This window comes from Lolium rigidum, chromosome 2 (genome assembly GCF_022539505.1).
Source record: "Lolium rigidum isolate FL_2022 chromosome 2, APGP_CSIRO_Lrig_0.1, whole genome shotgun sequence".
NCBI lineage: Eukaryota > Viridiplantae > Streptophyta > Magnoliopsida > Poales > Poaceae > Lolium > Lolium rigidum.
In genome coordinates, this window is record NC_061509.1 from 255,285,308 (window position 1) to 255,353,503 (window position 68,196).

The window sequence follows — 68,196 nt, forward strand, 5'->3', positions numbered from 1 at the left end:
GCCAGGTTACCATCTTCAAACATATGTACATTCCAAGGGTACGAGATAAATGGGAATACATTTTACACGATCGACCAAGATAAAAAGAGCACCAACCAAAACAGCGGTGTCCGCTTCGATGCAAAAGACGAGAATGGGCAGACCACCACATATTATGGATACATAGAGGAGATATGGGAACTTGACTATGATCCCACTTTTAAGGTCCCTTTGTTTCGGTGCAAATGGGTGAAGCTCAGCGCTATACATATTGACGATAAGTACGGTATGATAACAGTGGATCCCAACAATCTTGCGTACCTGGACGAGCCTTTTGTCCTAGCCAGCGAGGTGGCTCAAGTTTTCTACGTGAAGGACATGTCTAGCAAATCAAGAAAAAGAAATCAACAAAAGAATACATCAACCGAGGAGCCAAAGCGCCACATAGTTCTTTCGGGGAAAAGAAACATCGTGGGAGTGGATGACAAGACGGACATGTCGGAAGATTATAATAAGTTTAAAGAAATTCCGCCCTTCACGGTGAAAATTGACCCAAGCATCTTGCTAAATGATGAAGATTCTCCATGGCTACGGCGTAGAAGATCACAACACTAGATGGCGATGTAATAATGTATTCTTCATATATAGTTCCCAAGACAATCTCTACATTTATGTAATAATGAGAACCCTTTCCCCAACACTCGTTAGAGGAGACGGAGTCTTTCACGGGCTTGCATGGAAATTTTTCCGAGGAGCAGCTTCCGAAGATGCCGTAGGGCGTGTGCACCAACGACATCTTCGAGAAGCTGCGCCACGGGAGATTTCCCAACCCTTTCCTTCATCCATGGGAATGAAACTCGTGATTGGCTTGTTGATCCGCTTGGCAAGGCGTATCGATGCTCCTTTTATAGGCACGGCACCGCTTCTACTTTGTCTTATTCCTTCGACAGGCCGTCGTGCGCTACATGCTTTATCTCATCGAGCAGTGCGTCCACCCACGCGTCCTTATCCTGCCGACAGCTTTAGTCGCGGTTGCAGCCACCAACCGTGACAAAAGGTTACCGACACATCCTTATCCTGCCGACAGCTTTAGTCGCGGTTGCAGCCACCAACCGTGACAAAAGGTTACCGACACATCCTTATCCCGCCGACAGCTTTAGTCGCGGTTGCAGCCACCAACCGTGACAAAAGGCCCTCCTAGATAAGCCTCCCCGGTCTTTTGTCGCGGTTTGAGCCTCCACCCGGGATGAAAGTTTCGCGCGCCACTTCGTTCCCGCCTATTTTCTTCCCGCATTTCCGCCATTTTTCCACTATATATATGTAGGCTTGGACTCATATCTCGCAAACCTCATCACTCTCTCCCATGGCTTCCATCGTATGTCTAACACCCCGGGAGGCGGAGGCGCTTTGCGCCTCGAACTACCCCTGCCCGCCCGGCTACCGCGTCCCGACCGGCTGGTTGCCGAGCGTCGGAGGCGTACCGGTCCCTCCTATCCCTCTTGGTGTGCCACGCGAGATGGCCATCACGAACCACTACTATTTCGAGCTCACGCCCGAGCAGCGGAGGAATCCCCGGTGGCATCCCGACTACGGCCTGACTTGGGACAGCTTCTTCATCAATCGGCGTGAGAGGGCGGTTGCCGAGTACGAGGAGGACGGCCCGCCTCCTTCGAACTTCAACGAGGCCGGCCGTCGGATGTGGTGGCGCGGCCGGACTCTCCAGAGCGTCCTGGCCTATCGTGGCCCCCGCCTGCGCTACCCTCAATCCCAGCCCACGCGTGCTCACCCGCCGAGGTTGGACAACCGCGACCCCGATGCTAGCGACGATGATGTCAGCGACTATGATGACTACAGTGGCGAGTATTATAGGGCTAGGCACGACTATGATTGAATGGCTCCAACATTCGAATCTGGCCATGTATCTTAATTTTCAGTTGAGCTCTGTACTTTAATTTCAGTTCAGTCGTTTAATTTCAGTTCAGTCGTAATAAATTTCGTATCAACCACTTTATTGAACAAACAACCGTCAACGACTTTATAAACTAAATTTAAACTAATAGAACCGACAACGACTTTATTGAAATTACAATAAAATAGATAAATTACTAGTCTAGTCTCAGTCGTCGTCGGACGTTGTCTCCGTCCAAATGTCATCCCACCGAGGGTCATCTTCGGTCCAAGTTGTATTCGGGTTCTCGAGCTCGAAGTTGGCGATGGCCCGACGGTGGCGCCTGTTGGACCTGCGTTGTGCCCTAAGGATAGCGAAGAACGCGTCGGTGTTGTCGACGTCGTTGGGGAACTGCGCCCTCCACTGGCGCATCAACTGCTCGTCGTGCTCGGCGATGGCGATCCTGCGCTGCACCGGCGGTGCCGTCGACGGTCCTCGTCGTCGACGAGGCACGGCGGTGGCGCGAGGAACTCTGCCTCCTCTAGCGATTCAACATCCGGGAAGTTCATGTCGCGCCGTGGCCGCCGAAAACGCCACGCCGCCGCGTCGTAAGCGCGCGCCGCCAGCTCCGGCGTGTTGTACGTGCCGAGGGTGAGGCGGAAGCCACCGGCGCGTATCTCGGCGTAGAACCTACCGCTCGGACGCACTCGAACGCCACGGAAACCGGACGCCCCTCGACGACGTGGAGGCATCCCGGAGATGAATGAGCGGAGGAGGCGGTGGCGACGTGTGGTTGCACCCGCACTCGTCGCTATATATAGCGCACGCGGGGCATGGCACGTGTAAGCCACGGCTACACACGTCGCACGCCGGCGTCGACGGGTGAGGCACGTGGAAGCGGTGGCCACACGTCGCACGACGGCGTCGGCGGGTGAGGCACGTGGAAGCGGTGGCCACACGTCGCACGACGGCGTCGACGGGACGCGACACGTGGCACGGGGACGCGACATGTGTGGCACGGCGGCGGTGCACAGGGGTGAAACATACCCGACTATCAATGTTTCATATGACACGAGATGCAAATAGGTATATGGATGTCATATTCATGTTCCTTACCTTTTTCTGATCAATATTCATATATAAAACATTTGTATTTGAGTTACCATTCAAAAGTTATTGAAATAATAGTTTTATTAATTTAAAATACAAAAAATAAAAGGGTGAAGAGGTATAGATGGGCTGATCCGTGGCACAGCCCATCCAATGGCTCTAGGCCGTTGGATTCAAACGGCCAGAGCCGTTGGATGGGCTGTGCCGCGGATCAGCCCCAAAGCCTTTGTCGCGGGTGGGGGCTTGACCCGCGACAAAGACCCCCCTTTGTCGCGGGTGGTGGCACGACCCCCGCGACAAAAGGGGGGTCTTTTGTCGCGGGTCGAGCCCCCACCCGCGACAAAAGGGGGTGGGTATAAGAGGGGCCGTCGCGGGCGGAGCCGCCACCCGCGACTCCTGGAGGCCAACCCTAGACGAAGAGACGCCGTCAGGCTGCCAAAAATCGCCGCGCCGCCGCCGTCTTCCTCGCCTCCGGCCGCCGCCCTCTGCGCCGCCCCCGCCTCTTCCTTTCGGGCCGCCGCCGCGCCTCTGCCGCCTCTCGCGCCGCGCCGCGCCTCGGCCGCCGCCTGCGCCCTCCTCTCTGCGCCGCGGGCCGGCCGCCACCTGCGCGTCCTCGGGCCGCCGCCGGCGCCTCAGCTTCCAGCGCGCGCCGCCGTCTGCAAGCTAGAGGTAGCGCCGCCGCGCCTGCTCGGGCGCCCTGCCTTTTTTTTTCATTTTTTATACTTAATTGAGTTAATTAGTTAGTATGTAATGTAATTAGTTAGTTAGTATGTAATGTAATTGAGTTAATTAGTTAGTATGTAATGTAATTAGTTAGTTAGTTTTAGGCCGGTTTAGTTATTATGTAATGTAATTGAGTTAATTAGTTAGTAGGCCGGTTTAGTTAGTATGTAATGTAATTGAGTTAATTTAGTTAGTATGTAATGTATGTTAGTTTTAGTTATGTATGTAATTAGTTAGTTAGTTTAATTAGGTTTAGTTAGTTAGTTTAGGTTTAGTTAGTTAATTGATTAGTTTTAGGTTGAAAAATGTTTAGTTTAGAAAAATGTTTAGTATATGTATTTACGGTTTTTTAGTATATGTATTTGCTTTATGGATTTAGTTTGTGCCGACACCCTCTCTCCACCGACACCGACATCCTCTCTCGCAAACCGACACCCTCTCTCGCAAACTAGCGTCGCCGACACCCTCTCTCTCGCAAACACGCGTCCACCGACACCCTCTCTCTCTCTTGCAAACACGCGTCGCCGACACCCTCTCTCTCTCTCGCAAACACGCGTCGCCGACACCCTCTCTCTCTCTCGCAAACACGCGTCGCCGACACCCTCTCCCTCTCGCAAACACGCGTCGTCGACACCATCTCCCTCTCGCAAACACGCGTCGCCGACACAATCTCCCTCTCGCAAACACGTGTCGCCGACACCCTCTCCCTCTCGCAAACACGCTTTGTCAGGATTAGGGTTTGGTTTGTGTTTGATTAGGGTTAGGGTTAGAACATGTACTTATCGATTTAATTCTTTTGCAGAAACAATGGATCCATTCGAACGAGACTTGGAACAGGAAGACATGTTCGCGGACATAATCCGCGATGGTACAGAAGCCGACCGAGAAGACCGCGACTCCGGTGATGGAGAAGCCCGCGGCTCCGGTCATGGAGAAGCCGATGGCTCCGGTCATGGAGAAGCCGACGGCTCTGGTGATGGAGAAGCCGACGGCTCCGGTGACGGAGAAGCCGACGGCTCCGGTCATGACGAGGTATTAATGGAATTCTATATGTACATATGTATTGAGGCATTAGAATAGAGGCATTAATGCAATTCTATATGTATTCTCTTAGGCCTCCGAAGATAAGATAGAGAAACGAGGCCCGGCAAAGAAGTTGACCAAAAAAGACCACTTCACAATTGAAGCTATATCACCGGAAGGCCAACCGGTGGTACCCGCGAATGTCGGAGTGACATTTAAAAATCAGTGCGGAGTTGTGGTTAGAGATCGTATCCCGATCACTATCAGAGAATGGAACAAGACCAAGAATGTGTCTGAAAATCAGGTTGCCGATAGGTACAAAGACACACTTTTCAGCGACCTCATGGCACATTTCACTTTGCCAGATTTGGGATCGGAGTCTGAGAATGCTAAGCAGAGGGCGCTAGTGAAGAAATGGGCTCTTAAGAAGATGGGGGAACTTTTCCGGGCGTATAAGAACCGGTTATGGAAAAATTATAAGAAAGACAAGAAGCCTCCATTATTCGAGAACTACCTAGCGAAGCAGGAGCATAACTGGGAAGAATTTGTGAGGTACAAAGAATCGAGAGGAGGCTGTGAACTCGTCAACGAAAAACAAGAAGAATGCAAGCGAAAAGAAATATCACCATCATACGGGGCGAGGGGGCTACGGAGTAGCCATGCCTAAGTGGGATGCACAAGAGGCTGAGATGGAGCTGAAAGGGATCACTCCAGAACCCACGCAAGAAGGATGGGACACTAGGGCTCGAAATTGGTTCCTCGCGCATGGCTGTGAGTATGATATGAAGACATGGAACATTGTTGAAAGTGACACCAGGGTTAGGGTACCCAGGCAAAAATGGATTGAAGTGACGACAGATATAAAGGCGGGAAAACTAAAGTTTGCTCCCGATAGAGAGAAAGACTTGCTGACGCTTGTCCTCGGTAATCCCGAGAAGGGAGGACGAACAAGAGGCTTCGGCCCTAGTGTTCCGTGGTCGCTTGGGTTTCCGGCCGACGCGGAGACTTATAGAAGCCGAGCGAGAGCTAAACAACGCCAGCTGGAGGTGCGAGAATGACCGGATGGCCGAGTTCCAACGCCGACTTGACCAGCAGCAGCGGAAGCTTCAGCAGCAGCAGCGGGAGATAAATGAACTAAAAGGACAGCGCCCGCCAGATAATACCGCTGACATATCTCAGCGACGAGACAGCAGCGTGGCTGACTCGGAGGCCCCTCCTACACGGATGATGATAGATGCCGGTCCTGGCGACCCCTTGGATGGAATCAAGGAGCAAACACCTTGTGATCTCCATGAGGTGTTCAGGAAGGTTTCTATTAAGGTGGCGGTCGGCTATGTCTTACCGGCATTTGGACCTGAAGGTGAGCCGGCAACATGGCATGGCAATCCGATTCCAGCTGGCTATGCTCGTGTCGGGGTGGATTCAGTTGTCCCGTCGTGGGAGACACTCGGAGCTCGATATCCCCGGAGGTGATGGGGGGCTTACACTCGGAGAGGTGCTGGGAGAAATCATTCTCTCGGGAAAAGAAGAACATTAGGCTGCCGAGCTGGGTAGCACCTAGTACCAGTCGTCCCAGCAGGTCACCATCACCTCCTCCAGGTGATCGCAGGCCACCATCACCTCCTCCTACTGATCACATGTCGCCACCATCACCCAGTGGGTACGACGTCGACCACGACATCGGTAGTCCATCTCCATCTCCAGCGCCGCCGCCTCCGCCCACTAAGACTCGGAATCCACCCAGCCGGAAGCGTTTCAAGAGTCCTGTCCGCAAGATGTCGCCCCTCCCAAAAGTACCAAAGGTTCCTCCCCCGTCCTTACGATCGTACTGAGGAGGAAAATGATGCCATTGTTAAGAAATACAATTATGATTTTTTTCATAAGCCAAAACCTCCAGCGCCAGAGCCATACACAGAGAAGCAAATAGAATATGCTACTAGTTTTCCGAACACACCATCGCAGTATGAGTTACACGAGAAGAAGGATGACTATACACGCACTCTTGCGAAGGTAATTGACCAAAAGAAGGATGAAAAGGCTAAGGAGAAGGACATTGCCGGCACGAGCAAATCATCAGCTAGAAGTGCAGCTGAGAAAAAGTCAAGTTCAACAAGTGCACCCCTCAAGGCCAAGCAAACGACAAAAGGCAAAAAGAGAAAGGAAGTTCCCCTCCTCGGTGCTCAGCCCAAACAATCGATCCCAGCACTCAAAGTGCTTAATGTTCCCAAGGTGTACCAGGAACATGGTGGTATCGATATGGAAGAAGCTGCAAGCCTAGCGGCTGCCTGTAAAGTTTCCGTGGAGGAATTGCTACTTGCAGCAGATGCTGCACTACCCATTGCTGATATAGCTCCTAAATTTGTCTACGGGGCCGACTTGGTCAGCAGAGAGCAGCTGCATAAACTGCCAACACATATGCGGAATTTGCATCAGTGGTACCTTGATGCATGCAAGGAGAACATAATGTACATCGTGGCGAGTATACCATGGGAATATTACTACCGAAAGGAGGAGATCCATATTGAGATGAATGAACTCTGGCAGTTATTCAATCTAGATGCCCTCGACAAATCTCTCATGAGTTGCTATTGCTTGTAAGTTGTTAACTACATATAAGTTCATTTTCATTCAGTTCATGTTCATTTTCATTGCATATATATACTCATTATATCTTATGTGTTCTCTTATGCAGACTGAAGATCAGTGAATGCAAAAGTAATAATATTATCAATGTTGGGTTTATTGACCCGGATAAAATACATGTTGAAACGGTGAAGCATAAACGCGAAGAAACGGGGGAAACCTACTAAGGTTTTTGGGGGAGCAATATTTCTGTGATTCAATATTGTTTCCTTACAACTACGAGTGAGAGTCTTAATGATCTTTTATGCACATTCAATTTTTCTTACTCGATGTTAAGTGTAATTCCTGACGTATATGCATAACATGTGCAGCTTCCACCGGATTCTACTAGACATTCAACCTGGTAAGGGAATAGTTGAAGTAAGAGACCCACCGAGTAGAGGCGTGGACGGGTTCCGGGACTTGCGAAGTTGCTCCAAGTGTAATTTCCTTCATCGCCGCGCTTTATCTTTCGTGAGATATCAATTAATTATCCACTCATTCAATCATTCTTTTGCCTGGCAGGGCTTGGCAAGCTTTGAAGAATCACCATAAGGAGATTACCTTTGCAAAGAAGCTAACATTTACTCCTGTACCGTGCCCCAGCAGCCACAAGGGACGAATCTATGTGGATACTACGTTTGCGAGTCCATTCGCATGTTAACCACTGAGAAGCAGAACAAAAATAAATTCGACCTAAGCAATAACATTCACAACTTTATTTATTATCATCAATATTTCGTTATCAAGACTGATATAGTCATACTCATCTCATTTTCGTATATAGGTCGACTTCATGCGGGACAGACTCCAACCAAAGGAACACGCACTAGGAATCGCGGAGGAACTGGCGGGACTTTTGGTTAGAGAAGTAATAAACAACAAAGGCTTGTTTAGTCCAAATAGATGCTCTACCTCCAAATAGACGGTCGTTAGTACCGCTTGTCGATCGTGAGCTCCATGTATATATGTAGGGAATCTACGAATATGTGTAAGGGGAATCGACTTTTGCTTCCAATATTTGTTTGATCGATCTATATATATATATATAATGAATGAACGTGTACAACTTCTAGTAGCGTACAAATATATGCAACTTTTATTTTGGAACGAAAAAAATGAAATAACAGACGGTCGGTGGCGGGGGGGAGGGGTGCTGCACCCCTCAAACCCTAAAGCAGCAGCGTTGTGCGCGCGCCACGTAGAAGGCCTTTTGTCGCGGGTGTTAATACCGCCCGCGACAAAAGGGCATGTCCCCTGCGCGCCCCAAGTCTGCCATGTGGTGGACCTTATGTCGCGGGTCGTAACCGACCCGGGACAAAAGGTGGACCCTTTTGTCGTGCCTCTCTTGTCGCGGCTGGCCGCCCGCGACAAAAGGCGCTTACCACCCGGATCAAATGCCCTGTTTTTCGCTAGTGACAGCTATTGATACCAGCAGGTGTGGACGCGGTGCACGGCCTGCCGACCCCGCTGCTCACCACATGTTCTCGGCTCGTAAGCGACTGAAAGTCGTGGAATCAGTTCTTGTCTATTCCTAACAATGTAAATCCTTGGCTCTGATCGACGATGCCGTCCTCCAAAGAGCATAGAAACGCTTGCCAAATCTACATCCAAACGCATACTGAACCATGGAGTATATCCGGTTTGGTTTGCTCCAACATCTCAAATGGTAGTGTTTTTCCTTGGAAATTAATCAGCTTTCCATGGGTAGGTGGGAAATTACCGAGAGAGAGAGAGAGTGAACTTAATTTGTGAGTGTTAGAGTACGTCATGGGCCTGGGCCCGTTAGTCTTATAGTTTGCTTAGGTGTCAAATAACCCTTGCTTGGAAGTCAAGTAAACCTCTCTATATATGGAGAGCAGATGTATCAATCTAATCAAGCAAGAATTAAGAAGGAAATCCCTTCCCTCTTGCCCGGCCGTGGGCAAAAGGCCCCCGGCCGGCCTTCTCGCGCCCTCGCAGCCCTCTCTCTCCCTCCAAAACCCTAGCATCCACATAACATTTGGTATCAGCTTTCCTGGGTTCGATCATGTCCAGCCCTCCACCGAGTTCTTCCCACCCGCCGCCGCCGCACTCCGACGTCCCCGCCATTCTCTCCCCGGCGGAGATCACCGCAACCCTCCGCGATCTCACCACTGCTGTCCAGGAGATCCGCCTCTTCCTGGCCGGTCCCTACGGGCCGTCGCTGCCGGCGGCGCTGCTGCCGTGGCAGCCGACGCACCAGGCAGCCTCCGCCACGATTGCTGGGCCGCTGCAGCCGACGCTGCTGCTGTCGTCGCCGCCACCCGACGCCAGGCTGCTGCAGTCCCTGCTGCCGCTATCCACCATCTCCGGGCCGAGCCCTACCTCGGCGCCGGGGTCCCTCTTCTCCAGCTGCCGGCCGCCTTCTTCCCCACCGGGACGCTACAGCAGCAACAGCACCTGCCGCCGCCACCAACGCCACCACTGCAGCTGCTGTCCTCATCGACGCTGTCCCTGCCGTTCGGTGGGCAGCTGCCACAACAGCAACAGTTGCCGTCGCAACCAACATCGCAGCAGCGGCTGCTGCCGCCACCGACGCCGTCCCTGCCTTTCGGCGGTGTGGGAGCGACCTTGGCCCCAGGCTCTACATCGACACCGCCCGGGATGCCCTTCCACCAGGTCTGTTTCCCTCCGTCGCTGTCACCGCTTCCGGCTTGGATCGCTATCCGCCACGTGTCGGCGGCGGTGAGGCTGCAGGCTGCTGCGCGCGGCCTCCTAGTGCGTCGGCGTGTGCGGGAGATGCGTGATCTGCAGCTGCAGCTCCTCCAAGTTGCGCTTCGTTGCGCAACAGACCTCGATCTCGTCCGCTGCGTCGGGGATCTTGGGCGTGCGGTTTCCCCCACGGGAGGCGTACATGTTGTTTTTCCCGCGGGCAGCGACCTCAAAGTCTGCGCCATCGACAGTCATTCGGCGGGGAGAAGGCATGGTGTCACCGACAGGAGCGCACCGCGTAACACCACTGTATTCCGCCGCCGCCCGCCGCGCGGGCTCCTTTTGTCCAGCTGGTTTCCATGGGATCCAGGTGGCTGTACAGGTGCACGTCCGACGGGCGAATGGTGTCCACTTTATTTTCAGGGGTCAACAATAAAGTGTCCCAGTCTATTTCAGGTTGAGAGTAATAAAACAAGCCGCGATGTAAAAGGCTCATTTTTAGGTGTTAGGGTTGTGTTGCGTCGAGTCATGGTTTGTTTCGGTTGCAGCTCGAGGACGAGCTGCACGTCCAGGTGGGGTGTAGTGTTAGAGTACGTCATGGGCCTGGGCCCGTTAGTCTTATGGTTTACTTAGGGGTCAAGTAAGCCTTGCTTGGGAGTCAAGTAAACCTCTCTATATATGGAGAGGAGATGTATCAATCTAATCAAACAAGAATTAAGAAGGAAATCCCTTCCCTCTTGCCCGGCCGTGGGCAAAAGGCCCCCGGCCGGCCTTCTCGCGCCCTCGCAGCCCTCTCTCTCCCTCCCAAACCCTAGCAGCCACATAACAGTGAGATGATGTACAGAGGGAGCAAGCATACGAGTTGAAGCTCCCATCGCTTATATATATTGTGCTAAGGTCCTTCACTCCCATCAACTGATCTTTTTCAACATAATGTCATGATTAACTGGCATGTGTAGTCTTGATCATGCTAAAGTGTGCTTTGTTGACTCAGCTACGTGAAGCATGAGAGGCACAATCCGTGTGAATCATGCTTACAGGGATATCTGCAAATTCCATACTCATGATATGAAATAGCTGGAACTATTGTCACAAAGATATTCCTCCCAAAAATAAGTACGTCAAATTATGCTGATCTAGTGATATGGAGAAGATAACTGCATCAGATCTTTGGTGGAGATTTTTTTTCTTAGAACCAAAGTGAACTCAACAAGATTCATATGTTTCCCATGACTGGAGCCAAACTAGGCTATCCTGTGAGCCTTGAGATTAGTCACATGAGGGTGGATTTTCTACGCATGGTGGTAACTACACATGCAACTATTGTCTTAGGATCTTGCATCAAAAGATCAGCATAGTGATGTCGACCATTTTTTTCCGCCGGTCGTCCATGCCACCGACGAGGCATGTCGCATGTTGAACGCCGCAATGTGGATGTCTAACCTGACATTGCGCACCGACAAAGGCGTTCCACCAATCAGTGCCTTCCACAAGATTGTCGAGGCACTCACACGGCGTGTGCGTATTTCCGTGGATGGAGAAACCACGGCGCAATCGAACCTGTGATTCCAATTATGTATTTGGATGTTCACAAGTGGGAGTTGCCGAGGTATTTTACGATGGTATAGTTTGTTCCGAGGGGTCACGCTTGGAGATCAGGAGGATAGCACATGAAAGTCCCGGATGTACAATGTTCGGCAAAACCCTTACTCCGATGCTGGTTTTCGATGGGTGGTGTTTTCAATGGTACAATGCATATGAGCCTCTAGAACTAACGTTCGTGTTTTCAATTGTACAATGCATATATGAGCCTCTAGAGTCTAGAATTAATGTTCTTGATTGTAGTCCATCTCGATCTACGGTCTACCATCAAATTAGAAATTCGGAACTTATGTACTTCCTCCATTAGAAAAAAGATTTCAAATTATAGGTTTGTCATAGCTCAAACTACTTTAAATATGATTTCGTTTCAATAATTTCATGGTGAAAAATATATTTTCTTATTACATAAATTTGACGCTTTAGATATTGGTTTGTTTTATAAACTCTATTAAACATAGATGGAATTAACTTAAAGAAAATCTAAAACTCCAATCATTTTAGAACACTCCACACCAATACCATTCATGGATTCGCCCAGCTGAGGATGTGCATTCTCCTTGAAGCTTGAAGTACGCCCAACTCGGCAATTCCTATTCTCCGCTTAGTGCGGTATCGATTCACTCTTGCCTACAGCCGTCGGATGCATGGGATTTTCCATTAATGTGTGCCGAAGCGCAATTTTCGCTGGTTTTTGTTGGCTTGTTTGGGTTTTGTTGTTTTCCTAATGTTTTTTATTTCCTTTTATTTAATAGTTATTTCATGAGATTTCTGTTTTTTCAAATTTGAAATTCCAATTTAAATTTTTTAAAATTTGAAAGTTCTTCAAATCAGAATTTTTTTCAAGTTTAAACTTTTTCAAAATTTAAATCTAATCAAATCTGAACCACTTTCAAGTTTACGCATTTTTGAATTAAAATTTTCTAAAATCTAAATATTTTTAAATTTTAAGCAAACTGCAAATTTTGACATTCATTTGAAATCTGAAGCCTATACACCACCATGATTGGCGCGGGACCAGGTGCCCCACACCACATGATGGGTGTTGGGCAGGCCCCAATGATGCATTTTATTTGTTTTTTCTGTTTTTCTTTCCTTTTTAAAAAACTTTTAACTTTTTCATCTAATTTTTTAAAAAAGACTAACCATTTTTCAAATTTGATTTTTTAAAAATTTGAACATATTTTAAGATACGATTTTCAAATATGGGCAATTTTTTGGATTTGAAAATTTTCAGGTGTACACATTTTTGAATTTGAATAATTGTAAATCTGAATATTTTTAAATTTTGAATTTTTTTCAAAATCGAATCATTTTCTATATTTGAATATTTTTAAAATTTAAATATTTGGGAAATTAATTTTTAACCAGATTAAGTAACACGAGAAAAAAAAAAGGAAAATCAAACCAAAAAAAGAAACAAAAAGAAAAGAAATAAAGGAAGAAATAAGAAAAAAAATGCAGCATCTAACTGGGCCAACCCATATCGTTTGTGGAGATGTATGTCGTGTGGTAGATGCCATATATAGGTTTTGAGATGATGTCGATCAGCCCCAGAGATAAATTGTGCCCCACAATGCTCGTGGGCTCCTGGCCGGCTGCCAGGCTATACCGGGAGCAGCGAGGAGTTTGATCATTTGATCATTGTTTTCTTTTTTGCGAAATACAGTACAATCAAAGACGCTCACACATACGGGCACATACTTACCCCTATAAACGCACGCACATACACCATATCCCTATGAACACCTCCAAGAGACTGCGTCAAAGAACTGATTCGGCGAGTCTTGAAATTGACGAAGTTACTACAAGAGTCTCGCTGTCGACGGGACCGTTGTCTCCCACTGAAAAATATTTCGTCTTTATGAGACACCAAAGTGTCAAATTTGGGATTTAAAATTTAGTAGGCTGGAGGTGTCACTAGCCTCCTAACAATCCAACCACGGGTTAGTTCTCAATCATTGGTCTCTCAAACATCAAGATTCAAGAACATGGGTCGTGATAGAGTTTTTCCAGGCTATATACCCAAGCCTTTGTTAAACGTGACATGTTTATAGTCCAGCTTATGTCGATTCCACAGCCTGCTCCAGCGCGCTTGCATCGATAAGACAACCGAATTCCCCTGAGCGAAAAGGCATGGATGAGTTTTTTTTTTTTTTGAACAGAGCTAGGGTCTAGAAGACCCTAGGGGAGTTTATAGACAAACACGTGGCAGGTACAGAATTACAAATAGGCCCTTTACAACACTTGCCCTAATGAACCTATTATTTGAAGATAAGGGCACTTTTTTTTCCCTAGAAAACACATGTAAGAAGATTGGAAAACGCAATCAAGGACATCGGGCTCTCCACCACCAGAACGCCGGCGACCTCGAGGCTTTTCAGTCGAGATCAGAGAGCAGTCTGCTCGCGAGCTCTTCTCTGGCAATTGGATCCAACCGCCAGCTACACCAAGGACACCGGGGACACACCACTTGATTTCCTAGGCGTGGCGAGCTGCGGCGACGGATCCAAAGGCCTCCTCTATGGAGGTTGAAATCAGGCCGCTAGTACGGCCGAAGATCGCGGCGACGACGGCGGTCACCACATGTTGTGCGCAAGGACTCCTGAGGCACCTCATCTGCTTGGTCGCCAGACCAACCGCCGCATGCTCTCCTCCCTCGCCACCGGGGCCGGCCGAGAGGAGCATCGAAGCTGGTTGACCTCCATAGAAGAAGAGGCAGAGACGCTTATTTACGGGGGCCTCACAGCAACGGAGAGCTTCACCATCTCCCACCTTTGGAGCATAGTGAAGGATCTCGTCTACGATTGCCTGGTGCCGCGTCGAGAACCCACAAATATAGGGGATCGCAATAGTCTTCGAGGGAAGTAAAACCCAGATTTATTGATTCGACACAAGGGGAGGTAAAGAATACTTATAAGCCTTAACAACTGAGTTGTCAATTCAGCTGCACCTGGAAAAGCACTAGTAACAGGGGTGATGTGAAAGCAGCATTAATATGAGAGCAGTAGTAACGAGAATACGGCAGCAGATGAGCAGTAATATGAGAGCAATGGCACCAGAAAATAGTTGATACTACTTCCATTGTCATGTAGGAACGAGTATATATGATGATGAGAGATGGACCGGGGTTCCCAGCTATCTACACTAGTGGTAACTCTCTAATAACAAGTGTTGGGTGAACAAATTACAGTTGGGCAATTGATAAGATTGAAATAGCATTAAGATAGAACATCAAGATTATTAATCATGTAGGCATGTTTTCCATATATAGTCATACGTGCTCGCAATGAGAAACTTGCATAACATCTTTTGTCCTACCGCACGGTGGCAGCCGGGCCTCTAGGAAATCTCATCGGAAATTAAGGTACTCCTTTTAATAGAGCACCGGAGCAAAGCATTAACACTCCGTGAAAACATGTGATCCTCATATCTAAGCCTTCCCCTCCAGCTTATCCTAGTTGCTCGTCACTCGGGGCCTCGGGTTCCGGACATAGACATGTGCAAACAACTTGTAGATACAATCTAAGCAATAAGTATAGAGCTTAAATCTAAGATCATGCCACTCGGGCCCTAGTGACAAGCATTAAACACAACAAGATTGCAGCAACAATAACTTCATTAACTTTATAGATAGACTAATCATAATGTAACAATCCATCGGATTCCAACAAACACAACACCGATTACATAAGATGAATCTCAATCATGTAAGGCATCTCATGAGATCATTGTATTGAAGTACATGGGGGAGAGAATACCAACTAGCTACAGCTAGAACCCGTAGTCCATGGGGGAACTACTCACGGAGCATGATGGAGGCGGTGGCGTCGATGGAGATGGCTTCCGGGGGCACTTCCCCGTCCCGGCAGGGTGCCGGAACAGAGACTTCTGTCCCCCGAAATGGAGTTTCGCGATGTGGCGGCGCCCCTGGAGTCTTTCTGGAGTTTCGTCCATTGGTATCGCGTTTTTAGGTCGAAAGGGCTTATATAGGCGAAGAGGCGGCGCAGGAGGGGCACCAGGGCGCCCTCCCCATAGGCCGGCGCGGCCAGGCCTAAGCCCGCGCGGCCCTATGGTGTGGGGCCCCCAGGCCTCCCCTCTGACTCCCCTTCGGTATCCTGGTCCGTCTCGGTGAATTATGATGTTTGGTCTTCGTTTCGTCGAATTCCGAGAACATTGCCCGAACAGCCTTTCTGGAACCAAAAACAGCAGAAAACAGGAACTGGCACTGTGGCATCTTGTTAATAGGTTAGTTCCGGAAAACGCATAAAAACATCATAAAAGTGTGAGTAAAACATGTAGGTATTGTCATAAAACAAGCATGGAACATCAGAAATTACAGATACGTTGGAGACGTATCAAGCATCCCCAAGCTTAGTTCCTGCTCGCCCTCGAGTAGGTAAACGATAAAAAGAATAATTTCTGTAGTGACATGCTACTTACGTAATCTTGATCATACTATTATAAAGCATATGAGATGAATGCAGTGACTCAAGGCAATGACCTATAGTTGCTAACAAATAGATAACATATAGCAAAACTTTTCATGAACAGTACTTTCAAGACAAGCATCAAAAGTCTTGCATAAAAGTTAACTCATAAAGCAATAAATTCAAAGTAAAGGCATTGAAGCAACACAGAGGAAGATTTAAGTTTCAGCAGTTGCTTTCAACTTTCAACATGCATATCTCATGGATAATTGTCAACACAAAGTAATATGATGCATGCAAATAAGCAAGTATGTAAGAATCAATGCACAGTTGACACAAGTGTTTGCTTCTAAGATGGAAGGAAGTGCGTAAACTGACTCAACATAAAGTAAAAGAAAGGTGTTTGTTGTTGTCATATAGAGCTAGAGCTTTTTATGTTTTGAAATCATATAGAGATTATAAAAGTAAAGTTTTGAGAGGTGTTTGTTGTTGTCAACGACTGATAGTGGGCACTCTAACTACCTCATCAACCAGACTTTCAAGAGCGGCTCCCATGAAGGACGTTATCTCTACCAGCAAGGTAGATCATCCCTCTTCTCTTTTATTTACACATGTACTTTAGTTTTATTTATGGTTGACACTCCTCCCAACCTTTTGCTTTCACAAGCCATGGCTAGCCGAATCCTCGGGTGCCTTCCAACATTCACATACCATGAAGGAGTGTCTATTTGCAAAATTAAGTTGCTTACTGATGAATCAGGGCAAAACACGTGAAGAGAATTATTATTAGTGAAGGTTAATTAATTGGGGCTGGGAACCCCATTGCCAGCTCTTTTTGCAAAATTATTGGATAAGCGGATATGTCACTAGTCCATTGGTGAAAGTCTGTCAAGAGTAAATGACAAGGTTGAAAGATAAAACACCACATACTTCCTCATGAGCTATAAAACATTGACACAAATAAGGAGTAATAAAGTTTTGAATTGTTTAAAGGTAGCACATGAAGTATTTACTTGGAATGGCAGAAAAATACCACATAGTAGGTAGGTATGGTGGACACACATGGCATAGGTTTTGGCTCAAGGTTTTGGATGCACGAGAAGCATTCCCTCTCAGTACAAGGCTTTGGCTAGCAAGGTTGGTTGAAGCAAACACAAGTATGAACCGGTACAGCAAAACTTACATAAGAACATATTGCAAGCATTATAAAACTCTACACTGTCTTCCTTGTTGCTCAAACACTTCTACCAGAAAATATCTAGACCTTAGAGAGACCAATCATGCAAACCAGTTTCAACAAGTTCTATGGTATTTCTCCACTAATAGGTTTAAACTACATGATGCAAGAGAAACTTGATCTTCTTGAGAGCTGAAAACTATTGCCAATTATCAAATTATCCAACACAATATGAGGCATTTTCTGTTTCCAACCAAATAGCAATAAATGCAATAGCTTCCAACTTTTATCATTGAACATTAAAAGTAAAACGAAGAACACCGGTGTTCATATGAAAAAGCGGAGCGTGTATCTCTCCCACACAAGGATTGCTAGGATCCGAATTTATTCAAACATAAACAAAAATAAAAACACACAGATGCTCCAAGTAAAGCACATAAGATGTGACCGAATAAAAATATAGTTTCAATAGAAGAAACTTGATAAGTTGATGAAGAAGGGGATGCCTTGGGCATCCCCAAGCTTAGACGCTTGAGTCTTCTTGAAATATGCAGGGATGAACCATGGGGGCATCCCCAAGCTTAGGCTTTTCACTCTTCTTGATCATATATCATCCTCCTCTCTTGACCCTTGAAAACTTCCTTCACACCAAACTTCTCATAAACTTCATTAGAGGGGTTAGTACTCAAAAAAACTTTAATCCACTTTAGTCCTGTAGTGACACATTGCAAGAACTCAATAAAATATTAGCTACAGCTCTCCACGTCTAGAAAGCCTTGCTTAAAGTCCACAAGAGACAATGCAAAAAACAGAGACAGAATCTGTCAAAACAGAACAGCCAGTAAACACGAATTTTTAAGAGGTACTTCCGTTGCTCAAATTAGAAAACTCAAAACTAATGAAAGTTGCGTACATATCTGAGGATCACTCACGTAAATTGGCAGATTTTTCTGAGTTACCTACAGAGAATCATACCCAGATTCGTGACAGCAAGAAATCTGTTTCTGCGCAGAAATCCAAATCTAGCATCAACCTTCTATTAGAGACTTCACTTGGCACAACATTGCAATAAAATAAAGATAAGGAGAGGTTGCTACAATAGTAACAACTTCCAAACACAACAAAACAGTAGCAAAATAAACACATGGGTTATCTCCCAAGAAGTGCTTTCTTTATAGCCATTAAGATGGGCTCAACAATTTTAATGATGCACTCGCAAGAAATAAGAGTTGAAGCAAAAGAGAGCATCAAGAAGCAAATTCAAAACACATTTAAGTCTAACCCACTTCCTATGCATAGTAATCTTGTACACAAATAAATTCATGAAGAACAAAGTGACAAGCATAAGAAGATAAAACAAGAGTGACTTCAAAAGTTTCAGCATATAGAGAGGTGTTTTAGTACCATGCAAATTTCTACAACCATATTTTCCTCTCTAATAATAATTTTCAGTAGCTTCATGAACAAACTCAACAACATAACTATCACATAAAGCATGCTTTTCATGATTCACAAACACATAATTTTTATCAAGCTCAAAAATAGTGGGACTAAAACTTTCAAACCCACTTTTATCAATAATATAACAAGATGATTGATCAATCTCAAAAGATATGGGACTCATAGATAAAGTCAAGACTTCTCCAATCCCATTTTCATTAGTAGTACAATTAATAGTATCAAGTAACATAGGACCATCATCTAGAGATTTATCATAAACATTTGCCAAGCAAAACTCTTTAGTACCATGCATTTCGACATCAGGCACAAACAAAGCATTATCATAAGATTTATCAAAATAGCATGGATTATCATAGATAACAGTAGCATAATTATTCTCACAAGTTTTACTCATAGGGAATATTTCAAGAGAATCCACAGGAACATAACATTCATCCGCCTTTGGTAAGCATGGAGGACAATCAAATAGTGTAAGAGATAAAGAGTTACTCTCATTAGAAGGTTGGCATGGGTAGCTAATCCATTCTTCCTCCTTTTGTTCATCACTCTCCTCTTCTTTTTCATCCAATGAGCTTTCGGGTTCATCAATTTCCTCCTCTTTTTCATCCAATGAGCTTTCGGGTTCATCAATTTCTTCTTCCACCGGTTCCTCGCAAATTGTGAGTGCATACTTGTGCATTAATGAGTCTCTCTTTATAATCAATGATATAAGGATTATCACTGTAGCTTTCTATGCAAAAATTAAGGATAGAAGAGACATAATCTTTAAGGTCCTTACAAACAACACAAGTTTCATAATTTTTAGACATGAATGATTCTATCTCACAGGCTCCCATAAATATGACAAACTGTTTGTTATCACCAGATTTTGGACAAATCCAGAGGTGGGCCGTAAGAGAGATGGGCTTGGAAGACTACACGTGGAAGATCTCTGAAGCGGCCTTGCACGGAGAATTTGGGCTAGTTTGCCCGTGTATCTTTAATTATAGTAGATTATATCTTAGATCAAGATTTAGAGTTTGTATCGCACACGGTGGGATATTCCCACGTTAGAAAGTCCCCTGGACTATAAATATGTATCTAGGGTTTATGGAATAAACAACAACTCACGTTCAACCCAAAACAAACCAATCTCGGCGCATCGCCAACTCCTTCGTCTCGAGGGTTTCTATCAGGTAAGCGAAATGCTGCCTAGATCGCATCTTGCGATCTAGGCAGCACAAGCTCCACGTTGTTCATGCGTTGCTCGTACTAAGCGTCTTTGATGGCGAGCAACGTAGTTATCATAGATGTGTTAGGGTTAGCATAGTTCTTCGTATAACATGCTTACGTAGTGCAACCCTTGCATGTCTAGCCGCCCTCACGCCTATCTCAGGTGTGGGGGCGGCACCCCGCTTGATCTTTATTTAGTAGATCTGATCCGTTACGGTTGCTCCTTGCTCGCAAGGATTAGTTTAATATCCGCAATAGTTAGGCCTTACAAAGGGGGAGGATCCAGCGGCACGTAGGGTGGCGTTCGCAAGTCCTAAACAGGATGTTCCGAGGATCAACTTCATGTTGGTTTTTAGGCCTTGTTTAGGATCGGCTTACGATCACCGTGCGTGGCCGCGAGGCCCAACCTGGAGTAGGATGATCCGATTATGCGGTGAGAACCCTATATTGTCGTAGATCTCATTAGCTTTATCTTGATCAAGCAGGATCACCATATATTCGTGCACCCCGTACGAATCATGGGTGGATCGGCTCTTTGAGCCGATTCACAGGATAACCTGAGAGCCGATCGAGGCTCGTATTTAATGTTTACGTGTATGCCATGCTCGGAAACTAAGCGAGGCATCCCCATCACCTTCCCGACCGGTATAGGTCAGGTGGCACGCCCTTGCACTTCGCATCGGACGTGTGACCAGAAGAGCATTGCGGGCCGTCGCTCGGAGGGGTCTCAGCCAGCCGCAGCTCTAGGCTCTTCCCGGCTCTACCGTGTTGACAGTCGCTGCCCGCCGGTGGGTTTTGGCAGTCAACACATTTCTACCTCTTCGAACCCAAGATGAATATAGCTATTCCAATTATAGTTCTTAATTAAAACTTCCTCACTAAAGCCACATTGAAATTTAAGATGTTTAGTATCCTGTTTAGAGCAACAGTTTATATCATGGCGTTTAAGCAAGATTTTAGCAATTGTATTCAATTTTTCTATCACAGCACTCATAACTTTTCCCGTTCTTGATTCTCTATAATTATTATATAATTCAATAAGCTCCAAATAGGTTGTAGGTTCTTCCATAACAACAGTTTTTATTTTTTCGGTTTTTCAAATTTTTATGGATTTTTGGGTATATGAGAAAAGTAAAACAAAACAAAAACAAAAGTAAACTAAGTAAAACAAAATAAAATAAAACAAAGAGAGAGGTAGAGTGTACTCCCCAGGTGAACTTATGAGTAGAGCTATGCCTCCCCGGCAACGGCGCCAGAAAATAGTCTTGATAACCCACAAGTATAGGGGATCGCAACAGTCTTCGAGGGAAGTAAAACCCAAATTTATTGATTCGACACAAGGGGAGGTAAAGAATACTTATAAGCCTTAACAACTGATTTGTCAATTCAGCTGCACCCGGAAAAGCACTAATAACAGGGGTGATGTGAAAGCAGCAATAATATGAGAGCAGTAGTAACAGTAACACAGCAGCAGTAGCAGTAATATGAGAGCAATGGCACCAGAAAATAGTTGATACTACTTCCAATGTCATGTAGGAATGAGTATATATGATGATGAGAGATGGACCGGGGTTCCCAGCTATCTACACTAGTGGTAACTCTCCAATAACAAGTGTTGGGTGAACAAATTACAGTTGGACAATTGATAAGATTGAAATAGCATTAAGACAGAACATCAAGATTATTAATCATGTAGGCATGTTTTCCATATATAGTCATACGTGCTCGCAATGAGAAACTTGCATAACATCTTTTGTCCTACCAGCCGGTGGCAGCCGGGCCTCTAGGGAATCTATCGGAAATTAAGGTACTCCTTTTAATAGAGCACCGGAGCAAAGCATTAACACTCCGTGAAAACATATGATCCTCATATCTAAGCCTTCCCCTCCAGTTATCCCGATTCTTCGTCACTCTGGGGCCTCGGGTTCCGGACATAGACATGTGCAAACAACTTGTAGATACAATCTAAGCATTAAGTATAGAGCTTAAATCTAAGATCATGCCACTCGGGCCCTAGTGACAAGCATTAAACACAACAAGATTGCAGCAACAATAACTTCATAAACTTTATAGATAGACTAATCATAATGTAACAATCCATCGGATTCCAACAAACACAACACCGATTACATCAGATGAATCTCAATCATGTAAGGCATCTCATGAGATCATTGTATTGAAGTACATGGGGGAGAGAATACCAACTAGCTACAGCTAGAACCCGTAGTCCATGGGGGAACTACTCACGGAGCATGATGGAGGCGGTGGCGTCGATGGAGATGGCTTCCGGGGGCACTTCCCCGTCCCGGCAGGGTGCCGGAACAGAGACTTCTGTCCCTCGAAACGGATTTTCGCGATGTGGCGGCGCCCCTGGAGTCTTTCTAGAGTTTCGTCCATTGGTATCGCGTTTTTAGGTCGAAAGGGCTTATATAGGCGAAGAGGCGGCGCAGGAGGGGCACCAGGGCGCCCTCCCCATATGCCAACGCGGCCAGGCCTGAGCCCGCACGGCCCTATGGTGTGGGGGCCCCAGGCCTCCCCTCTGACTCCCCTTCGGTGTCCTGGTCCGTCTCGGTGAATTATGATGTTTGGTCTTTGTTTCGTCGAATTCCGAGAATATTGCCCGAACAGCCTTTCTGGAACCAAAAACAGCAGAAAACAGGAACTGGCACTGTGGCATCTTGTTAATAGGTTAGTTCCGGAAAACGCATAAAAACATCATAAAGTGTGAGCAAAACATGTAGGTATTGTCATAAAACAAGCATGGAACATCAGAAATTATGGATACGTTGGAGACGTATCAGACGCCAGGGAAGAAGATGACCCCCGGCTGTCTCCAGATTCCGTCAAGCTAGCAGCCAGTTTCCTCTTCCCCTCGCCTCCATGGCTGGCCAGAGGAGGAAAGCACTGCAACAAAGCACGAAGAATCGTGAAGCAGCAGGAGAGGATCTTATTCACGGAGATCCCTGAGGTGGGGGAGCTCGCCGTCTCCGGCCGCCGGAGCTCGACGAGGAAGGACCGCCAACCCAGGATGCACCAGATCTGATCCCAAAGATCTCGTGCCCTACTCCATACTACCAGAAGATCGCCGAAAAACCTAAAGCTAAACCTACCTACTACTCCGGCGCCTCCCCTTTGCCATCTTCGGCCGGCGATGCCGTCGGAGAGGGCTCGGGGTCGGCCCGGTATCACAAGGCAGACTCTCAACTAGGAGGGGGAGGGGAGAGAGGTGGGAGAGGAGTGTGTTGGAATGTTCACACCAAGGCATGGACGAGTTGTTGCCTTGTTGGGGTAGGTCTCAATCGGCTGGTGGTTGGGCCGAGTTAACCGGGCTTTCCCGCTTTCTCGTTGAACCGGAAGCACAACGCTGAGGTCGGCAAAGCAATTATCTAGCGGAAGTCTTTTCGAAAAGTTATTTTCATATAGTAGCAAAAGTACTAAACCCGAATTCCCTTTGGAATGCGCCCTTGCTTTTTCGAAAATTTATTTTTACATAGATGGAAAAAAGATAGGATTGAGGCGCATCTCTCCAATTGATCGGCTAAGACAAAGCAGTTCAAAGCAAAGGTTTTGTTATTGAAAGCACTACTTTTACATATATATGAAGATGAGTTTTATCAAATCCTGTGGTGACTTCCCAAGGTAAAAATGTGAAGTAAGGATTCCCATATATATGAAACTAAAATGAACCCTCCTCGGCTAAGGTTGAATCAGATATAGAAGAAGCGGAAGAAGGAAGCTGAAGGATATCCGTAGCATCTTTTGTATCTTATTTAATCGATTTGGTCGTATGCGTGGACACGCGGACAACGAGTGGTTGGTATGTGCACCCATTGCGGGGCGACTCAATACACTGCGATTATTATTTTATTCTTTGCCAAAACTAGTCCATAGAGCCCCCTACCCCCCCCCCGCAGTGCCAAGCACGCCGTGGTGGCAGACGGAACACAACAACAACACTAGCGAGACAACACCACCCGCCACGGAGCAGCAGCTCCATCAGTGTGCGTCCTCGAGCACATGCCAACGCGCATCGCCGGAGGTGTAGGCTATAGTCAGAGGTCCACCTGTGATTTCCGCAGCCTCGCCCGACGCGCGCACGCCCGAGTGGAGGCTGCCATAGGAACTGCCTCTCCCGAGACCTCCTGATCACCTGCCACCATCATGGAGACGATGGGGAGTCGGGGTGGAGCGCGTCCGCGTGAAGAGAGGTGGAGGGTCGCCGCCGGCAGCACGACGGCCTCCCGAGCCGTGCTCGCGGTGGGGGCCATGTCGCTGGAGGAGAGGAGAGGGTGGGGCGTTGCCGCCGGGCAAGAATGCCCCCTCCCAACTGTCGCCTTCTTCTCCCGTCGAGGCGCGAGTCGCGGACGAGGAAGGGGCATCGCTCCGATCCGGAAATTAAGGCTGCCGGACCGGAGACCTCCGCAACCTCCTGATGGCTCCCAAGTGATGGAAATCAATTGTAGTACATTTCAATAAGAAAGGTTGTCGAACCCACGAGGAGCTGAAGGTATTGATTAGTAAGTTTGAAAAGTAAAACAATAAAAAGGTGTAGTGGTTTGGTGTTTTGCGTGTGTAGGTTAAAATAAAGTAAAGTGCAAAAGGTAAATAGCAATAACCAAATGCTCTCAATGAGAGAAAACACAATCATCTATGCAACAAGAGGATAAGCTTAAGTGTGTGTGTAAACTTATATATGACAAGTGTTCCTAAGGATAGCATAGATTTACTTAGCATTTAGATTTGTACACAACATGGAGAATATTTTATCAAGTTTCATTTCCTTAGGGCGGAGCCTAAATTATGTGCCGCCATAGATATGAGCAAATACACCTCTTATGATGGGTCACAAAGCCATTTTTATGAGCAAGTATAGGAATCGTTAAGACATAACTATCCCACCATAGCAGTTAGTTCATTGGTTCCCGACAAAAACCTCTATAATGCAACTCAAAGTATTAGAAAACGGTTTTTGTCATTCCATCCTTTTCAACCCTCATCATTACATCAAAGTGGAGACCTACGAGCCCATATAGCTGAAGTAATATGCATTCGATGTTTTCATAAAACCATCATATAACAACATAAAAGATAGGAAACTTCATCAAATACACATTGCACATCATATGGAAATCATAGCCAATTAATCCTATGCCCGTAGAAACAGTGGGATCTACTCACAAGTGAAAAATATGGTATAGATCAGAGGCATATAGATTACAACATAATCTTGAAATACAATCTCTCCACCAATAAAGAAAAATTACCAATCGCAATCATGCAAATAGCACTTAGACAATATCCAGGTTCAGTCAATCATAAACTATGAGCGGGATGAAGTGAATCTTGTAGATGGAGATGGTGATGATGATGGTGCTGGTGGAGATGTTGATGGAGAGACCTCCCCCTATGCCAAGGTAGGAGTGGTGCTGACGATGACGTTGATTTCCCCCTCACTGGAGGCTTCGGTGCTGTAGGATCTGCCCTCTCTCGGTGTATGTTATCACCAGAATTTGACCGAGTCAGAGGTGGGCCGCGATCAAGATGGGCTTGAAGAATATACATGGAAGAATATACGTGAATCGGCCTTATATGCAAAGTTTGGGCTAGTTTGCCCTTGTATCTGTAATATAGTAGGATACGTATTGATTAGATAGAGTTTGGCTCGTGCACGGTTGGGATTATTCCCACGTTAGAAAGTCTACGGACTATAAATATGTATCTAGGGTTTATGAAATAAACAACAATCACGTTCACCACAAACCAATCTAGGCGCATCGCCAACTCCCTTGTCTCGAGGGTTTCTTCCGGGTAAGCATCATGCTGCCTAGATCGCATCTTGCGATCTAGGCAGTACAAGTTTATCCGATGTTCATGCGTTGCTCGTACTGAAGCCTTTTTGATGGCGAGCAACGTAGTTATCTTAGACGTGTTAGGGTTAGCATTGTTCTTCGTATCATATGCTGTCGTAGTGCAACCCTGAGACGTCTAGCCGCCCTTACACCTATCTTAGGTGTAGGGGCGGCACCCCGCTTGATCGTTATTTAGTAGATCCGATCCGTTATGGTTGCTCCTTGTTCTTCAAGGATTAGTTTAATATCTGCATAGTTAGGCCTTACAAACGGATTGAAGGATCCAGTGGCGCGTAGGGTGTAGTTTGCTAGCCCTAGACAGGGATGTTCCGGGGATCAACCTCGTGTTGGTTTTTAGGCCTTGTCTAGGGACGGTTTACGGACACCGTGCGTGGCCGCGAGGCTCAATCACGAGTAGGATGTTCCGATTATGTGGTGAAAACCCTAAATCGTTGTAGATCGTTTTAGCTTTATTATGATCAAGCAGGACCACCATATATTCGTACACCTCGTGCGAATCATGGGTGGATCGGCTCTTTGAGCCGATTCACAGGACAACCTCGAGAGCCGATCGAGGCTCGTATTTAATGTTTACGTGTATGCCATGCGGGGAACTAAGCGAGGCATCTCCATCACCTTCCCGACCAGGTATAGGTCGGGTGGCACGCCCTTGCACCAGCATCGGACGTGCGTGCCGAGTCTTTGCGGGCCGTCGCTCGGAGGGACCGGGGCCGGCCGCAGATCCCGGGAGCCTCCCGGCTCTCTTGTGTTGCCCGTCGCTGCTCGCCGGTGGGTTTCGACCGCAACACATTCGGCACGCCCGGTGGGACCGTCTTCGACATCAACCGCATCGCCATCTACATCTGAGATGGCGGACGGCACCCCAGTCACGTACGAGGATCTGACCGAGGAGCTCAAGAAGAAGTATGACAAGGTCAAAGCGATCCTCGAAGCCGACCTCATCGGCTCTTTTCACAGAACACGCTCACATGGCGTCAGGTGGAAAGGGTTCTCACCTGAAGGCGCGCTCGATGGAGTGGACCTGTCCGCCCCGTCAGAAGAACGCACCAGGTCCCTGCGTCAGGAGATTAACTACATGGTGGCTCACTCGCTGCACCGCCATTCTGAGAGCCTGGTGAATACTTTGGAGCGTGTCGCTCTTCGGGTGATCCAGGAAATCATGAGGCATCAGTACTCTCCATCAGGACCAGCTCTCGGGACTTACCGAGGAGAGATGCCACTCCAGTCCCGTCCACCGCTGCCATTCGCGTTGGCAGCACCAGAAGTGCCGAATTCACCGGCATACGTCGTCTACAAGATCGGTGGTGACCCTAGCGACTACCAGTTCTTGCATGAGGCGCCTAAGGAGATCCCTCACGGTTACACGTGCACATACGTGCCAGACTGCGATGGATCGGGCACTCACAAACCAGACCGCAACAGCAGGGACTTCTGGAAAAGCAGGAGGAACTTCAGCGACAGATCTTGAGAAGCAGACGTGGCTAGCTAAGTATGCCACTCCGACAAACCTCCAGAGCTCAGCTCCTGCAGTTGGCTCAGAGATGGAAAAGCAAGCATGGCTGGCTAAGTATGCCACTCTGGCGAATCTTCAGAGTTCGACTCCTGCAGCCAGCACCGCGGATCAAATCAGTACAATCTCGAGAGACCGGTTCGGCATGGTGCCGAAAAGGAGGACAATCGGCTATTCCAAGCCGTACCCCAACGAGTACGAGTTGATCCCGCTACCACCCAAATATCGGCTCCCTGATTTCTCCAAGTTTAATGGATCGGATGGTTCCAGCTCCATCGAGCATGTGAGCCGATATTTGGCACAGCTGGGCACGATCTCAGCAGCAGATGAGCTGCGTGTGAGGTTCTTCGCACAGTCCCTCACGGGATCGGCTTTCGGGTGGTACACATCGCTGCCACCAGACCCAATCCGGACGTGGAAGCAGTTGGAAGAGCAGTTCCACATGCAGTATCACTCAGAGGCTTCCGAGGCCGGCATTGCCGATCTAGCACAAGTACGTCAGAAGCGTGGAGAAACTGTGGCAGAATACGTCCAGCGCTTCAGACTTGTTAGGAACCGATGTTATTCGGCTCGTGTGACTGAAAAAGAAGCAATCGAGTTGGCAGTGGTGGGCCTTGCATCACCAATCAAGGATATGGCCTCCCAAGCAGACTACCCTTCACTGGCGCACATGGTTCAGAAATTGTCGTTATATGAACAGCGCCACCCAGACTTGTACCAGGACAAATTCAAGCGGGCGGTAGTCCTGGTTGAGGCAGATGAAGACGAAGGCTCTGCGGGAGATCAAGAGGTAGCAGTGGCTGAATGGACTCGGGGGGCAACTCCCGTGTCCTGCAAATGGGTTAAGCCACCGGGTCCGCCCGGAGGGTTTGATTTCGACGTAACTAAAACTGAGCAAATTTTTGACCTCTTACTTAAGGAGAAGCAGTTGAAGTTATCCGAAGGCCTCAAAATCCCCACGGTACAGGAGCTGAACGGAAAGCCATACTGCAAATGGCATAACTCGTTCTCCCATACCACCAACGACTGCAGGGTGTGGCGTGATACGTCCAATTTGCATCACTATTTTATATCATAATTTGCTGTTATTCATTGATATATTTCATATTGGGACACAATACTTATGTTATTTCATCTATTTTGCATGTTTCATCATTATTGGAGGATCAAGCACCGGAGCCGAGATTCTCGCTGGAAAAAGCACCGTAGAACGCAATATTTCGGAAGATCAACTGTGGGAGGAAATTATACCAAAAATCCTATTTTTCAAGATGACGAAGGAAGCCAGAAGGAGGGGCCAGGAGGACCCAGGGTGGGCCCACACCCTAGGGCGGCGCGGCCCATGCCCTGGCCGCGCCGCCATGTGGTTTGGGGGGCCCACGACCCCTTTCGCCTCCTTTTCTTCGTGAAATCCTTCGTCCCGAAAACCTAAGCCACAGAGGGTACCTCGCGAAGAGTTACAGCCGCCTCTGCGGGGCGGAGAACACCAGAGAGAAAAGAGCTCTCCGGCGGGCAGGAATCCGCCGGGAAATTCCCTCCGGGAGGGGGAAATCGACGCCATCGTCACCGTCATCGAGCTGGACATCATCTCCATCACCATCATCATCATCTCCACCATCATCACCGCCGTCTCCACCGCTGGACACCGTCACCGCCGTAGCAATTTGGGTTTGATCTTGATTGTTTGATAGGGGAAACTCTCCCGGTATCGATCTCTACTTGTTGTTGATGCTATTGAGTGAAACCATTGAACCAAGTTTATGTTCAGATTGTTATTCATCATCATATCACCTCTGATCATGTTCCATATGATGTCTCGTGAGTAGTTCATTTAGTTCTTGAGGACATGGGTGAAGTCTAAATGTTAGTAGTGAACTATGGTTGAGTAATATTCAATGGTGTGATATTTAAGTTGTGGTGTTATTCTTCTAGTGGTGTCATGTGAACGTCGACTACATGACACTTCACCATTTATGGGCCTAGGGGAATGCATCTTGTATTCGTTTGCTAATTGTGGGGTTGCCGGAGTGACGAAACCTAAACCCCCGTTGGTATATCGATGCGGGAGGGATAGCGAGGATCTCGAGTTTAAGGCTGTGGTTAGATTTATTCTTAATTACTTTCTTGTAGTTGCGGATGCTTGCAAGGGGTATAATCACAAGTATGTATTAGTCCTAGGAAGGGCGGTACATTAGCATAGGTTCACCCACACAACACTTATCATAGCAATGAAGATTATTTAGCCGTATGTAGCGAAAGCACTAGACTAAAATCCCGTGTGTCCTCAAGAACGTTTGGTCATTATAAGTAAACAAACCGGCTTGTCCTTTGTGCTAAAAAGGATTGGGCCATTCGCTGCAATTATTACTCTCGCACTTTACTTACTCGTACTTTATTCAACTGTTACATCAAAACCCCCTGAATACTTGTCTGTGAGCATTTACAGTGAATCCTTCATCGAAACTGCTTGTCAACACCTTCGCTCCTCGTTGGGATCGACATTCTTACTTATCGAAGATACTACGATACACCCCTATACTTGTGGGTCATCAAGACTATTTTCCGGCGCCGTTGCCGGGGAGTGAAGCGCTATTGGTAAGTGGAATTGGTAAGGAAAACCTTTATTGTTGTGCTGATTTTATTTACTGCTCGCTGCTATAAGTCATTATGGAGAGATCTTCTCTTCAATTTTTATTTGGGAAATCTACTACTACTGCAACGGTAGTGGATGAGGCGCCAGGTGAGGAAGTAATACCATATAAAATACCTATGAAAATTATTGAACGTGTTATGGATAACCGCTATGAAGGGGATGGAACTGTCCATCCCGGTGATCATTTATTGTTTTTGCATGAATTATGCGGGTTATTCAAATGTGCAGGTATTGCTATGGATGAAGTGAGGAAGAAACTATTCTCTTTATCGCTGTCTGATAAAGCGGCGCATTGGTATAAATTACTGGATAATGGGGATTCTCTTGAATGGAATGATATTGTGCCCCGGTTTTATTCTAAGTTCTATCCTCCAAGTGAAATTCACAAGGATCGGAATCGCATATATAATTTTTGGCCTCATGATGGAGAGAGTATTGCCCAAGCTTGGGGGAGATTGAAGTCTTTAATGCTCAAATGCCCCATTCATGAGCTTCCTGGTAATGTTATTATTGATAATTTCTATGCAAGACTTTCTTTTCAAGACAAGACCTTGCTTGGATACTTCTTGTTCCGGATCATTTACATGCAACAAAGAAGAGTTTAAAAGGGACCTTCTTGATCGGATCCAAGAAAATACCGAAGGTTGGGAGAACGACAAGGATAGAGAATCGGGTATAATTTATGATTATAAATGCATTGAAGCTTTTATGGATACTTGATAAATTTCGTAATATGAGTGCTACATATGGTCTTGATTCTCAAGTTGCTGCAAATCTTTATAAAGCTTTTGCCTCTCATTATGAATTGCCAAAGAAGAATTTTGATAAGTATCATGAACCGTACAAAGATAAAATTGATTCGTCTATTAATAAATGTGTTGTAGTTGAAACTGTAGATCATGTTATTCCTGAAGCTTATATTGAAAAAACTCCTTTCCCTGCTAAAATGAAGGAGTACTCTGTTATAAATAGTGCGGTTCATAAAAGTGAAAAGAAACCTGTAGAACCTGAAGAACAAATAAAAGTTGAACCTCTTCGTTGCAATAATTAAAGATCTTGTGACTCGAAAATGTGGAGGATGGTCATATTATTTTTCGTGAAGATGCTCTAATATTGTTTCACATCCTAATAAACCCAAACAAGCTAGTGTTCCTATGCTATCTGTTAGAATTGGTGATCATTGCTATTATGGATTATGTGATATTGGTGCAAGTGTTAGTGCTATTCCGTATGAGCTTTACACAGAGATTATGCACGAAATTGATTCTTGCGAACTTGAAGATATTGATGTGGTTATTCAGCTGGCTAATAGAGAAACTATTTCTCCAATTGGTATTGTTCGAGATGTGGAAGTTTTATGCGGTAAGATTAAATATCCTGCTGACTTTTTGGTACTTGGTTCTGCTTGCTAGTGATTATTGTCCTATTATTTTTGGTAGACCTTTTCTAAATACTTGTGGAGCTATTATAGATTGCAAGAAAGAGAAAATTTTGACTAAATTTGCTGGTGAATCTTATGAGTTTAACTTCTCTAAATTTACTAAAACTCCTTATAAAGCTGACTTGCCTAGTAATGATTTTAAAATGGAGCAATGTGCATCTATTGTTCTTGTTCCTAATAATCCTTTGCAGCAACATTTGGAGGATAGCGAGAGTGAAGTTTTTAGGAAAGAAAGAGATGAGCTTGAGGAAATTTTTCTTCGCCAACCTATTCTCAAGCATGATTTACCGGTGGAAGATTTGGGTACAACACCTCCACCAAAGGAAGATCCTGTTTTTGAATTAAAGCCTTTGCCTGATAATCTTAAATATGCTCATATTGATGATAAGAAAATATATCCTGTTATTATTAGTTCTAAGCTTTCAGAGATTGAGGAAGAAAGATTATTGGAAATATTGAAGAAACACCGAGGAGCTATTGGCTATACTCTTGATGATTTGAAAGGGATTTCTCCTTCTATTTGCCAACATGCTATTAATATGGAAGATGATGCAAAGCCTGTTGTTGAACATCAGCGTCGTCTAATTCCCAAGATGAAGGAAGTGGTAAGGAATGAGGTATTACGACTTCTTGAAGCTGGTATTATATATCCTATTGCTGATACTAGATGGGTTAGTCCTGTGCATTGCGTTCCCAAGAAAGGAGGAATGACTGTTGTGCCTAATGATAATGATGAGCTCATCCCTCAAAGAGTAGTTGTAGGGTATAGAATGTGCATTGATTTTCGAAAAGTTAATAAAGTTACTAAGAAAGATCATTACCCTTTACCATTTATTGATCAAATGCTAGAAAGATTGTCTAAAAATACTCATTTTTGCTTTCTTGATGGTTATTCTGGGTTTTCACAAACTGCTGTTAAAGCTAAAGATCAAGAGAAGACCACTTTTACTTGTCCCTATGGAACTTATGCTTATAGACGTATGCCTTTTGGTTTATGTAACGCTCCTGCTACTTTTCAAAGATGCATGTCTGCTATTTTTCATGGTTTTTGTGAAAGTATTGTAGAGGTATTCATGGATGATTTTTCCGTCTATGGGAATTCTTTTGATAGTTGCTTGCGAAACCTTGATAAAGTTTTGCGAGAGATGTGAAGAAACTAACCTTATTCTTAATTGGGAGAAATGCCACTTTATGGTTAATGAAGGAATTGTATTGGGACATAAAATTTCTGAGAGAGGTATTGAAGTTGATAGAGCTAAAGTTGAAGCAATTGAGAAGATGCCCTATCCAAGGGACGTTAAAGGTATTCGTAGTGTTCTTGGTCATGCTTGGGTTTTATAGGAGATTTATTAAAGATTTCTCCAAGATTTCAAAGCCTCTTACTAATCTTCTTCAAAAAGATGTACCATTTGTTTTTGATGATGATTGTAAGGAAGCTTTTGAAACTCTTAAGAAAGCCTTAACAACTGCTCCTATAGTTGAACCTCCCGATTGGAACTTACCCTTTGAAATTATGTGTGATACTAGTGATTTCTGTTGTAGGCGCTGTTCTTGGACAGCGAGTAGATAAAAAACTGAATGTTATTCATTATGCTAGTAAAACTCTTGATGCTGCTCAAAGAAATTATGCTACAACTGAAAAAGAATTATTAGCTGTAGTCTTTGCTTGTGATAAATTTAGATCTTATATTGTGGATTCAAAAGTTACTATTCATACTGATCATGCTGCAATTAGATATCTTATGACAAAGAAAGATGCTAAGCCGAGACTTATTAGATGGGTACTTCTGTTGCAAGAATTTGATTTACATATTGTAGATAGGAAAGGTGCTGATAATCCTGTTGCTGATAATTTATCTAGATTGGAAAATATTGCTTATGATCCTGTTCCTGTTAATGATAGTTTTCCAAATGAACAATTGGCTGTAATAAAGGTGAGCTCGCGAGACAGTCCTTGGTATGCTGATTATGCTAACTTTATTGTTTCCAAGTACTTGCCTCCAACCTTTTCAGCTCAGCAAAGGAGGAAATTCTTTTATGACTTGAGGCATTATTTCTGGGATGACCCACACTTATATAAAGAAGGAATGGATGGTATTATGCGAAGATGTGTTCCCAAATATGAACAACAAGAGATATTGAGTAAATGTCATGGTAGTGCTTATGGAGGACATCACGCCGGAGAAAGAACCGCGCAAAAGGTTCTACAATCAGGTTTTTATTGGCCAACTCTCTTCAAGGATGCGAGAAAGTTTATTTTATCTTGTGATGAATGCCAAAGGGTTGGTAATATCTCCAGACGCAATGAAATGCCTATGAATTATACTCTTGTTATTGAACCGTTTGATTGTTGGGGATTTGACTTCATGGGACCTTTTCCGTCTTCGGAAGGTAACACTCACATACTTGTTGCTGTTGATTATGTTACTAAATGGGTGGAAGCTATACCTACAAAAAGTGCTGATGGTGAGACCTCTTTAAGAATGCTTTTAGATATTATTTTTCCTAGATTTGGAGTACCTAGATATATTATGACTGATGGAGGTTCTCATTTTATTCATGGAGGTTTTAGAAAAACCCTTGCTAAGTATGGTATTAATCATAGAATTGCTTCCGCTTATCATCCTCAAACTAGTGGTCAAGTAGAATTATCAAATAGAGAGATTAAATCTATTTTGGGAAAGACCGTTAATAAAACTAGAAAGAATTGGGCTAGTAAATTGAAGGATGCACTATGGGCTTATAGAACTGCTTATAAAAATCCCATGGGAATGTCACCTTATAAAATGGTTTATGGGAAAGCTTGTCATTTACCTTTAGAACTAGAGCACAAAGCTTATTGGGTCTGTTAGAGAATTAAATAAAGATCCTAAACTTGCCGGTGATAAGAGGTTGTTGCAATTAAGTTCTCTAGATGAATGGAGAAGTGAAGCTTATGAAAATGCTAAACTCTTTAAAGAGAAAGTTAAAAAATGGCATGATAGGAGGATTATCAAAAGAGAATTTAATATTGGGGATAAAGTCCTATTGTATCGGTCTCGTCTCAGATTCTTTGCAGGGAAATTACTCTCGAAATGGGAAGGACCATATGTTGTCGAGGAGGTGTATCGTTCAGGAGCAATTAAAATTAGCTCTCTCCAAGGCAATGCCACACAAGTGGTGAATGGACAAAGACTCAAGCATTATATCTCAGGTGATTCCTATAATGTTGATATTGATATTATTCAAGTGGAAACACCGGAAGCTTTCATCAAAGGGCAAATTGACAGTCCGCCAGAACTCGACTTTGAATAGGTAACGATGATCGGTAATGAAAAGTACGCAATTTACTTTCCGAACAATATTTTTGCTGTTTTTGGAAAATATGAAAAATTACGAGTTCGAAACGGAGTGGAAAGGACGCACGAGGGCGTGCCACCATAGGCCGGCGCGGCCAAGCCTGGGCCCGCGCCGCCCTATGGTTTGGCCGCCCCGTCGCCCCTTTCCGACTCTGGTTCGATCTGGTACTTTCCGTTTGTCGTGAAATTTTTTGCTATATAATCCCCGGACCCCTGGAGGTCCGTATATCGTGTTCTCGATGTGTTTTGTTTCGAGCTGTTTCTGCCAGGATCCGTTGTCGGTCTAGAAGCACCATGGCCTCCAACAACAAGGGCAAGGGGCTTTCGGAGGAAGAAGTGAAGGAGGTGCCATCAAGATAAGAGCGAGCAAGCCGGAGGGAGCAAGCAAATCTTGGTGGGATCCGTTGACACTCGACGTTCTTTTTCTCATAACCTGCAGGGACCTATACCACCCGCTCTTAGCCTCGACTCCTTCCCCATGATGGAAGAAGTGCTACGGATTACCGATGAGTTTTGTGATCAATATCGGGCTCTAAGAAGAGAAGTGGAGATACTCCAGGAGGAGAATTGCCGTCTCCGAAGAATGATTGAATACCACTCGATTCGCATCACAAGGTCGTCATCGCCAACTTCAGATAACAATGAATCTCTCCGAATCTTAGTGCAGAATTGTCAAGCTGAGAAACTGAAGATGAAGGAGCTTATTAAGAAGCGCGGGAGGAGTTCATCACCACCATCGCCGCAGGAGTAATTCATCATCGGTATTGGCATCCCCTTGGTTTGTTCCAAGCTTGGGGGAGTGCCGCGGTATCACATTATCACTACCTTTTACTTTTATTGTCAAGTAGTGTCATATCATGAGTAGGGAAGTTATCATATAAGATGGGTTGCAGTTGGAAGTGTCTCTCCTTTAGTTGGTTATCTATGTATCCCTTGGTGTGAGTTATCGTTATGGAATATTAATGAGAAGTCTTATCATTTACATATTGCACATCTTATTTTAGTTTGCAATCTCTACTATATTATTCACCTTGTTGTTAGTATTGGTATCACTTTGGGAGCATTGAATAAATCTATTTGGTTTTGGCAAACTTAGCATTGGTCAATAGCAACAACACTTTGAGGTTTAAGTAGAAAAGAGAAATACATGTAGATGTTTCATTGTCTTTCTTGTTAGCTCATAGCTTACTATTCTGAAGTTAAGATTGTTTGTGCTTACAAGGAAGATGCATGATTGTTTCTATCATATGTATATTTGTTTGTTTCCCTCGACTCTTATGCTTGCTAATTAACCTTGCTAGCCAAAGACCTGTACCGAGAGGGAATACTTCTCGTGCATCCAAACCTTAACCCAAACCTATGTCATTTGTGTCCACCATACCTACCTACTACATGGTATTTTCTCGCCATTCCAAGTAAATACTTCATGTGCTACCTTTAAACAATTCAAAACTTAGTATCTCTTATTTGTGTCAATGTTTCATAGCTCATGAGGAAGTATGTGGTGTTTTATCTTTCAATCTTGTTGGGCAACTTCCACCAATGGACTAGTGGCTTCATCCGCTTATCCAATAATTTTGCAAAAAGAGCTGGCAATGGGATTCCCAATCCCAAATTAATTAAACTAAATAGACACTCCTCCATGGTATGTGATTGATGGACGGCACCCGAAGGATTCGGTTAGCCATGGCTTGTGTAAGCAAAGGTTGGGGGAGTGTCATCATCATAATAAAACAAAAATAAAAAGGCACTCCTTCATGGTATGAGATTGTTGGCGGGCACCCGAGGATTCGGTTAGCCATGGTTTGTGAAAGAAAGGTTGGAAGGAGTGCCACACAAAATGAAAACAATATGGGAGCCGCTCTTAGGAGGTTGTCTGGCAAGGGGGTTAGAGTACCCGCTACCAGTCGTTGACAACAACAGACACCTCTCAAAATGTTACTTTTATTCTCTTTATATGATTGCAAAACTGAAAAAGCTCTAGCACATGATTTAATCTCTGCTTCCCTCTGCGAAGGGCCTGTCTTTTACTTTATGTTGAGTCAGTAAACCTATTTCCCTCCATCTCAAGCAAGCATTTGAGTAGTTGTGATCAAACCATTATATTGTGATTTGCTTCATCATGTCTTTTATTCTTCCTTGTTTAGTACAAGTTTTATCTGAATGAATATAGCTTTGCAAGTTATCAATGATCATGAAGAGACCATTATGATTGAGTATGCAAGTTGTGCCTTATAAACTTTAACATGAGAGCGCTGCTCAATGAGATAAATATAATCTGTTAATTGTTCTCTGACCAAGAACGAAGTTTGCCATCACCAATTATGATTTCTTATGCACCTTTACTTGTGATTCCCTTATACTTGTTTCAAGTTGAGTTATAAGAGGTTGTTTACTATAATGTCTTGTGTGAAAGAATATGATGCTTCTTGACCGTATTTTATTTATCGACTCTTCACTCCATAAATATGTGGTCCTGTCTATCGAGTTCAGTTTCGCTTGGGGACAAGCGAAGTCTAAGCTTGGGGGAGTTGATACGTCCAATTTGCATCACTATTTTATATCATAATTTGCTGTTATTCATTGATATATTTCATATTGGGACACAATACTTATGTTATTTCATCTATTTTGCATGTTTCATCAATATTGGAGGATCAAGCACCGGAGCCAGGATTCTACTGGAAAAAGCACCGTCAGAACGCAATATTTCGGAAGATCAACTGTGGGAGGAAATTATACCAAAAATCCTATTTTTCAAGATGACGAAGGAAGCCAGAAGGAGGGGCCAGGAGGACCCAGGGTGGGCCCACACCCTAGGGCGGCGCGGCCCATGCCCTGGCCGCGCCGCCATGTGGTTTGGGGGGCCCACGACCCCTTTCGCCTCCTTTTCTTCGCGAAATCCTTCGTCCCGAAAACCTAAGCCACATAGGGTACCTCGCGAAGAGTTACAGCCGCCTCTGCAGGGCGGAGAACACCAGAGAGAAAAGAGCTCTCCGGCGGGCAGGAATCCGCCGGGGAAATTCCCTCCGGGAGGGGAAATCGACGCCATCGTCACCGTCATCGAGCTGGACATCATCTCCATCACCATCATCATCATCTCCACCATCATCACCGCCGTCTCCACCGCTGGACACCGTCACCGCCGTAGAAATTTGGGTTTGATCTTGATTGTTTGATAGGGGAAACTCTCCCGGTATCGATCTCTACTTGTTGTTGATGCTATTGAGTGAAACCATTGAACCAAGTTTATGTTCAGATTGTTATTCATCATCATATCACCTCCGATCATGTTCCATATGATGTCTCGTGAGTAGTTCGTTTAGTTCTTGAGGACATGGGTGAAGTCTAAATGTTAGTAGTGAACTATGGTTGAGTAATATTCAATGGTGTGATATTTAAGTTGTGGTGTTATTCTTCTAGTGGTGTCATGTGAACGTCGAATACATGACACTTCACCATTTATGGGCCTAGGGGAATGCATCTTGTATTCGTTTGCTAATTGTGGGGTTACCGGAGTGACAGAAACCTAAACCCCCGTTGGTATATCGATGCAGGAGGGATAGCAGGATCTCAGAGTTTAAGGCTGTGGTTAGATTTATTCTTAATTACTTTCTTGTAGTTGCGGATGCTTGCAAGGGGTATAATCACAAGTATGTATTAGTCCTAGGAAGGGCGGTACATTAGCATAGGTTCACCCACACAACACTTATCATAGCAATGAAGATTATTTAGCCGTATGTAGCGAAAGCACTAGACTAAAATCCCGTGTGTCCTCAAGAACGTTTGGTCATTATAAGTAAACAAACCGGCTTGTCCTTTGTGCTAAAAAGGATTGGGCCACTCGCTGCAATTATTACTCTCGCACTTTACTTACTCGTACTTTATTCAACTCGTTACATCAAAACCCCCGAATACTTGTCTGTGAGCATTTACAGTGAATCCTTCATCGAAACTGCTTGTCAACACCTTCTGCTCCTCGTTGGGATCGACATTCTTACTTATCGAAGATACTACGATACACCCCCTATACTTGTGGGTCATCATGGCGTCAGCAGATCCAAATGGCGATAGAACAAGGACGTCTAATTTTCAACCAGTACGCCATGAAAGTCGACACTCACCCCTTCCCCGCCGTTAACATGGTGGAGTGCACTTACCCTGGAGGGTGCCAGCCAGGATTCTCGTTCGACATCAACATGGTAGGACCTGGACACCACTCTGGTAAGGACGGAGACGAGGGCAGCTGCTCTCGTAGCAAAGACACAAAGGAGGCCGCTCCACGCGATCGGCTCCGTCACGATGGCAAGCGCTACATCACAGAGGGAGAAGTAAGGAATCTGAGATATCAGCGACCTCTCTCTGATCACCTCCTCAACAAGTATGTGAGTCAGTATGACCAACGCCGACGACCCAATGACGATGGTGAAAGAGATCGTCTGGCTAGGGACGCCAGGAGACATCGTCGGCATGATCGCGATGAGGAGGAGTACGAGCGCCGTGCCAAGGAAAAATCGAGGGAGCAAGACGACGAGGATAGGCACTGGGACTGTCCCTTCTTCAGGCACTACTGGGATTCAGGAATGAGCCGATTGCCTACAATCGGCAACTGCCCAGAATGTAAACAGAAGAGGAAGGATGCAGCTAATGTGTCCGTGTTCAAACGTCTAGGGCCTCTCCCACCTCGAAACAAGCACGCTGAGTCCCCTCGGGTGGAAGATCTCGAGGATTTGGAAGACGATGAAGAAGAAGAAGACAGGTACCACCGGCCAAGGTGGTGCCCTGATGGACTCAGCCGTTCCCAAAAGCGTAGGGTTCAGCGACTGCGTAGCTTGGAGGAAGCCGAAAGGCTATACCTGCACACATTGAGGAAGGCGCGGCCTGATCTGGCCGCGAAAATTCAACGAACCCTGGATGAAGAGGGTCGACCACAAAAAATGGAGTGGCGCCCCAAGCAAAGGAAAGCCGATGATGAAACATCGGCTGGCACAAACATGGTGTTCATCCTTCCGACGGAGTTTAGTGCTCCAGGATTAGACGAGGCACCCGTGGCACAACTTGATCTGCGGCCCACGACCGGTTATCTTTGAGAAGCCACGAGAAAGAAGCTACGGACATCCGAAGGCCCCGTACTTGCGAGGTTATATCAATGGGCAGCCTGTCAACAAGATGCTTGGTGGACACCGGAGCGGCGATCAACATTATGCCATACTCCATGCTACGTCGGTTGGGACACTCTAGCTCGGATCTGATCAAGACCAATGTGACATTGAGCGATTTCAACGGCCAAGCGTCTGACGCACAAGGTGTTCTGAACGTGGATCTGACCGTAGGAAGGAAAACCATCCCTACGACGTTCTTTATTGTCGATAGCAAGAGCACCTATGTTGTCCTGCTCGGAAGAGATTGGATCCACGCCAACTGTTGCATTCCATCCACGATGCACCAATGTGTAATACAGTGGGATGGAGATGAGGTAGAGGTCGTCCAGGCAGATGACTCAGCCGAGATTTCAACGGCTGGCATGAACGCTTGGGAAACAGCAGGCCAAGAGCCACTCTCAGGCATCAATTTGGACGACTGCGAGCGCATCGACGTGACAAAGGATGGGGTTAGGCTGGTCTTATCCACCGGCCTGACCGTATAGCAAGAACAAACCTATGGACAAACGTGGCGAGGCCGATCCTTGGGACCGGCCCCAAAGATCTATGGAAGAACATTGCAAAACCTTCATTGAGCGATTCAATCAACATGGAGGCCGATTCCAGCAATCGGCCAAAATTATCTTCACCACACATTCCGCCTGTGTTCGACGTCGATCTAATGGGCAGCGGTTTTACGTCGGCTGATGAGTTGGAAACAATCAACATTGGTCCTACCGGAGACGACGTGCAAATACAGTGCCTTGGCTAAACTACAGAGCCGATATCTGCAGTCACCTGACAGATTCGGCTCGGGGGGCACCTAATCAGATGAACATGTGCGACACATGTACAGTGAAATAACATGTGCGATACATGTGCAGTGAAATATATTGGGGGCCGATAGAAAATCGGCCAGTAAAAAAAAATATTCTCATGGTATACAGCCGATGCACGGGCATCGATTTTAGAGCTAAGAAACAAAGCCGATGTACAGCCATCGACTCTAGCACAATTACACAAGATCTACCTGCTGCGCGTTCAAGACACGGATTTTTCACCAAAGTCCAGTTCAGCTGTGAGGCCTTCTGCTTCCTCGAAGGGGTGAACGATGAGAGCTGCCTCGGTTGCAAGGAGCCGATTTTGGTGCCCGAACCTTTTCTTCGAGGACTTCCAACCCTTTGCGCCAGTTCAGCAGTACTGTTAGAAGCATCAGTTTTGGCATGCAAGGCAGCCTCTTTCTCATTAAGCTGTTGGTGTTTCGTCTACAACATCGGCTTTCAGCGGAAGAAAGGTGATCAATGGGGGCAAGTTTGGCTGACTCTGCATGATGGCTGTCTCAGATTGCCTGAGTTCAAAGCCCTTTGTCTGATCTGTGCATCCTCACCAATATTCTCGCCTTGGCTGAGGCTCGGGGGGCAGCTGGCCTGGTAGATGCTCTGTTTTAGAAGCCGATTGGGGTGTCATCGGCTGATCCTTCATCGCAACCTTCTTCAAAAATGGTGAATTCTTGCAGAAGAGGATCACTGGACCTGGTGGGAGGAATTTAAGGGCTCTCTTGAAGACTCCACATTATCCACCAGATCTCAAAGTCATCAGTTGAAGAATTGAAGGATGGATTGTGAAGGACCGATGCGTTGCTATCGGCTCATTAAGCATTGGCTAGGTGGACAAATCGGCAAAATCAGTATGAGGGGAAATCGGCTAAATTAGCTCAAGGGAAATCGGCAAAATCAAATTGGGGGAAGTTCTTCATTGATAAGCAGGATTTCTTACATAAAAAGCTGATTGCTCTCAAAAGGAAGTACTAGGGGATACATTGCCCCATCTACCACTACTGATCCTATGCTAAGGGTCCTATCTATGGGCCGTCGCTACCCTCGTCGCCGTCATCGCCGCTGTCGGCGCTACTCCGTTTCCCCGTCGGCGAGAAAGCGGAGGTCACTTTCCCCGTCAGTCGAGGACTTGTCGTCCTCAGACCAGACGGAGAAGTCGTGACTAGACTCCTCCCCGGCTTCGATGGCGCGGCGGATGTTGGCCGCGTGGGCCTCCTCCGGGTTCCACTCCGGCGTCGGCTCGCGGGAAGAGGAGGACTGGGTGGAAAGATCCGATGAAGCGAGAGGAGGAAGAAGACATGGTGGCACAGGAGGGCTTTTGGGGTGCTAATGCGAAGGGGATGCGGAAGCGAACTGTTTGGAGCGGTTAAATAAAAGGGGATATAGTGGAGATTCAATGCCACAGCAGTTTCCGAGGAGGTGGTGCCCAACAGGAATAAATCTGCCAAGTCACGCGAAGGAGTTGAGAAGGCAAGGCATCATGATGAAGGATACTGCGACGGTTTTACTCTGCCACGACATGACCCGACGAAGAAAAGCAGAGTGATTTTGGAATTGTCAATTCCAAAACCAGGGGGGCATGTCTTATCACCAGAATTTGACCGAGTCAGAGGTGGGCCGCGATCAAGATGGGCTTGAAGAATATACATGGAAGAATATACGTGAATCGGCCTTATATGCAAAGTTTGGGCTAGTTTGCCCTTGTATCTGTAATATAGTAGGATACGTATTGATTAGATAGAGTTTGGCTCGTGCACGGTTGGGATTATTCCCACGTTAGAAAGTCTACGGACTATAAATATGTATCTAGGGTTTATGAAATAAACAATAATCACGTTCACCACAAACCAATCTAGGCGCATCGCCAACTCCCTTGTCTCGAGGGTTTCTTCCGGGTAAGCATCATGCTGCCTAGATCGCATCTTGCGATCTAGGCGATACAAGTTTATCCGCTGTTCATGCGTTGCTCGTATCGAAGCCTTTTTGATGGCGAGCAACGTAGTTATCTTAGACGTGTTAGGGTTAGCATTGTTCTTCGTATCATATGCTGTCGTAGTGCAACCCTGAGACGTCTAGCCGCCCTTACACCTATCTTAGGTGTAGGGGCGGCACCCCGTTTGATCGTTATTTAGTAGATCCGATCCGTTATGGTTGCTCCTTGTTCTTCAAGGATTAGTTTAATATCTGCATAGTTAGGCCTTACAAACGGATTGAAGGATCCAGTGGCGCGTAGGGTGTAGTTTGCTAGCCCTAGACAGGATGTTCCGGGGATCAACCTCGTGTTGGTTTTTAGGCCTTGTCTAGGGACGGTTTACGGACACCGTGCGTGGCCGCGAGGCTCAATCACGAGTAGGATGTTCCGATTATGTGGTGAAAACCCTAAATCGTTGTAGATCGTTTTAGCTTTATTATGATCAAGCAGGACCACCATATATTCGTACACCTCGTGCGAATCATGGGTGGATCGGCTCTTTGAGCCGATTCACAGGACAACCTGAGAGCCGATCGAGGCTCGTATTTAATGTTTACGTGTATGCCATGCAGGGAACTAAGCGAGGCATCTCCATCACCTTCCTGACCAGGTATAGGTCAGGTGGCAAGCCCTTGCACCAGCATCGGACGTGCGTGACGAGTCTTTGCGGGCCGTCGCTCGGAGGGACCAGGGCCAGCCGCAGTCCTGGGAGCCTCCCGGCTCTACTGTGTTGCCCGTCGCTGCTCGCCGGTGGGTTTCTGACCGCAACAGTGTAGGAGAGGACTTTTGCCTCTGCTGTCGCCTTTGTAAATCTCGGGAAAATTATAGCGTAGGTTTCTAGCATGTCGGAGGTACTATCAAAAGGAGGGGTCGACACGGTGCCTGAGGTGCAAATGGGCGTAGGTGGCACGCCCAACAGAGGGGGTGCGCCATGGCTCCCCTCTCATACTTTGATTTTTAGGCGTCCAGAAGGTCTATGCAACAGTAAAATACGAAAAAGGAGGTTTTCTGACTTCGAGAAATTAAATACCAATGAAATGAACTTTGTAAAAAAAACTCATAAATCAACTAAAAAGGCATAAATAATGGTTTTTTTTGAAATAACCAGGGATCTGGCTTTCATTGATAAGCAGAGGGAATAGCTTTACAGAGACCAACCGATCACATAATCATGGATCGGATGATCAGAAAAGGTAGAGAGAAAGAAAAAAGGAGAAGAAAAGATGCAAAAGCCTGTCTCTCAAGGGGGTTCGAACATGAGACGTCTCGGGGCTTTTGCATTGGCAAAGCTCCATTCCCTCCCCTCATCACGGATCCAAGATATCACGCTGCGCAGTGTCGATGTTTTTCCGCGGAAGATCCTGGCATTGCGCTCATTCCAAATACCCCAGCACACGAGGATGAAGAGGGATGCGATCCCTTTCCTGTCAGGAGGATGGCAGCGCTCCATCATGGACTGCCAGGTTGCCGCCATGGACTCTGCGTGCTCCCAAACCGGCGGGTCCAGCGCCGAGCAGTGCGTCCAGGTGGCCACTGTCGCCCAGATCGACTTGGCGATTGGACACTCGAAAAACAGGTGCCACGATGTCTCCAGATTTCTAATGCACAAAGGGCAGAAATACGAGTTGGGGCACTGTCGACGTTGCAGACGATCGGCGCACCACAGGCGGTTTTGGAGCAACAGCCAGGCGAAAATCCTACACTTGGGCGGCGCCCAGGTCGACCAGATCATTGCGGGTGCGATCGATCGGACTTGTCCCTCAAAGTGTAGATGATAGGCAGACGCCGCGGAGTAGCAACCATTGGAGGTGAGGATCCATCGGATGGAATCCGGAGTTTCGGGTCGCAGCACGATGTCCTGCAGGAGGCGCCAGAGGGAAAGGAATTCCGGCAACAGCTCCGGCGGGAAGCGCCGATGCAGGTCATGAATCCAGCTGTTGCCATTGAGTGCCGCGCCGACGGTCTTGTTTTTTCTTCTTGATCTACCAAATAACCGCGGGAACTGTGTACAGAGCGGCTTGTCGCCGTGCCATGAGGATCGCCAGAACAGGGCCCGGGCACCATCTCCTAAGGTCACCCTCGTGGCTGCATGGAAGAGCTCATGGTCGTGCACATCACAGGGGGTTTGCATGCCCACCCAGGGCTGCAACGGCATGCTCCACTCGTGCCAAAGCCATCGCAGCCGGAGTGCACGACCGAAAAGCTCCAGGTTTAGCACACCAAGACCGCCCACGTCAAGCGGCGAGCAAACGGTCTTCCACCGTACTTTGCATTTGCCTCCCGCCTTGGTTTCGTCCTCGATCTCCCAGAAAAAGTTTCTGTGAATCTTGTCAAACTCCTTCAAGAACTTTGGGGGCAGCTTGAGTGCTGTCATGGCGAAGATCGGAAGCGTGTTGAGCACTGATGTAACCAGAGTCTTGCGTCCACCCTGGTTAAGCCAACGACCCTTCCAGGAGGCCAGATGAGATCGTGCTCGATCAAGGATGTGCTGGAGGTGAGCTATGCGAATTCTGCCTAGGCTCAACGGCATACCCAGGTAACGGATGGGGAACGCAACGCGCTCGCCGGCGAAGGGAGCTAGGACATCGTTGAGGTCTATACTGTCGCATCTGATTGGAGCGATGGAGCACTTGGCGAAGTTGATGCGGAGGCCTGTAGCGAGGCCGAAGTCGTGCAGGATTTGAACGATGGCCTCCAAGTCAGCACGCACAGGGTTTAGGAAGAGCACGGCGTCGTCTGCGTAGAGGCTCGTGCGCAGCTTGGCCTCCCGTATGGGAAGAGGGGAGATGGCCCCGGTCTGTGTAGCTAGCTGGAGGATCCGCTGAAGTGGATCAAGCGCGAGGATGAAAAGGAGGGGCGACAGAGGGTCGCCCTGTCGGAGTCCGCGACGGTGTCGTATGGGCCTGCCGCTTGTGCCGTTGAGAAGGATCTCTGATGCCGCAGATGAAAGTAGCAGGGAGAGCCAATCACGCCATCGAGAGGAGAAACCCAGGTGTTGCAAGAGCTCCAGAAGATATTCCCAGGAAACCGAATCAAATGCCTTTGCGAAGTCAAGTTTGATGAGGAGCGATGGTCGTTTGCGGCGATGCAGGGTCCGCGCCGTGTTCCTGACGTATACGTAGTTGTCGTGTAAGGTTCTGTTCTTCAGAAAGGCGCTTTGTGCAGGTGATATCATCTCCCCAATCACCGGCGTGAGCCGTCGAGCAAGCACCTTGGCAAAAAGCTTGGCCACAGAGTGAATCAAGCTTATCTGAAGTCGCCGATCCGTGACGCACCCGTCTTCTTTGGGAGAAGGCAGACGAAGGCCCGATTGAGGGAGGCAAAATCTCCGCCGGCGAGATTGAATAGGTGTTGGAAAACTGCCATGATTTCCGGCCTGATGATACCCCAGCACCTTCTGTAGAATACGCCGTTGAAACCGTCCGGGCCGGGAGCTTTTTCGGCCGGCGAAGCCTTGATTGCCTCCCACACTTCCTTGATCGTGAAGGGGTTGTCGAGGCCGGCCGCAGGCAAAGTAGGAAGGTTTAGTTCCTCCCAGTTCAGCGAGCGAGTCCGAGGTACCGCAGTTCCCAGGACGGCGTTGAAGTGATCGTACAGCGCGTCCTCCTTGTCTTTGTGCGTGGTGGCAATGCTCGAGTCCGTCGTAAGGGCCGTGATGAAGTTCTTGCGACGCCTGGAGTTTATCTTGACGTGAAAGAACCGGGTGTTGGCATCTCCTTCCCGCAGCCATGTGATCCTCGAAGCTTGACGTCGACGAGAACGCTCGATCGCGGCGAGTCCCAGAACCCTAGCCTTGAGTGTTTTTCGGAGGTGGAATTCAAGGTTGGAGAGGGCACGGCTCTCCTGTGCAATGTCCAGCCGAAGGATGATCTCGTTGGCCAGATGTAATTGGAATCTGGCATCACCGAATTGGCCTTTGCTCCAAGATCTTAGGGCACGGGCAGTTCGACCCAGCTTGACTCGAAGACGAGTGAATGGGTTGGTCGATCGCATGTCCGCGGCCCAAGCCGATTTGACCGTGTCGACGAAGCCCACCTGATGCACCCAGAAGTTCTCGAAATATTATTCAAAACTAATAATATAAGTATCTACTAGCAAAAGTGCCCGTGCGTTGCACCGGGGAAAACAAATACTGAAACGCTCTAGCCTCTCTTATTTGTTACCATCATCAATGGTGGTCACATTTTCTCTAATTCATGATGAAAATAATAATGCATAATAAAATCAGATTGCAAGCCCCTTATTGCACTAACTTAAAATATCGCGAACTTGCACCGGAAGAGAAACAAAATTATGGTCACAGAGACGTACAATAAGTTTCGCTTGAACGGTGACAGTGTGACGTTGATCCGACCTAACGTCATCGCTTTCACTGGACGCTTTGAGGTCAGGGCATCAACCCACAATGCCTCCTTTGTCCCTCTTGCTGCCGCACCACCTGGTACACCTGCGTTTTGATTTCCATTTCTAATTTCGGGACCTAAATAAACCATACAACCGAACCAAAACCACATATAGGGTGTCTCATTGGCTCGAGACCAGATTTTTCTAGAAGTGTATCATAATCGTTACATGATAGCAAGGATAAATTAGTCAATAATAAACCCGGTTTGAAAAATAAAGAGTAGAATAAAGAAGGTGTGAATTTAAATAGTAATGCACAATAATGTCCACAAAATAATACGGAGTAGTTTACTTGGCTAAATCCTAAATTAACAAATAATAAAATAAGGATATAATGCAAAAAAAATTATAGATAAATTTTATGAAACGGAGGGAGTACCGTACATGCCAAAATCACCGAAGCGTTCACTGTCTTTTCTTGATTAGCTCTATAGCCTCACCATAATCCGACTTCAACGTTATGTTTAAAGCCGTCCAGTTTACACCTAGTTTCAAGCCTTCCTTGATGGTTTCCAATTTTTTTTGTTAAATCTTCCACCGAAGGATTGCTTGATTAGTACTCCTTAGTAGTGAATCCATATAGCTCATTAAAAAGGACTTGTACTTGCGCTTGATGGCATCCGTCCAAAACCCGGTCTAGAAAGAGGAGCGCATTTTTTAGCTTCAATGTATCCTAGATGCAACAGATCAACATCGAGGACGACAAGCATCAGCTGCTTTAACCACTCAATGCATCGATCTGCTCCGCGCTCAACTCCTACGCGGCGGCCGCGCCCCAGTCCGGCGCCTCGATTCCGGATTTTGGCAGCGCGAGGCCAAGACATCCCAGGCGCATCTCGATCTTGGTCGCATTCTCCAAGCAGGGCAGCTCAATGACGCCAACGGCCTCGTCGTCCACCGGCGCATCATTCAAGATCAAGAGCTCGTGGATTGACGGACCGGCATGGGCGGCGTTCGTGGCGAGGGCTGCGTGGGATCGGCCAGGAACGACGGGGCCGCGGAACCAGATCTCCGGGGTGCCGGCCCAGAGGCAGATCCAGCGGTCGGAGAGCAGGCTGGTCCAGGTGACATCAGCGGTGGAGGGAGGCCGCGGAGGATGCCGGATGCGGCGGCGAAGGTCGCCGGGAAGTGAGGTGAGTCGATCTTGCTAAAATTAATTCCCTGGGCATGTCCTTTGTAGACTCCGGCGAGCCTGTGCCATCTATTTGACATGAATTTTTCTACGGTTTCTGCGTGAATCAGGCATGGAGCAGGGAGACAATTTATGGACGGATTTCGTGCACGAGGGGGCAGGAAATCGAGTTCCTTTCTAACACGAGGGGGCACGAGGAGGCTGTTTCGGCTGGGTGAGAAGAAAAAGAAGCACCGAACCGTTACGGTGGCATTTTGCATATTATGTATTTTGGTGGGAGGGCAAAACGGTCCAACAAAAAGTTGGACGAAAATTTTGGCAGAAACCTTAGCTCCTTTATTATTAGGTATAGACACCGCACGGGGCTGGTCGTCAGCCAGTGCGCTGATAGGCCACCGGTGGGACGATCAGCCACCAGTCGATAGTAGCGGGCAACATGTTGCAAAGCACCCTACCGCCACAAACCAGCAAGGCTAATTGCACATGTCCTTCCCGTCGCTAGAACCACCTACCAGCACCACGCTGTAGCTCCGGCCGAGCGCCAGGCCCAGCACAAGTGCACCCGCGCCAACCTGCGCCCGCTCGCGGCAGTCTCCCGTGCCACGTTCCTACTGTTGCGCCTCCCGTTATGATGCTCCGCGCCCGCACGTCTCAGCATCTTGTGTCCCCGCTCACCCCATCAGCTGGCCGGCGCACCATCCAGACTTCGTAGTACCGCCAACTGCAGCAGTCGAACACGACACGTGCCCGCTGCACCGCCCGCTGCTGGGGTTGACCGCAACCTAAGCCCGCACTCATAGCATCTTCAACCTCGACCCCTTTCGTTCACGCGCGCCGCTGGGTGCACCTTCGTGTCGTCCTTGACATCTGCGACAGCCCCGCATGTCGCTCCTACCTCACGCTTCTCCTCCCCTGGTTCCCACGGGGTCGGGTCTCCGCGCGTCGCGACTCCGCCGACGCCCATCTCCAGCACCCTATGCCCCCAGCGCCCAAAGCAGCAGCTGCATGCGCGCGAGTGGGGCTGCATCGCGTGCAAATAGCACCGACGCGCCCGCTCCGTCCCCATCCTGCTGCGGCTCCAATGAATTTTTCGCCTTTTGCCGAGGTTCCTTTTTGACATGTATTTGTAATATCTAGAAACATTTTGGCATCGTCTGTTGCTCACTCATTGAACTATGTGTGCCACTCTAATTCCATTCATGTATTTGTATCCCACATTCAACATCTCTAAAAATATTATTTTTTATTTGTGATTTGTCCATCTGGAGGAGAAATAAACAACACATTAAAATTGAATGGTGTGTTTAGAGAGATGTATGTGGACAAAACTAAAACATTTAATTTTTGGACCAAAGCAATACAATGTAGCAACCTTCTAATAAAATTGAGTACTGTGAAAGCAATCGTGTAGCACAATTCAGTCAAAATGTATGTATATTGAGCGGCAGCCGCTAGCAATCTCTGGGAGTAGTAAATTTAGTACATCTAATAACAGTAGCAGCTAGCTTCTCAGGCAATCTTACATCGATCAAAGTATTAAAAACAGTCAACAGCTTCCGACGCAATTCTTCCCAGTCCAGGCACGCGAGCACGCAAGCACCATGGCGGCATCTCTCCGCCCCAGCCAACCCCGCCCCGAGCACCGGCTCCTTCATGTCTACCCCTGCCCTCTTCCCTTCCCAGATGCACCTTTCCCAGCCTCCTCCAAGCAGGGCGCCGCGCCAATCCACTCCAGGCCAACCATCACCTACTGACAGATCCGAGCTCGCCCTGACCATCTCTCTGTATCCCTCACCATCTCTCCGTTGATTGAGCAGGGTACGGAACATACCTCGTGGCGGAAGGCAGGCGCACGACCACCTCTGCGACGGACCCGAAGAGGCCGAGTGCGCCAGCGCCATTGAGGAACCACCTTCGCTTGTATCTCCGGCGGGGCCGGCCGCCCACGCGCCTCGCGGAGGCCTGCGGCAGAGGAGGCTCAACAACGATGGGTACTTTTGAAAGGCGGGGGATTTTGACCAGAAGGATTTGCCGATTTGGGTACGTGCGGAGCTAGATTCTCCGCGGCGGCCTGGTTCCGGAGTATGTACGAGGCGTTCGGTCGAAGGAGAGAGAGGGGAGGGGATTGTTCGGGAGAGAAAAAAGAAAATACCGAACCGGTATCATAGTAAATGATGTATTATGTATTTTGGTGGGAGGACAAAATGGTCCTAAAAAAAGCGTTGACGAAAATTTTGGCAGAAACCTTCGCATTATGACGGACGAAACCAAGGAAACGTTAGCTCCTTTATTATTAGGTATAGATATTAATGATGTCAAATGCGCGTATTGCCGTGTGGACACGTGCGGACGAAGTGCGTCCCTACGTTTGTGATGGCCTAAGAAGATCTCCCTACGTTTCATTGCATTTCAATCCGTTAGACCAAACTGAAACTTAACGAAACAGTATGGCACAAATCTTGAAACAGAAAACCGATCACCAACATGCACACGTACCTCCCATACACGAAAAAAAAAACATTTCTCCTTCAACGCATCACACAAGCTCTTGTCTCCGAGTATCTTAACACGTACGGCAAGCTTTCGGAAACCGGCGCTATCCTATTTTGTATCTTGTGTGGCCATTTGGACGATGCATGCAGCACCACCACATATAGCTAGCGCAAAGCTAAATGTTACCTAGCGTATGCGCGTGTGTGTATATACAAAATTCCATCCTTGCATTGCTGTCTTCCTTCCTGCAAAATGGGGTTGCTCAATAAATGTGAAGCAACAAACAGATCCTAGCTGCATTAGAAAAAGAGAGGGTCCCTGGCCTGGCCAGTTGTCCTCTCAACAGACTAACTGCATCGATCAACCTCTTTTGGAAAGTACCATTTTCCCCTTTATATTCCAGCTCTATCATCTTGCGTTCTACTCACACGTCACTCAAGAGATGGCTTGCACATTTCGGGCACACCTTTGTGAATTGTCCTGCGTGCGTGTTTGTTTCCGCGGTATCTTTTTTTGCATGAATTGATTTCTATAGCTCATGTAAGTTTTATATTCTCGGGTAAAGTTTTTGGACATGTATCACCTCTCAGATGAGTAATAATTAATGCAACTTCATTTCGTAATAAGAGTACACAACTAAACAGTAATATTTGCAAGTTTATCTAGATGCAGGGAGACGATATTTCTTTTACTTTCCAGCAACTAACACCAACCAAATAGCACCCCTTTTCATTTTCCGACGTTCGGTATTTCCCCCTCGCCACATACTCATCGTACATATAACATCCATCGGACTCGCTATACTATACCCTACAATATATTTCATCACGATTAGTACTAATATATTCATCTTCATGGGTCCACGAGTTGAAGACAACCATGATGTCTATGGCGGGTTAGTACCCATTCCTTCCCCTACCGGAAGCCGCACCAAACTCCTTCGCCGACATTCCCAACCGGCGGGTATGTTCTCCCCTTATTCTCTAAATTCCTACTTCTTCTCCTTCTTCCTCTTCATTGATCACTCTTATTTGCCTTTCTAGATCCAGTGTCAGGACGATGGCAGGTAGATCTCCTGCAAGGAGGACGGTATGCATATTCGCCTCTCCCGTGATGAGCAGTGAGTGCAAAACGACGAGGCCATCATTTCTCTTCCTGATGTCGACCTTGATGACTTCCCATACAAGCAGATTGCACTTCTTTGTTCGCGAAGTAGTGAACTTTTTTATGTATAGGTAGTTCAATTTATTGACGGTCTTTAAACGATGAGAGGCTCATACCCATCTTTTTTTGCTTTCTAATTCTAGTTGAAGAATGAAATCGGGACAAGGTCAAATAAATGAATGCCATGTAAGAAACGAATTTCATATGTACGAAATGCATGAAATTGATTTTTATATTTGAATGAGTGGAACTTTAGATCTGAACTTAAGAAAAATGAATTCTAAAATGAAATGGAACAAATGATATTTTAGATTTGAAACATGTACCTAGTTGACTTGTGTGCCTTGTAAGGGGTACATGGTACAAAATTAATGTCAATACATACATTTATAAAAAACAATAGAGTGGGAAACTGTTGATCGAGGACCATGTAAATTTCTTTTTGAAATTCACAAAAATCAAATTGAACCGTATATATTAAGTAAACCTACCCAGCCCCTCCAGTCCATAAAGAAAAACCAGTCCCCTACCCTGCTCTTTCTTCACTTCTCGCTCTGGGTGTGCGTGCGGCGTGCAGCGTGCGCGTGCGAGCCGGCTTCCTTCGCATGTGAGCAGAGGAGAGCGGGGCCATGTCGATCGCACTGGAGAGCGGGCCCGGGCTAGGCGGCGGCGGCGGCGGCCGGTTCGGCCGCGTCGCCCGCTGCGGCGCTACCTGCGCGGCGGCCTCGCCGCCGGCCTCGGCGGGGCGCGGCGGCTCGTCGTCGGCGGGGCGGAACAGCAGCAGCCCGGCGGCGGCGGCGCAGTGGGAGTGGGACGGCGAGGAGGTGGAGGGCGGCGACGGCGAGGTGCAGAGCTCCTACAAGGGCTCCCCCTTCGACACCATGGACGCGCTCCAGGAGGCCCTGCCCTACAGGTCAGCGCCCCTACCTCTCTTTCCCCCACCCGCAACCTCGCCGCCAAGCGCGGATCTTGGTTCTTGGCTGGTCCCGAGGTTTCTTGGCGGTTCCTCCGGGGGATTCGGGGTAATGTGGCTGGAAGCGGCGGTTCTTGATCCCTTCACGCGTATTCCATTGGGGCAAATGTTGGGGGTTTCTTGGGTCCGTTCATCAGGACTGGCTCGGCGGCGAAGATTGGTTCTTGCTCGGGTTTAGCCGGGGGAGTGCGCGATAGGTTCTTGCTTCTCCGTGTCTTCTTGGGTGGTCTTGAAGCGATTTGGGTGAGGTCATTCAGTTCCCGATCCTCGGGTCGGCGAGTCTAATAGTAGTAATTTGGGGGTTTTCTTTGTCGGTTTGGAATGGATATAAGGCTAATTCGAGGTGATTTAGAGTTCTAGGTGATTCTTGCTGGCGCTTCGCCCTTACATCCAACGCGGTTGGGGAGATTAGCCTATGTTGATGTACCTACTGTTCACCGCACCATATAGTTTCAACAGGCGTTAATGTTCTTTTACTGAACTAATTTGTGAATGATGTGTCTCCATTGACTTGTGGAGTTGGGACAGTTTGAGGCTGAAAGGCTTCAGCGTATACACGTTGACAGATTTTAGTGAATAAACAACATATTTTGTGTGTATGTATTGCTTCTAATTGCGTTGGATTTTTTTTTCTGTGTGTATATTTTGGTGATATCTAGCTTGGAAGATTGATCTTACTTGCACGTATATGTTCTATCTAATCCATTGCAAATGCTCTTCGATGCTCATAACTCTGAATGAATAAGTTATGAGCATAGAATGGTTTGATAAGAGTTATTAGAAGTTATGACTTATAGTGTCTTATTTCGTCCTCACATTGAGGAATGCTGGCACTTAGTTTAATCTGATTAAGCCCTTAGTGTGGTCACAAGAACATTTGTGTTTGTCCACACTGGACAGAAAGATTGCTCTTCAGTTCACGCAGTTCCTTGTGCGTGCTTGTGTCGTTATAACATATATATCAGGGCGGTATCATGGAATGTGAAATAGTATTACCAAGCCAAGTGTGTCGAGCGGTTTCGTTATTGTACCTTGCCCAGTGCTGGGTTCAAGCCCATTATTAGTAGATCATGGTAAAGCTATTGTAGTTATTTCACCTGAAGCGACATGCTATATTGCTACATTGCCAGATCATGCTCTATTGCTCTCCCAGAATTATGGTTGTTCTGTGTCTTTGTATTTCTTATGATAGTCAGTAAGACAATCAATTATGTACAATGCAAATACATTCAACTTTGCCACAATAATATTACCAATAGCGTGTTTAACATAGTTTGAAAGGTCAATAATATTGACCGTTGGTAATCACGCATCATTACTGATCCATCCTTACAATGGGCAGGGTAGACACAGATGTTTGATGTTGGCAATTGCATATACTCTTTAGCATGAATACTTGGTTGTTTTAATTAAAGCAACTGATTATGAATTTCTTTTCCTTGTTTCTGTATGCAATAAACTGAATACAATCATCTATGATATCAGACTGTTTATCATTTTTTTACCGCCAATCAATCAGATAAAAAAAATAGGGCATGTTGTTTTTTAGCACTTAAGCTGTGGTTGTGATTCAGTATTGGCATTTTTCTGGGGAATTTTGTGCAGTACTATGATCTTAGCACACTTGTTAGTAGCTTAATGCTACTTGTTGGCTCTTGCCACTCATAGCAGCATAAAATGGTGCATTTTGGTGCCATATGATCAAAGAGGAGCTTAAGTTATGTGGAGAAAGGACACATTAGGTATAGCTAACACTTGGCCAACACAGGGATCAAACAGATACCACGATCTTGTTTCACATGCTTTTGTTTGCTTGCTTATTGTATATTCATACTAGTTGTCAAACTGCGCATTAAAATATTCACTGATTTTTCTATGTGGTTGATCTGGCAACTTAATTTTGTCTGTTTGTTCCCTGTGAGCTGCCTGGAGATTGCTCTCCTATGAAATCTTGAGAAAATATACAGATCTTCGAATTTGCTGAGTAATTTCAATCTTTTCCCTATGGCAGGAAAGGGGTATCCAAGTTCTACAACGGCAAGGCCGGATCTTTTGCAAAGCCTCCAGCTGCTGTGATACTGTCTCCTCCATCTGTCAAGGGCCTTCCAAAGCCAGAAACCCCATCCCCTAGGAAGCGGAAAGGTCTTCTTCCATTCATCAGTTTCAAGTGGGGCAAAGCACAGAACAAAGAGGTATACCCTGAAGATGATGTTGTGGACAGCCCCAGCCCCATGGCTTGCAGGAGGATGACGGTGTCTCCGGCTGCCACAAGCAGCTCAGGGAGCAATAGCGGCAGTGATGATGAAGCTCAGAAGCTGCCGTCCCGTCGACCATCCAGAAAGTCCGGCAGTGGCACGGGTGTCTTTGCTTCTCCGCCCATGCCTCGTCCACCGAAGCTGTTCCCAGCTCACAACAGATCGCAGTCGATGCGTGAGCTGCAGGACGTGTCGGATTCGACCGCCATGGTCTCTCCCAGGGACAAACGCAGGAAGAACTAGCAAGAAACCTGGATCTCAGCGCTCCTTCAGTCCTCCCAACCACTGGTGTCCATTTTAGACTGCGGAATCCAGTGGGCGACGCCTGTGTGCTAGCGATGCTCTTTGCGAGGTCGAATGGACCTACCTGTATGCTAGCGATGCTTTTTGCGAGGTCGAATGGACCTACCTGTGTCGATAGAGCTGGGAAAGAAACTCTCCTTATACCCTGATGCTCAATACATAGAAATGAACCTGAGAAACTGATGCCATCCCAGAGTAATTAGTGGCCTTTTCATGCATTGGTTGCTACTTGTTGACTTGTAAATGCTGGAATCTGCTATTGTCGACTAATTCAATCATGTTGCTCTGCGCTGTATCTGTGTGCAAGTAGTATTAGCATTATGGGTTTTGTTCTGTTTTGTTGCTAGTGTCTCCACATTTTGGAACGAACATGTCTGGCCAGAGAGATCCATCAGTTACAAAGTTTTCTTCCTGGGATGGGGATTCTTGTTTGATGAATACTGATGCTGGAAGGAACAGGGGATGCTGTAAGCATGTAAATACACTTGTTAGATATATGATGAAATTGGTAAAGTGTAAGCTGTTTGATTTGCTTCCTCATGATGAATCTCAGCTATACAAAAACAAACCCAGATCGTGGGCCTTAATGTTTGTCTAACCATTGGCTGGGCTGGGCTGGGCTGTCTCGTGATTTCCTCATCTTCAGTATCGCTTCGGCCCACCACCGCAATCCCCTTCTTCCCAGAACTGTGAGGACTAGGGCGACATGGCGGCCAGCCTCCGCTGCCCCCACTCGCCGGCAACCGGGCCGCTGGACGACGATGACCTCCTCCGCGAGGTACTGCTCCGCCTTCCCCCGCAGCCGTCGTCCCTCTCCCGCGCCTCCGCCGTCTGCAGGCGCTGGCGCCGCCTCGTCTCCGACGCCGGCTTCTGCCGCCGCTTCCGCATCCACCACCGCCGCAACCCTCCTCTCCTAGGTTTCTTTCATAGGTATCAACGTCTGCCCTTCCTACCAACTTTGGAGGCTCCCAATCGTATCCCTCCCGGACGCTTCTCCCTGCAGCGCGATGATGGCGACCACTTCCTTTCTCTCGGATGCCGCCATGGTCTCTTGCTCATCCTCCTTATCAAGCGTCTGCAGGTCCTGGTCTGGGACCCCGTCACCGGCGACCAGCACCGCGTTGCCATTCCCCCGTGGATTGCGGCACGTGCGGAGAAGACAGTGATCAACGGGGCGGTGTTCCGTGCTTCAGGAGACGTCCAGTTCCAGGTCGTCCTGGTAATGGCAGACGGAGATCACAACAACTGTAGACGGGCGTTTGCTTGCGCTTACTCGTCACACACTGGCTTATGGGGGGACCTCATCTCAACACCGATTACATCTGAGGTACTTTTTCAGGATGCCGCCGTGATGGTTGGGAATTCCCTTTACTGGCTGCTTGATGGTGGAATTCTTGAGTTCGATTTGGAAAGGCAAAGGCTAGCTGTGATACAAGTGCCAGTACTTGATATCTCTGTACACGACGACTTCACAATTACACGGGCAGAGGGTGGTGGGCTTGGTTGTCTCCTTTTGTTAGACTTCACCGACCAATTATGGAATAGGAAGACCGATTGTAACGGCGTTGCAGCATGGGTGCTAGCAAGAACTATTGAACTGGACAAGCTACTTTCCTTAAATCCAGATGAGAAGAGAAGGCCTCTGACGATAGTTGGATTTGCTGAGTGCAATAATGTGGTGTTCATGCGCACAGTTAGTGGCATCTTCATGATCCAGCTTGAGTCTTTGTTGCAGTTCAAGAAATTTCCCGAAACCAGCATTATGTTTGGCCATCCATTTGAAAGTGTCTATGCTTCAGGTAATTGCATGCCTTAACACTGTTGTCTGCGGGTATAATAAAACCAAATTACCTTTCAGTAGCTGGTTGATGGAATGTAGTTGACATCCTTTCGTGTTAAGCTAGCGATGTCGAGTAGGTTGTATCAATTTTTGTTTATGCTGCAGATGTTATTCTATGGTATTCTGTTCCCATACTCTTTGGTGATCTTTTTTCTTTGCGATGGCTCTGTGGCGGTGTTTCATGCAAATAGTGAACATCAGCTACTTCATATAAATATACTAGTATTAAATTCACTGTGTACAGAGTACTTTCTTGTAAGTAACTACTAAAAGAAATAAAAAATAAAGATAATGAAAATAAAATCCTCCTATAATTTGTGAGTTGCAGGCTTGGCTGAAAAGGTTACGATTTTTTGTTGAAGACGTCCTGTTTTTGTGTCTTCATCTTGATCAGCAAAAGCACAGTTCCGTGATATAGGGAAAGTTTGACAAGTTGAAAGAAGGTGCTAGATCAACCATATTTTTGAACTGCAAATATATAAATTTTAGAATAAGCAACTCCAATTTTTTGCTAAATTGATAATGTTATTTCCTATTTTCTAGTGTAACATTTTACCCCAACCAAGCTCTGGAATGGCTTAGAAACATTAGATATTATCTTGAATCTTGAAATTCAAAGCATTCCCTGACTTCGCTTTGTGATATTCCACGTTACTACTCGAGGCAGAATTCGTGCTAATTGATTTTGGTTGAGAAGTTCTGACTGGTGAACCTGATGACTCAAATTCGATGGCAGACCAGCCAGTCATTTCAAACTTTTGTACTCAAAGCAAAGTAATCTATGGTATATGGATGATTCTTCACATCATTATCAGATGTCGTGCATGCCTTATAAATCTTTGGCTATTTGGCCCTTCTAAATATGACTGGACAAATTTCTGCTTTGAATGAACTGCTCTTGTTTTATTTATTTATCTCTTCCCATTGCGAAAATCCTTCTACTGGTCTAGTACTTCTTAAAGAACATGCGCTCTTACAAGAATCAGAGCATAAATATCTTGTACATTTTCCAGGTAAAGTCAGTTTGACTGTGTCAAAGAAACATTTGAGGTCACTACACATCATTAGAGCATGTTGGCTCTGTTTGTATGCAAAAAATCTGAATATGGTCATTTTATTATATCAGGTTATTTATCATATTTTTTACCTCAAATCTAGGAGATAATGAGAGCAAAAAGAAACACATCATTTTGTGTCACCTGAGTATATATTTTTTTCGTTTCTTTGTTTCTGCATAACCTGAATATGGTCTATTTATTTTATCAGGTTGTTTATGATATTTTTACCTCAAATCTAGGAGACAATGAGAGCAAATGGAAACACATTAGTTTTAGCATGTAATCTACGATTAAGTCGTTTTGTTCTTAAATCTACAGTACTGCTGATGTAGCGTATTTATTAGTAGCTTAAATTCTACTTGGCTCTTATCAGTCATGGCTACATAAACAGGTGTGTTGATTCCATATGGTTGACGGTTGAGGCATATGGTAAAGTCATCACGACTTGAGGGTAGAAATTGATGCAGATAAGATGTGGTTAACACATGAACAGTATCAAACATATGTTCCTGTTAGGTAGCTTGCTGTATATGCAAATAATTTGACGATCTGCATCATTTAAAATATTTGGTGAGTTGTCTATCTTATTGATCCGGCAACTTAATTTTCGTATATGTTCCCTTTGAGCAGCATGTAGGCTGTTCTTGTGCATGAATAATAGTCTTGTATATATTGCTAGATATCTTAGTCAAGAGAAATTATTATTCATAATATTACAGCTCTTGATGAGTAATTCTAATCTTCTCTTTGACAGGAAAGGGGTATCCAAGTTTTACAGTTGCGAGTCAGGATCTGCAATGCTTCCAGAAGTCGTGACCATCCCCTAGGAGTGCAAAGGTCTTCTTCTGTTCAGCCTCAAGTGGGTCAAAGCACAGAACAAATAAGTACACCCTTAAGGTGGTCACAACTTTATCTTTGGCGGCAGCAAGTAGCTCAGGGAGATGATGAATTTCAGAAGTTGTGAAACTGTTCCCAGCTCATCACCCGAGTTAATGTGTGATCTGCAGGATGACTCTATCTCGATGTTGGAGAACTGCATACAGGTTATACTGCGAACCTGTGAGCAAACCTAGTTGCGCATCCCTGGAGTCAAATGACATCATGCAGAGGCACTATCCCAGCTATTTTGAACTCCTGATGTATCTGCAAATGAACCTTGAGCAACTGGTACAACCCAGAGCTTAACTGGAAGAAATGCTAATTAGCGGTAACGGCACAACAAGCTTAGCTGGTAAATGTATGTTGTTTGATATTCTTTCTCCTAAAACCTTTTTTTATTTCAGAAACTTTTGTGTATCAACATCTTAATCATCATCATCCACGCCTCACTCAATGTGTAACATAGAAATAAAAATGTTCACTAACATATTGTAAACATTGTAGCATTTTGAGGCTGGAATCCATTTTTAGGCTTATTAGTGATGATAGTTTCAGATAGCAGCACAAGTGTGATAATTAACCTAACTAAACAAATATTTACACCTATGTATAGCTAGTGCTCTGGTGGAAGAATATCATGCACTATTTTTAATCTTCCTTTATGTATTTGTCCAGAAAAAATGTTCACAAACATACTGTTAACATTGCACCATTTTAAGACTGGAATCTTGTAGGCTTTGTTATCAAAGTTTCAGGTGACAAGCTTGTAATAATTAACCTCTAACCAAATAATTCTTCACACGATTCACACGTTTGCACAAAATCACAAATGGACAATCATGCAATTATTATACGGTGTATTTTTGTTTTCAAGACAAAAAGGGCCAAACAAAGTGCTGGCATTCTGCAGCAACGAGCCATCTGAGATAAAGGAAAACTCTTGGTTGAACCGGGCGGCACATGCTCCCGGCGGAAATCAGCTTTCCATTGGTCCATGTAGGTAGTGGGGCCCGCTACAGAAAAAAGTTCTTTTTTCACACTGCTGCATATACGAACGAGAATACTGGGGCGTCTGGACCCGTAATTAATGCTACACAATGTTGAATGCTACATGTGGGAACTGGAGAGAGAGAGAAATCGATAGGAAACAATCAAACAATCTCATCTCTTCCTCCTCCAACCCCGGCAAGGCGGCGACGGTATCGTTTACCTACGCTGCGTTCGTGCGGCGCTCGATGCTAGGCCAAGCGAGAACGAGCGAGTGATGCAGAACGAGGCGAGACCGAGTGACAGAGGCCGAACCAGGCGAGGTCAGCGGCGTGGCACGGCAACATCACTGTTTAGCCTCGTCTCAGGCTGGAGCACGCGATTGGAGGCGCCGCCGTCGGCATTGATGATGCCTTCTTCACCTGGGGGTGTGGCGCCAGACGAGGCGGCCGTTGCATCGCGCGTTTACCTTGCTGCCGCCGGCGGCGAGCTCGACATACCACATCCTGGGCGCCATGGTTTAGAGCACGAATTCGCCTTGCTCGACAGCGGCGGCGCCGCGGCCGCTGGGCCCACAGTTCTTGACGACGCACGTGGCCGTCTCGAACTCGGACTCCACCATCCGCACCTTGCCCATGGCGTAGGCGTTCCGCACCGACCGCAGCGTCCTGTAGCCGCCGAACGCCGCCATGTACTACTGCAGGATGTACTGCGCGGATGATGACCCTGCGATCTATTCGAGAAGAGTGAAGCCAAGTCAGTAACAGAGCAGACCAGATGCACGGCCGACCATAAACGGAAACGAAACAAAATCCACGTAAGATTGGGGCGCCCTTGGTGGAACGAGCTGCTGGAACCGCCGGGGCCGGTGGCCGGAGGCTGCGGGAGCGCGAGATGAGCTGCTCCGGGATGTACTGCTGCTTCTTTGGCGGCGTGGGATGAGCATTCTGGCAGGCGACACGCTCCTCGCCAGAGTCTTCCCGCGAGACCGCGCCGGTGACAGCCCCCGCACCACCTCCTCCTTCAGGGCGCGGAAGAAGCCCTGCTTCCTCTCCTTCTCCATCGAAGAATCCCGGCGTGGCTGCCTCCAGCCAGCCAACGGAGCAGCCCCGGGTATTCGCGAGACGTGCGTGCCGGGGGGCGGGACTCGATCCGGCGTGCGCGTGTTGTCCGGCGGCGGCGCACTGGGGGCGGTACTCGCCGGGAGGGGATGATGGTCACGGGAGTTATTACTCTCCTCTGACATGAGGCCCACCATAATATACACATCAATTCTTTTACTTCACTGGAAGAATACCCTATCAATACTCTGCCATATTAGTGGTCCCACGGCTGACGTGGACCAATAAACGTTGGAGTTGCGACGGGAGCAAATGTCTCCAGGTTCTATATATGCAGTCTCATGAGATAAACCTGAAGATGACTGGGAGCACGGAGCAGGCGTAACACGAGTCTACTGGTCCCATGGCGAATGTCTTTCTCGTACTACACTACAATTATGCGCAACTCATGTGCAAAACATTTCAGATCCGGACAACTGCTCCGCGCTCTGCCGGCCGTGGCCACCGGAACTGCGCGTACCTATTGCCACACCCTCACCAGTCACAGCACACCGCAAACATTCTCCTGCACAGCCAAGGATCAATGGAGCTGACCAGACCGCCGCTCGTGGCCCTGTGCGTCCTGCTCGCCGTCGCCATTGCCGGCACGGCAAATGTAGCGACGGCCACGGAGGTGGGGATCCAGACGACGGAGGCTGTGTCCTCCTACATCGTGCACGTCGCGCCGGAGCACGCGCCCACGCTGACCACCGGGGCGTACGGCTCGTTCCTGCGCGACCACCTCCCCGTGGAGCTGTCCTTGTCCAACTCCGACGACCAGGCGCCCAGGGTGCTCTACTCCTACGCCCACGCCGCCACCGGCTTCGCGGCGCGCCTCACGCGCCGCCAGGCCGCACACCTCGCATCCTCGCGCGCCGTGCTCGCCGTCGTGCCGGACGTCATGCAGGAGCTACACACCACCCTCTCGCCGTCCTTCCTCGGTCTCTCCTCCTCGTCCGGCCTGCTCCCGGCCTCCAACGGCGCCTCCGACGTCGTCATCGGCATCATCGACACCGGTGTGTACCCCGTCGACCGCGCCTCCTTCGCCGCGGACCCCTCGCTGCCGCCACCGCCCCGCAAGTTCCGCGGCCACTGCGTCTCCACCCCGGAGTTCAACGGCTCCGCGGTCTGCAACGGCAAGATCGTCGGCGCCAAGTTCTTCCGCACAGGTAGCCAGGCGCTGCGTGGTGGACGCGCGCTCGGTGCGAAGGACTCCATGTCGCCGCTGGACACCGAGGGCCACGGCACGCACCTCGCCTCCACGGCCGCCGGCTCCGCCGCGGCCGACGCGTCCCTGTTCGGGTACGGCGAGGGCAGAGCCGTCGGCGTGGCCCCGGGCGCGCGCATCGCCGTCTACAAGGCGTGCTGGCACGGCTGCGCGAGCTCCGACGTCCTCGCGGCGTTTGACGAGGCCATCGCGGACGGCGTCGACGTCATCTCCGCCTCGCTTGGCACGCTCAAGGCCCGCAAGTTTTACAAGGACACCACCGCCGTCGGCGCCTTCAACGCCGTCCGCAAGGGCATCGTCGTCGCCGCCTCGGCGGGGAACTCCGGCCCCGGCGAGTCCACCGTCGTCAACGTCGCGCCCTGGTTCTTGACCGTCGGCGCGTCCACCATCAACCGAGAGTTCCCAGCAGACGTCATTCTCGGCAACGGCGAGACCTTCACGGGCACCTCGCTGTACGCCGGCCAACCGCTCGGCGCGGCCAAGATACCGTTGGTGTACGGTGGAGACGTGGGCTCGAACACCTGTGAAGCTGGGAAGCTCGATCCCGCCATGGTCACCGGGAAGATCGTCTTGTGCGACCCCGGCGTGAATGGACGGACGGAGAAAGGATACGCTGTTAAACTTGCCGGTGGCGCCGGAGCAGTCCTTGGTAGCGAAGAAGCGCAGGGCGGGCAGGCCAGAAGCAGCGCCCATATCCTCCCCGTCAGCGCAGTCGCATTCGCCGACGCCGAGAAGATCAAGAAGTACCTGAAAGCAAAAGCATCCCCTGTTGCGACGATCGTGTTCCGCGGCACCGTCGTCGGAGGGTCGCCTCCATCGCCCAGAATGGCATCCTTCTCCAGCCGCGGCCCGAGCCGCCTCGTCGCGGAGATCCTCAAGCCGGACGTCACCGCGCCAGGCGTGGACATCCTCGCCGCCTGGACAGGCGCCGCCTCGCCCTCGCTGCTCGACGGCGACGCGAGACGGGTGCCGTTCAACATCATGTCAGGCACCTCGATATCGTGCCCGCAGGTGAGCGGCATCGCCGCGCTGCTCCGGCAGGCCAAGCCCAAGTGGAGCCCGGCCGCGATCAAGTCCGCCCTGATGACGACGGCGTACAACGTGGACAACGCCGGCGGCGTCATCGGCGACATGTCCACCGGCAAGGCGTCCACGCCGTTCGCGCGCGGGGCCGGACACGTGGACCCCAACCGCGCCGTCGACCCGGGCCTGGTCTACGACGCCGGCACGGAGGACTACGTCACCTTCCTCTGCGCGCTCGGCTACACCGCCGAGCAGCTCGCCGTGTTCGGCTCGTCGGCCAACTGCTCGGCGCGCACGGGCGCCTCGGTGGGGGACCTCAACTACCCGGCCTTCTCGGCGGTGCTCGGCTCGGACAGACGCGCGGTCACGCAGCGCCGGACCGTGCGCAACGTTGGCAGCAACGTCAGGGCGACGTATACGGCCAAGATCACCAGCCCGGCCGGCGTGCTCGTGACGGTGAAGCCGCGGAAGCTTGTGTTCAGCGCGACGCAGGAGAAGCAGGACTACGCCATCACCGTCGCGCAGCTGCCATCTGCGAACGTCACCGTGAAGCACACCTTCGGGTCGATCGTGTGGAGCGACGGCAAGCACACCGTCACGAGCCCCATCGCCATTACCTGGCCGGCGAGCCAAGTTGCAGACATGTGATCCGATATGTCTTATTTGCTCCAAGTTTCAGTTCGCGTTGGCGCCATGACAATATGACATCGCGTGTTAAACTATGTAGCGTGGTTTGTACTGGCATGTATGATCACCGCACAAAGCACTAATGGTCCGATGCAGGTGTGATATACTGATATTGAGCGGAGAAGATGTAACAAAGCTATGTTATGGAAGAAACTTCGAACACATGAATATGCCTGGGTGAAACTGAATTTTGATGCAGATTTCGTCCATGATTTACGGTCCGGCTCCTCCAAACTGAAGCAATGTGCAGTACTGCTCTGCTGCTGATTCAGCTGAAGCAATGGCCGGCCTTAATGCTGTGCTGTCCATTGTTCCTACTTATGGTGGACTATTCAAGTGAGAGTGAGTACGCAATCTCGTCTCTGAACTGAACTCGAACTGCAGCAAGTCAGCCATATCAGGCATTGTGAAGGACATTAAGGAAGGAAGTGTGTCGCTCTTTCCAATATGTCAGTTTCAGAAAGGCTAACCGCTCTTTAAACAGAGTTGCTCTTGAACTAACTATTTTGGGCCGTCGAGCAAGCAACTGTTGCGTGACCGTTTCGTCCTGCGTGATGGAAATAATCAAGTGTGAATTTAACCAAAACACCTTGTTAGGACTACCTCTTTTGCTTCAAAATGTTCTGAACGATTTAACAATAATTTGAAACTAACAAGGACGTCAATACTGAGAGGACCTTCGTTGTTAGACCAATCAAAAATTGTCATGTGTCAACTTGTTTCTACCTGAAGTAAGCATCGCATAATGCCCCTTTGCTCGTGAGAGTCCTCAGGCGATTAAGATTCCTCTGCCTCCCGTCGGCGACCACCTCTGATCTAGCCGCCTCCGTGGCCTTCGGGCCATGGAGGTACGGCGGATTGCGGCTCTCGTTGATGGGAGGGCTACATTTCCCATTTTTGAGGGCTTCGTTCCCCATCTTTAGAGCTTTTGTTTGTAGGGGCGGCGCTCAGATGGTGGTGGAGGCGCTTCGTGCAATAATATTTTCCCAACTTCAACCCCATCTCGATGACGACGTCGAGAAGCTTGTGGGTATGGTGTGGTCTTCGGGGATTTTGTCTGGTTGTGGGGATCTTCTGATCGTCAAGGAGCTTCAGCGGCAGTTCATCCTACTTCTTCGTCGGACGGATGTGGTCTTTTCGATCCGTTCGGTGATTTCCCGTCGGCAACCAACAACGTCAGGCCGACTCAGGGAGGAGCGGCAACGGCGGTGCACCGTCGACACGGTCTGGAGGTTGAAGATGAAGGGCTTCTAAAGGTCTCATTGTAATTTTTGTTTTTCTTGGATTGCTTTGTAGTGTTCGATGTTTCTTTTAATGTAGTGTCTTATTCGCAAAAAACAAACTTGTTTCTACCTGCTTTGGTGGCAGTTGCCGTCTATCTACTCTGTCTACTAAAAGATAGGACAGCTGATAAGTCGCCCACTCCGGGAGGAGTAACGCTACGTCTACGGACTGATTTCTACGGAATCCCACCTACAGACTGACGTGGAATCACCTGGATCATGTGCATCCCAAAAATCACGGAAGGCACAAACATTTGAACCAACCGGAGGTTACCATGTCCTTCCGTAACACATTTCCGTAGGAACCGGTCCGTAAGTCTAGCTTTTCCGCTCCGGGAGAACAAAATGAAAATGTTCTCTCATTATGGTTTTCTCCATTAATAAAGCTGGTTACTGTAAAAAGTAAAAAAAAAAAACTTGTTAGAAGGCCGGACTGTCCAAAAAAGCACATTTCTACAAATAACACTAAGTGTTTTTAACCCTGTATATTTCCATTCCTATCCACCACAATTATTCACTCTTTATGCCTCTCCTTATCCGCTTAGAAGTGGCGCCCCTATTGGCCTAAAGTCCTCCTATTGGTCATATTGGGACCCGGACATACAAACAGGCTCCAACGGGCCTCCCAATCGACTGAAAAGGTGTCAACCATTTATGCATGTCTTTCTTGAAACTAGGCGTTGCTCTATGCAGAACAAAAGCAAAAGACTCAGCTAAAAAAAACAAGAGCAAAAAACTCTTCAAAAAATCAAAATCTGTCCTAATTCTCAATGATTTGTTTACCAAGGATAAATCACTTATATAGTTTCATAAGCTCAAACATTCAACGATGAGAACTTCCTTGAAGCAAATTAGATGGCATCTATTCCTGCAATCCTCCAGCATATCCATGATATGGAGATCAATGGTCGATTCTCTCGTTGGCGACGCTACCGGTCCGCGTCTGCGGTGGCCTTGGGGTCTTGGAGGCATGGCGGACCGCAGGCTCTCGCCAGCGGGAATGTTTCAGTTTTTCGTTTCATTGTTTTCAGTGTTTTCTTCAGAATGGTGAGGCGACGGCTACATCCCGAAGTCAGAATAAGCTTCTTCTCACCCTATCCTCGTTCTGGTGGTGCGTCTAGCGCCGACGGAGGGCGCGTGGAGTCGTGTGTCCCCCGGATTTCCTGGGATCCGGCCGGTTTTCGTGTTCGCTGGTGTGATTTCATGTCAGTCTCTTTCGATCTATGGTTCTCATCATTGGCGATGGTTGTTGCTCTGGTGCATTGGTCCTTTCGGACCTTACCACGACAATGTCCCGTCTGTCTACAACAACAAGCTCTACTACGATAAGCCGTGCCTGTCTCCAGTGATGGAGGGGTGAGGGCGGTAGCGCACCTTCATCTCGCGCTAGTGTTTGTTGTCGTCGCTAGGTGATCCAATTACCTATTTGTATTTATTATTATTTTTGAACCTCTTTATACTACTGTTGAAACAGATCGATGGAATTTTCGCAAAAAGAAAACACTCCACAAGAAGGTTTGGCTAAACTGACGTGTGAAGAAGAGGGTCTCATTGGTGTCCTCATGGCACAAGACCCATGGAGAAAGTCTTAACATAGTTTTTTTTCCTTACCACAAGATCCAAAGTGTTGAATTTTTGGCAAAAGAGACCACCCTGCCCAATTCATTGACAAAAAGGACCACCTGCGAATCGAATTGCCAAAAAGGACCCCCTCCGGCGTGGCGGCAGCGCCCCCTGGTGACACGTGGAGCTTGCCGCCAGAGAGGGTGGCGGCAGCATCCTGCCGATGCACGCGGTGGCGGCACGGTAGCTCGCATGGCCGCCGTCCACGCGCCGTTTAGAGCCGTGGGCCCTGCCGCCATGGTTGCCGGCGGCAAGTGCGCGTGGCGCATGCCTCCACACGTCGTGGCGGCAGGCCTCAGCCTGGCTCCTTGCGCCGATGCATCCGAGCAAAGTTTGGGCGTGACATGCGTGGGAAGAAAATGATCGTTGAGGCTCTCATCGTCGTAGGAGGGGATGATGGGACACCTGCCCGTTGAAGTTTGCGGGAGGTAAAGAGTGATAGAAATTGGGGTACGTACATGAGGTTTGCAAGCACACCTGGTGCTGCTATGTACGGAGAGCCCATGGTGTGTGTTCAGTTTATATCTTGTGATGATGGTGTCGGATGCAGTACCAGCGCTGGTGAAGAGGAGATGGCCATCACCATAGGACCGAGCACCGTTCAATCGGAGCATTTGGCCCTGACTGCAGCAGCCATGATAGGCCAATCAGAGCATGAGGCACTGACTGCAGGCCATAGCACCGGCCCATCGGAGCAGATGGTCACCCAGTTTGCCACCGAGCCAGGATACTGGTCCGCGTTCGTTGACACTAGCGAGCGTGTGGAGGGATTGCTGGAGGCGTTGGACGATGACGCTCATTCTTCTTCGTCTGAATTCTCCTCGGACGAAGAAGGCGTCGGTCCTTCCCGGAGGGCGGTTGCGGCACCAATGGACCCTGAGTTCTTAAAAACAATAACCATCAACAATGCATTCCGCTCTTTTCTAGGCCATGAAAGGGCTTAGGCGTCTTGGTTGCAGTCGCCACGATGATGTTGTCAGTCGAGCATTCGACATGCCGGAGTCGCCGTCGAACATACCGAGTATGGTACGTGTGAGCGAGCCATCCACCACACCGACCGTAGCAGTTCACTCTACCTCGCATACATCTAATCCACGACGCAACTC

At 47.6% G+C, this 68,196-nt stretch overlaps 3 protein-coding genes across 3 annotated transcripts; all 3 read left to right on the forward strand.

Moving 5' to 3' along the window:
- The first annotated feature begins 52,480 nt into the window (after positions 1-52,480).
- On the forward strand, positions 52,481-55,677 carry LOC124693293. Its single transcript, XM_047226770.1, has 2 exons — positions 52,481-52,764; positions 54,836-55,677. Exons 1-2 carry the CDS (start codon positions 52,481-52,483, stop codon positions 55,320-55,322), a joined length of 771 nt encoding a protein of 256 aa, XP_047082726.1. The 3' UTR covers positions 55,323-55,677.
- Positions 55,678-56,088: 411 nt separating this feature from the next.
- Positions 56,089-57,198, forward strand: LOC124690790. The gene has a single exon (XM_047224127.1). The coding sequence runs from the start codon at positions 56,089-56,091 to the stop codon at positions 57,196-57,198; it is 1,110 nt and encodes a 369-aa protein (XP_047080083.1).
- A 4,592-nt stretch (positions 57,199-61,790) lies between these two features.
- Positions 61,791-64,352, forward strand: LOC124693292 (subtilisin-like protease SBT1.4). Its single transcript, XM_047226769.1, has one exon. It carries the CDS (start codon positions 61,791-61,793, stop codon positions 64,143-64,145), a length of 2,355 nt encoding a protein of 784 aa, XP_047082725.1. The 3' UTR covers positions 64,146-64,352.
- Positions 64,353-68,196: the final 3,844 nt, after the last annotated feature.

What these genes read in the sequence shown, in the direction of transcription:
- LOC124693293 (XM_047226770.1), top strand. Translation starts at nt 52,481, where the DNA reads ATGTCGATCGCACTGGAGAGCGGGCCCGGGCTAGGCGGCGGCGGCGGC. An exon ending in CAGGAGGCCCTGCCCTACAG is followed by an intron (nt 52,765 to 54,835) that starts GTCAGCGCCCCT and finishes TCCCTATGGCAG; the next exon opens with GAAAGGGGTATCCAAGTTCT.
- LOC124690790 (XM_047224127.1), top strand. Translation starts at nt 56,089, where the DNA reads ATGGCGGCCAGCCTCCGCTGCCCCCACTCGCCGGCAACCGGGCCGCTG.
- LOC124693292 (XM_047226769.1), top strand. Translation starts at nt 61,791, where the DNA reads ATGGAGCTGACCAGACCGCCGCTCGTGGCCCTGTGCGTCCTGCTCGCC.